Raw genomic sequence first — 65,763 nt, forward strand, 5'->3', positions numbered from 1 at the left:
GAATCGCGCAAGCCCAAAGGACAATTTCCCATTACCACACATCGACACCCTGGTTGATAATACAGCCAAGTATTCACTGTTTTCGTTCATGGATGGTTTTTCGGGGTATAACCAGATCAAGATGGCGCCAGAAGATATGGAAAAGACTACTTTTATTACATTGTGGGGCACATTTTGTTATAAAGTGATGTCTTTTGGACTCAAGAATGCTGGGGCAACATATCAAAGGGCGATGGTGGCACTTTTCCATGATATGATGCACAAGGAGATTGAAGTTTATGTGGACGACATGATCGCGAAGTCCGAATCAGAAGAAGAACACGTCCTCAACTTGAGAAAGTTATTCGAGAGATTGAGGAAGTATAAGCTTAGGCTGAATCCCGCCAAAGTACATTTGGAGGAAATCCGGGAAATTGTTGGGCTTTATTGTCAGCCAGAGGGGGATAGAGGTGGATCCAGACAAAGTGCGAGCGATAATGGAAATGCCTGCGCCTAAAACGGAAAAAGAAGTTCGAGGGTTTTTGGGTAGATTGAATTACATTGCTAGATTCATCTCCCACTTAACTGCTACTTGTGAACCACTGTTCAAGTTGTTACGAAAGAATCAGGCTGTGGTGTGGAATGAGGATTGTCAGGCCGCTTTTGAGAGAGTCAAACAATACTTACAAAACCCTCCTGTATTACGTCCACCAGAACCAGGAAGGCCACTCATTTTGTATTTGACTGTATTGGACAAGTCAATGGGTTGTGTGTTGGGTCAGCATGATGAGGATGGCAAAAGAGAGCACGCTATATATTACTTGAGCAAGAAGTTCACAGACTGCGAACAACGATATTCATCGTTAGAGCGGACTTGCTGCGCATTGGCGTGGGCCGCTCATCGTTTAAGGCAATACATGTTGAGTCATTCCACATGGTTGATATCCAAGATGGATCCTATCAAGTATATTTTTGAAAAGCCTGCTCTTACTGGAAGGATAGCTCGATGGCAGATGCTATTGTCAGAGTACGACATCGTATATGTCACTCAAAAATCTGTCAAGGGTAGCGCACTAGCAGAATACCTGGCTCATCAACCCCTTTGTGATTATCAACCAATGCAACCTGAATTTCCTGATGAGGATATCATGGCTCTATTCGAAGAGAACAAAGAAGACCGAAACGAAAAAGCGTGGACGGTGTTATTCGACGGAGCCTCGAATGTGATGGGACATGGAATAGGGGCAGTGCTTATCTCCCCAGAGCGTCAGTATATACCAATGACGGCAAGGTTGTGTTTTAGCTGCACAAATAACATCGCTGAATATGAAGCCTGTGCCATGGGTATTCGAGCAGCAATTGAGTCTAAGGCAAAAATTCTGGATGTGTATGGAGATTCGGCTTTGGTCATCCATCAACTGAAAGGAGAATGGGAAACTAGGGATACAAAATTAATTCCCTACCAAGCTTACATCAGGGGATTAATGGAGTATTTCGATTCCATCACATTTAACCATATACCTCGAGAAGATAATCAATTAGCAGACTCACTGGCCACCTTGTCGTCAATGTTTGAGGTTGATCAAGATGCAGAATTACCAAAAATCAAAATGAAAAGCCATGCAGAGCCAGCATATTGCCACTTCATCGAGGAGGAGTTAGACGGTAAGCCTTGGTACTTTGATATCAAGCGTTATCTTAAAACCCGAGAATACCCTGAGGATGCGTCTGAAAACGATAAAAGAGCACTAAGAAGGTTGGCCGGCAGTTTCATCTTAAGTGGGGATGTTTTATACAAGAGAAACCATGACATGGTCTCCTCAGATGTGTGGATGCAAAGGAAGCCGAGTTGATATTGAAAGAAGTGCACGAAGGTACATTTGGTACACACATGAATGGACATTCGATGGCTAGGAAGATCTTAAGAGCTGGTTACTTCTGGTTGACCATGGAAAACGATTGTTGCATACACGTGAGAAAGTGTGAGAAATGTCAGATATATGCAGATAATATCAATGTGCCACCCACTACTCTGAACGTGTTGTCTGCACCATGGCCATTTTCGATGTGGGGAATAGATGTCATCGGAGCTATAGAACCAAAAGCGTCAAATGGACATCGCTTCATACTAGTCGCAATCGACTATTTCACCAAGTGGGTTGAGGCTGCTTCGTATGCCAACGTGACTAGAAAGGTTGTGGTTAGATTCATAAGGAAGGAGTTGATCTGTAGGTATGGGCTACCTAACAAGATCATCACTGATAACGCTACCAACCTGAACAATCAGATGATGGCGGAGTTATGTGAGGAATTCAAAATTCACCACCATAATTCCTCTCCTTATCGTCCAAAGATGAATGGGGCAGTAGAGGCTGCTAACAAGAACATCAAGAAGATTGTGCAGAAGATGGTGGTCACCTACAAGGACTGGCACGAAATGCTTCCTTTCGCTTTGCACGGATACCGCACATCAGTACGAACATCAACTGGGGCCACGCCGTTCTCGCTAGTGTATGGGATGGAAGCGGTACTTCCATTTGAGGTCGAAATTCCCTCCTTACGCGTGTTAATGGAAACTAAGTTAGAGGAAGCTGAGTGGGTTCAAACCCGATTCGACCAACTCAACCTTATCGAAGAGAAAAGGTTAACAGCAGTGTGTCATGGACAGCTGTATCAAAGGAGAATGAAAAAGGCGTTTGACAAAAGGGTGCACCCAAGAGAGTTTCATGAAGGCGAACTGGTGTTGAAGAGGATTTTGCCCATCCAAAAAGATCATCGAGGCAAGTGGACCCCAAACTATGAAGGGCCGTTTGTGGTGAAGAAAGCATTCTCTGGTGGGGCACTAATTCTCACAAGGATGGATGGGGAGGAATTACCGTTACCGGTTAATTCTGATGCGGTCAAAAAGTTCTATGTATGATGATTCGTGATAGGGTTGCCGTTAGCGAATATTAACATTGCCTTTTAAATTGTTGTAATCTGTGTTATTTCATTCAATAAATACCGCATATTAATTTTTGTTCATACTTTCTGAAATTATTGCATGTCGCGCTGAGCTGTTTAGGTAAATAAAGAGGAATGAAAACGAAAATAATTGAACGAATGTCAATAAAAGCATCACGGGTATTCAGTCGGCTTAGCTCGGTCCTGGTGGGTGTCGTAAAAAAATAAAAAAAAAAAAAAAAAAAAAAAAAAAAAAAAGAAAGCAAAAGAAAAGACACATGTTGAATTCGTTGTCAATGAGGTTGTCAAGGGCGTAGTGTTTTCGAAAAGCAAAAGCAAAATAAATTTTGAAAATACCAAAGTTGGGTCTTCTCCTGATGCAAGGTTTCGGGGGTAACCATCGTTCTTTTCCAGCTAGAGCATCTGCATTCATACTACTTGAACCCTCAACCTTTTCATTTCCCATTAAAACAAAGGGTTGTCATGAATACAATACTGGGGCAGTGTTCATCATGGTACACATCCCCAACGATCTGTTGATTGGGAGATAAAAAAAAAAAAAAAAAAAAAAAAAAAAAAAAAAAAAAAAAAACAATGAAGTCGATGTGTCAACCACTACCGAGTTTTATTCCAGGGCTAAGGTCGCGAGAAAGTAAGGTAAGCAAAGATTCAGAGTGACGTGTGGCCATTTTTTCTTTATCCAAACGTTAAAAGAAGTTTATCCAATTGCACCCCTTTTGAGCCATAAATTATATTTGTTTTCATCACCCCCGACAAGAATCATTAGCACATCGATGTCAACCTAAAGGGTACATCAAGGGCATCCGAAATCAAGGAGGGGATTTCTGAAAAAAAAAAGAGAAGAAGGAAAAAGAAATAAAAAATATATAAAGTCTCAAAGAAGTACACAACAGAGACAACGAAGCAAGCGACCCAAAAGGGGAAGAAAAGAAAGAAAAAAACAGCAATGAAAAAAAGGATGCCCGAAGTTTCAAATCTTTAGGATAGTTGACTCGACACCTTGCAAATGATTCTTGTTGAAACAATTTAACCGCCAAACACTTATTTGAGCCTTCATTATCCATTTCTTTCAAAACCCTTTGACCTTTGGCCACGGTACAAGCCAATAAAAGTCCACGCTGACTGAAGACTGTTTGTCCTAATCTTTCTCACGATTTTAACCCTGAAACGAAATGATGTGGTGAATGACACAATCACTCAAAAGAAAAGAAAAAAAGAAGGAAAGAAAATAAAAACATCAAAAAAAAAGACAAAAAATGTGAAGTCTCCCCGTCAATCAAGAATCGCCAAATTGGGGCAATCCTTCCTACCTGAACCTTTCAATTCTCCAAATCAAGTTTACTATACGCAACAAAGTTGGGGCAGCCCTTGCGGGCCATGCGTGTGTAGATACTAATAACACCTCCCAAAGTAAGAAAAATTCAAATGCTAACCTTACCCACAGGTAGTCATTCAACCATCTGCCTTTCGTACTCATCTCCCGCACCTTTTCAGGTTCAAGCTAGTGCTAGAGGGAATTTGAACCCCTAGTTACGTTCGCTTCCTTGCATCAAAGAACCCACTGCTCCTTGCCATTATTTTGACTGAATGCATTTCGAACGTACATCGCGTTTGACGTCAACATCGACAACGGATTCCATGCATAGAATTTTCAAAAAAAAAAAAAAAAAAAAAAAAAAAAAAAAAGAGGTGTAAGAAAGAGAAAGCGAGAGCAAAAGAAGGGAACGAAACCAATGGCTCATATGCATTCATGCACCATCATAACATAACATCATTTCATAGAAAGCAAAAAAATTTCAAAAATCCGTAAGGGAAATTGAAGTGATGAAAAAGGTTAGCAGACCTTTATATCTAAATCTCTCTAATGTTTTGCTCAGTATCTACCAATGTTTCTTCAAAAAAATCTGAATCCCAGAGTTGTTTCTACGATAGCTCACCTCACACACAGTCATCCATAGGGTTTGTACACCCTCCACGAGGTTAGTACACCTCATAGCATTCATCCATAGGGTTTGTACACCCTCCAAGAGGTTAGTACACCTCACATCATCACTTCCATAGGGTTTGTACACCCTCCACGAGGTTAGTACACCTCATATCATTCATCCATAGGGTTTGTACACCCTCCACGAGGTTAGTACACCTCATAGCATTCATCCATAGGGTTTGTACACCCCCAAGAGGTTAGTACACCTCACATCATTCATCCACAGGGTTTGTACACCCTCCAAGAGGTTAGTACACCTCACATCATTCATTCAGGGTTTGTACACCCTCCACGAGGTTAGTACACCTCATATCATTCGTTCAGGGTTTGTACACCCTCCACGAGGTTAGTACACCTCACATCATTCATTCAGGGTTTGTACACCCTCCACGAGGTTTGTACACCTCGTTCCCCTCGGGCACGGTTTTGGTTTGACGTTTTAAGCCCAGTCTTGTCTGGCGCCTCTAGTTTTTCTTTGATTTTGGGCTCCTCTGCTCGGCAATGATCGTTTATGCCGCAATCTCACATTCTTCATCGATTTGTTTAACTTATGTTTCGTTTTCATTTTGCCTCCTTAGAAATCCAGACGAAATTAGTATTTCTATCTTTACTTATCTTTTACTAAATAATATGAAGACATTACATTGTCATATTATCTAGTAAAATCTAAGTAAAGAGGGGCAGCTGTCAATACCCAATTTCGTCCGGATTATTTTTATAGTTTTATTGCATTTTGGTTGTCACATATTTAACCTTTTTATTATTCATTTACCTATTTCTTTTTTAGTTCTATTTATTTTATCTTATTGTTTTATTACCCTTTTTCTTTATTGCTTATTTTGTTTTTATTCTATCTCTTTCATTTATTTTACTTTTTTTTCCTATTTATTTATTTATTATTTATTTTTATTTTCTTTTAATTCTTCGTTTTCATTTTAATTCTTATTTTTCTTAAATTTTTATCTTTTCATAATTATTATTAGTTAAAAGGTTTTAAAATAAAAAAAATAAAAAAAATATATAAATATAACAAATGAAATGAATCAAAAATGAGAAAAGGACAAATTGGCGAGGGGACACGATGGAGGAAAACGGTTTCCTGCTGTGGGAGACAAACTGGTTTTGGGAGCAGGCAAGGACAAGGCACGTTTTGGGATGGCAGAGACGTTTTGGAGCCTGCATGGCACATACACGATTTGATATACGGAATGGCAGGGTGGCACAGAAAGCAGAGAAAAGCATAGAGAAAGTGGGATTTTGGGAGGAGCTACAGGGGCCTTCATCAAAGGAGAGAAATCCATTGCTGGAGAAAAAAAAAAAAAGAAGGGGAGGAGGATTGGACACGGCGTCTTCGAACCTTCATCTTCGATCATCATCCAGAGCATCCAGCATTTTTACAGCAAAGAGAAAGGAGAGGTCAGCCACTCAAGGGAGAAGGGGGGTTTTCCTGGAGATCTTCACTACCAGCACCAACTTCACTCGCAGTTGCAGCAGCCACCAGAGACGCCAAGCAATAGCATAGGAGCTCCAAGAGGTAAGCAACTACTTCACTCGTTCATATTGTCCTGTATGATGGAATGAACACTGGAGCTTTTATGGTTGCTATTGCCTTTTTATACTCGTTATTGCGTTTTTTACACTTGATATTGCTCTGTTTAAGATTGGTGTATTTGAACCTTCACCATCGTTTCCGGCTACTATAGTAACCAACACCCTTTCAGCCACCCTTTTCTTCCACTCCCAATTTTCACCCTTCAAGTTTCCCTTCATTTCCAATCAACAACACCTTAACCCACAACCTTCACGCTCCCACTTCTAACTTCCGCCATCTTCATATTCATCTTCATCACCTTCAACTCCGTCATCCACTATACCTCCAACGTCTGCCCATCACCCCGTGAACCCGTCATCCTCCTTCACGCAATCACCGCCGCTCCCCACTTCATCATCTTCATCCCCGAATCAGCCTTCACCTTCATCACCACCAAAACAGACTCACCACCCCAGCCTCATCCTACCCTTAACCATCTTCATCCATTTCCCTACTCCAACCTTTGTCTCCCTCCCTCGCAAGCTTCCATCAACCCCTCTGATTCTCCACTCTTCTCCATCATCTCCAGCACCCGTGAACACCTCCATCGAGGAACATAACCCATCATCCACTACACCTATCATCGCACAAAAACACCCTTAAGGCCTCCACTTCACTCTGCAGATACCTCCTTCATCCATTCCCAACAACCCAAACACGCCCCACGACCTTCAACAAGAGACCAATGCTCTCTTTGCAGAATCCAAACCTGTAAACTGATATCCTTCATACACAACCCCATACCAATGCCATTTTCCTGTGTGAAAAATAATTAATCCAAGCACCCACCGAGGCTGTCGCCGTTATCACTGGCGCCGAATCTGGAGCTCCCCCGGCAACCGCGTGTGTTGGCGATTGAGTCTGGGTCTTGCGTGAAGAAGAAAGGGAGAGGAAGCAGAAACCCGTCTTCGAGCCGCGCGAGAAGAGAAAGAGCTTGCGGACTCGGCTTGAGCTAACGAGGGCTCCGGTGGCACAAGCGGTGGTCGGCGCTGGCATAGGCGACGGTGGGCCTGCGGAGAGAGCAAGAGACCTTGGATCTCTGGGAGAGTGTTGGGTCTGAGTGGGTGAGGAATGGGGATGGGAAGGCGGAACCCCTAGGGGAATTCTAGGTCAGAAACCACCCGGGTGGGCCAAGCCCAGAACGAACGCGCGTTATTTGGCCTTTTCCGAGCGTTCGTCCTTTCCCACATCTTCCAAACGAACGCTCGTTCGTAACGAGCTTTCAATATTCTTCCCAACGAACGCTCGTCCAGAACGAGCGTTCGTCATCCGTCATCCACATCTTCTCAACGAGCACCAATCTTCCTTCCCAACGAACGCCTCGTAAAGAACGAGCGTTCGTCGCTCGCATTCAACTCCAAAACGAGCGCTCGTCCACAACGAGCGCTCGTCATTCAGCCTCGTCCACAGCGAACGCTCGCATTCAACTCCACAACGAGCGCTCGTCATTCAGCCTCGTCCACAGCAAACGCTCGCATTCAACTCCAACCGAACGCTCGTCCACAACGAGCGCTCGTCATTCAGCCTCGTCCACAGCGAACGCTCGCATTCAACTCCAAACCGAACGCTCGTCCCCAAAGAGCGCTCGTCGTTCAGCCTCGTCCACAGCGAACGCTCGCATTCAACTCCAAACCGAACGCTCGTCCCCAACGAGCGCTCGTCATTCAACCTCGTCCACAGCGAACGCTCATCATTCAACTCCAAACCGAACGCTCGTCCCCAAAGAGCGCTCGTCATTCAGCCCCTTTCCCAGAATCCGTTCGTCATCCAGTCTCGATCTTCCCAACGAACGCGCATCCCAACGAGCGCTCGTCCTTCAGCCCCTACCCTAACGAACGCTCGTCCCAACGAACGCTCGTCATCCACCCTCCTGTTCTCAACGTCCGCTCGTTATCTCTCCCATTGAACGCTCGTCATCCAGATTCCCACCAACGCTCGTTCGTCCTCCTCATTCACAACGAACGAACGCTCGGTCTTACTCTCATCCTCAACGAGCGTCCGTTAACACTCGTTCGTCCTCGTCATTCGCAACGAACGCTCGTTATCTCACATTCACCCCCAACGTCCGTTCATAAATCCCCTAACGCTCGTTATTTGTTTGTTTTTTCTTATTTTATTCTATTTATTTTGTCTGTCTTATTTCATTTGTTTTATTTATTTTTATTTATTATTTTATTTTGTTCTATCTACTTATTCTAGATATTTACTTTTCCTAAATATATATTTAATAATGCAATATTTACAATTTAAATAAAGGAATTTATAAAGATATGTTTTTAAAGGTTTAGGCACATGTGTGATCGCACGCATCGTCCTTGTGCTGAAAGCCTTTTCTCTTTCTTAAATAAAATTACAAAGATATGTTTTGAAGGTTTAGGCACATGTGTGATCGCACGCATCGTCCTTGTGCTGAAAACCTTTTCTCTTTCTTATTTAAAAATTACAAAAAATATGTTTTTAAGGGTTTAGGCACATGTGTGATCGCACGCATCGTCCTTGTGCTAAAAACCTTTTCGCTTTCTTAATTAAAATTACAAAAAATATGTTTTAGGGGTTTAGGCACATGTGTGATCGCACGCATCGTCCTTGTGCTGAAAACCTTTTCGCTTTCTTAATTAAAATTACAAAAAAAGTAAGTTTTAAAGGTTTATGCACATGTGTGATCGCACGCATCGTCCTTGTGCTAACAACCTTTTCTCTTTCTTAAACAAAATACAAAAAAGGGTATAAAATCTTCAAAAACCCGAAAACATCAACAATTTTAAACAACAAATAGTCTTGCTACCCAGAACTACGTGATCCTTGATTCTCCATCAAAAGTGGAGATACGTAGGAGCAAGGCTAGCCCTTGTCAGGTTCACTTTCCCAAAAATCCAAATTTATCCGTAATCATTTTCCAAACAAATTTTCTAAACAATTTCAAACAAATTTTCAAGCAGTTTTTAAAAGAACTACGTAACCCTGATTTCTCATTTTGAATGAGAATACGTAGGAGCAAGGTCAATCCTTGTCGGGCCCAGAAAACTAAAAAATATGTTTTGTTTATTTTAGAATTTTATTTTAGGGGATAGTAAACATTTTGACAATCACATCATATTCGTGCATTTAGTTAAAGGTACTGCCTTAGGGCAGGCGTTGTGGGGTGCTAACACCTTCCCCACGCGTAACCGACTCCCGAACCCAATCTTTGGTTTTCGTGGACCGTGCTTTATCGTTTTATGGTTTTTCCGTAGTTTTCCAGAATAAACTATGGTGGCGACTCCAAAATCTCTTTTCAAAACCCGCGTTTTTCTTTTTTGGATCGTCGTCCCGTCGCGATTCCGGTTGCGACAGATATTATAAATATTAATGCTTTTTATATATAAAATAAAATAATAAACTCTTGTACATGACATATCTTATATATTTTCAAAATAAAAAAAATCATAATAGTTGAATTCATAAAAATTAATAAAAGTTAACATAATTGGGAAATATAACATAAGCTATATTTGATTCAAATACACATAAATGATTGAGAGGGCTTTTAATTTAAAATATAAAGTTATTATATTTATAGATATTTATCTTTATATTATGGTGTCTAATTTTTTTAATTATACTTGTACTTTATACTCAATGGTCAAAGTCACAGTTGATCATCCAAATGGCCTAAAGTGAGAACATTCAGGTGGTTGATCGTGGAAATGTTAACATAAGTCCAAAGGCACATGCTCGCTTTGACTATATATATAGTCAAACTCGAACATAACGATTGAGAAACTAACAAAGAGTAGGATTTATGGATGACAAGTAAACCTTCCTATGAGTATTGTTTGAACTTGTTCTGTTTTTACAGATAATCCTCGTAATGCATGAATATTGGTATGAGTAATACACGACTTTCCAATTGGATGTGACGATGGAGATGTACAAATCCCCTATCTCTGCCCCCATGCCTCTCATAATACTCATCCATGTCATATCCCTACACCAGTTTAAATTATTAAAATACTTATAGTCTATTTAAGTAACGGTTAGTTGCTAAACTAGCGACAAATACACCGGTCACAGTGTAATAAGTGACAAATTTCATTTTATCCCAAGAGACTTGTGTAACACTCGACAATTCTTGCACTCAATAAGTCAATTAGACGACATAAATCACAAAAATATTAGAAACTTTTTTTGACATTTTCAATAGAATTATTAGTTTACAATAAAATATGACATAAATTATTTAAATTTTGTTAAGACTAGAGTTCATCCACTTCATTCTCTTACATTAATAAACATTTCAATTCTATATTCATGTTAAAATCAACTCACAATTATACTACAATCCTATCCCTAAGCATATGATCACTCATCAAGTTTCAATCACTTGAATCTTCAACAAGTGAAATCGTTTATTAGATTTAAAAATATAAAATTACTAATAAAATAGAAACATCCATTAGGTGTTCAATTTGATGTAAAGTTCAAGTTATATTTCTTAATTCCTCAATAATCACAAACTAAGCATGAAATAAGTTCACATTAAATATTAATACATGAAAAATGAATATTATCCATAATTAAAAAAACATATATTATTAATAACACAAAATTATACAAAAAGAAAATTCATGTGTTAACGGAAGACATAAAAAAAAGTAAGATTTTATCTTTTTATTGATTGTTTTACTTTAATAGTTATCTCAAACTCTAGTCTTACATATGTAGTTCCATTAAACAATCCGATAAAAAAATTGATTATCCAATATCATTATACTAAAATCAAACATCCTTTTTCAAATATATTTTTAATACGAAATTAAAGAACTTCTACATTAATAATACGTAATTTAATTTCTTTTTAATTATTAATTTAAAACAATCAATTCTATATTTATTTCATTCGGATAACTTTTCACAGTCATGCTCTTTTAAAATAAATAGTTTTCACGTACATTTAATCGTTTATATTATAATATTTTTCACGTACATTTAATCTTTTATGTTATATTAAATATTCATGCTTCACCTTTACTCATATTTTAATATTTACTCATATTTTAATAGTTTTTTTTTAATATTTTTTCTTCACTTTTGAGTCTTCTATACATAATCGGTGATATATGTAAAAGTAATTTAACGCTAAATATTCAATTTCAGTCTAATATAAATAAACATAATTCCAACTAATTTACATTGAGAATGTTAATCATTCTCGTGTGAAAAGAAAATATACAATAAATAAGAATATTAAAAAAAAGTAAAAATATTTAAATATAAGACATACAAAATATTTAATTAACTATATTACTTAAACATAATTACACAAAAATTGTGACAAGAAAAAAAATTAGAAATATATATATATATATATATATATATATATATATATATATATTTGTTAATTTATGTAAGTTTTTTTAGTTACATTTTAATTAAGTGTTTCAAATTTTAGTAAAAAAAAATCTTATTAATAGAAAAAAGATATACTTTAAATATAAAGGTAATTTAAAATAAAAAAAATAGAAAAGGGTATTTGAATAATTTTCATTTTCAAAACTAAAAAAAACAAGAAACCTCATACCCTTACTCACCTTTCTCCCTCATTGCTCGTTCCTCTCAATCCTTTCTCTTTCGTCTCTCTCACTCCAACATTTTTTTTGTCATAGTCCCATAATGCACTTATTTATCATGCAATTATTTACATAAAGAATAAATGATAGTTATTTTTTTATATTATACCTTCATTCATCAGAATCATCATGTATGTCAAATATGTTAGCTTTTAAGATTGAATAACAATGTAGAAGTTTTACGTTTTCGCTACATATGCTTATGAAACTTTAAAACAATTGTTCCTTATGTGCTGTAATATTTTGTACAGACAACATTTGTTGGTCTGACATAAAGACATGTGTCTTTTGCTATTGTGTTACCAATTTCTGATTAAATGTTATCTATTTCATCTTACTTTCCAAAAATTTTCATATTTTGTTAGTTTAATGGACATTAGCTCTCAGATTGAAATTTGGACTTTTGTTTGAATCACGTCACAAGAATTTTTGTTTCCTTTTTTGCAGGTTGAATCACGTCACAACTATTAGTTCTAAAATTTAAAAACGAAATTTAATAACAATCATAAGAAAAAAGATATAATACAACCCGAAAATCAAAAATCAACATCAACATAATTAATTATTTTGTTATTAAAGTAACAAACAAATAAACAAATAAAACAAAAGCAACAAATTGCGGTGTTACGGGTTGTTCTCTGTGGATGAGAAAAGATAGAGATAAGAGAAAAATAAGTTAGATAAATAAAGAATGTGGATATAAATTAGGTGAGTATTTCTGATTTTTTTTATCTATTTTAAATTAAAAATAAAAATTATTAAAATAAGTATGAATGATGATTTTTTTGTTTATTAAACCTTGATACACTTTAACTGAAAAAGGAATTTATATAGGTTCAAACAACATGACTGTGAAAAGTTATTCAAATGAAATAAATAAATAATTAATTGTTTTAAATTAATAATTAAAAAAATTAAATTACATATTATTAGTGAAGAAGTTCTTTAATTTCGTATTAAAAATATCTTTGAAAAAGCATGTTTGATTTTAGTATAATGATATTGCACAATCAATTTTTTTATGGGATTATGTAAGACTAAAGTTTGAAATAACTGTTAAAGTAAAACAATAATAAACTCAAAAGGAAAAAATCCTTACTTTTTTATAAGTCCATACAAGTTAATTAAATGAACACGAGCAATCTTTAATAAAAATATTTAATAAATTAAATCCTCATAAATGAAATTGAAGACTATTGACTAAAGTTAAAACAATGAAACGTCTTGGTCACTTTGAAACTGAACAAAAGTATTAATTGCAATCAATAAGTTTTTAATTGAGAAGAGTGCAATTAAGTAACGTGTGATGAAAGTAATCAGACCAAAAGTTTTGATATATTTTTTTTGTGAATGTAAATTGTTATGGAATTGTTAATTTCTGAATTTAGGTAGAAAATTGAAGATTGATTTGAAAGAAAGAAAAGTGTAAAAAAAGGAAGTGCGTGTGAGTAGGGGCTGGGAAATCGCGTGAGGATAATGAGTTGAGTCAGAATGTGGTGGGTTTTGGGAGTGACGCTGGATATAAATAAATAAGCTTGAAACAAAATGCCCACACTTTGTTAAGTTTATATAAGCTTTGGTTCTTCTTCCATACCAACAAAAAAAGTAATAGCAGCAGTAGAATAAGCAGTAACAGTTTCGGAGGGAACACACAAAAAGCCCCAAAGCAAATCACCTTTTTCAATCTCTCTACACATCACACACAACACAACACTCTCACTTTATTCAAAACCAAACCCAGACAACATCAACTCAAAACAAAACAACAACACAAAAATGTTTGCAGAAGAGAATGGCCTCAAGGGAGACCCCAGACTTCAAGCCATTTCTCAGGCCATCAGAGTCGTCCCTCACTTCCCCAAGCATGGTCCCTCTCTCGCTCTCTCTCTCTCTCTCTGAAATTTCCATCTATTTTATTTTGTTTGAAGCTTCTCCTCTCCCTCTTCTTCCTGTTTTTATTTTTTTTATTGGAAACCTTTTTCTTCTTTTGTTGCTGCAGTTCGAACTTTTTTTACCCAACAGATCTGCAACCATTCATTTTGTTTTGTTTATTTTTAAGGAGTGTGTTTTGGTGGATTAAACTAATGGGGGGTGGTGAAATTCGCAGGAATAATGTTCCAGGACATAACGACATTGTTGTTGGATCACAAGGCGTTTAAAGACACGGTCGACATTTTTGTCGATCGTTACAGAGACATGCACATTTCCGTTGTTGCCGGTACCGTACTGTACTCTTCCATCACCTTCTCTTCCACTCTGTCCGCTACTATTTTAAAAAAAGAAAAACATTTCTTTTTTTCTGTATCCTCTTGTTGCTTCGAGAGCATAAACTTTTTTTTTTTAAGAAAAAAAAGAAGTTAAAGTTTCAGAATGTGAAGTTAAAATTTTTTGGGGTGGTAGTTTTAGCACCAAGGTTTCTCCTTTCATTTGCAGAATGAGACCCGGCTCGTTCTGGTTCCTTTTTTCTCTGTTAATTCTTTTGTTTTTCCATTTCGTAAATATTTTATATTATGGGGTTTATTTCTGGGTGTTCTTTGGAGTAAGTTTTACTTCCCTTTTTCATTTTTCGTTACACAATTTCCTTTACGGCATTTTTTTTCTACCTATTTTATTTTAAAAAATGCTTCGCATCCAGTTTCCCCTTTTCTATTCGCGTTTACGGTTACTTTTATTTTATTGGTGTTTTTTATTTCACGGCGATAAAATATATACCTTTTTGCGGTGGACTTGAGAGTTAGGTCGTGGGTTGGCACCATATGTAACATTCAAAGTATTTTCTAACTTGGAAGCCTTCTGATTCTGATTTTTGACTGAGAAAACAACGGCAACATCAATTTAGGCCACATACATGTCTTGTAATGATAGCCTGTTCGACAAAAACAAATCGAAGCATGGTTGTCATTTTTAACAATGACCCATCAACGAATGAAGGGGCTTAGTAGATTTAATGGCAATTGCTGCGGTTGTTGCCTTTGGTTGATTATTAATGCATTTGACTTACATGTAGGAATTGAGGCAAGGGGATTCATGTTTGGTCCTTCAATTGCGTTGGGCATTGGTGCAAAGTTTGTCCCCTTACGCAAACCACGGAAGCTGCCAGGTATATTTGTGTTTTTTCCAATCTTCAATAAGAGATTGTGTCCAGACTTGGGTCAAAGTTGACACTTGACAAACTCGGTCAAATCTGAGACTTGAAAGTACCAAACTGTGACACCAAAACAACAGAATATTGAGACCACTTTCTGTATTTCTGTGTTAGTAGTGGGAGTTACATTGCCTGATCTGCATTCAACCGTACTGATCAACATTTCTGCTTGAATTGGGAATAGATGTGTTTTTTCAGCATTGCCATTCATTTTTATTTTAAACCTATTAACTACCGGAGGCCTAAATCGGATCCAACTGTTTTCCACGCAGTAAATTTTACATCGAATTCTTGTTGAGGTGTCTTGTACAAAACCGATATAGGTCATTTTCAGCTTACTTTCATGTACTGAATACTGAAGCACGTGCATCAGATGAAAGTCCTCTGGGATCAGTAATCATTGTAATGGTGTGTTTAAATTATAGCTGATACCGCTGTGGCATACTGAATTAGAGTAGTGAAAGACAACGTCAAGGCTTGTAATGTTTTCACTGTTGCAATAATTTGAAATTGGTTCCTCTAAAACTAATTAAATTGATGATGTGAATGGAGTCAAAGATATCACTGATGAGGTTTGAACATGTTTTGGAAATCACCTTGGATGTGGTACTTTTAAGTAGCAGAAATGGGTGTTAGGTGGAATGAAATCTGAAATTAATGTGAATTCGGGATTAGGGAAACGTAACCTTGAGATTGTTTTGTGCATAGGTGAAGTGATTTCAGAAAAATATGCTCTAGAATATGGGACAGATTGTTTGGAGTTGCATGTTGGTGCTGTCCAGCCGGGTGAACGGGCCATAGTAATTGATGACTTGGTGGCCACAGGTGGAACTCTGTCAGCAGGAGTAAAACTTCTAGGTGATTTGCAGCCTCTTTTTGGGGTGGGGGAGGGCCTCTCACTTTTTGTCTATATTCTTTTCTTCTTTATTTCACTTGTGATGGTTCAATGGATGTGGTCCCTTCTTTCAACTTGTTTTGTAGAACGTGTTGGTGCTCAAGTAGTGGAATGTGCTTGTGTCATCGGTGTGCCTGATGTCAAGGTAACCACTAATTATTTACCTTTCTCGGAAATTTCTATGCTGTTCAAGCTCACCACCACAAGTTAAAAATTCTTGCTTCTTTTCTATGCTGGATTGCTCTATATACGATATCACGAGTCACCAGTTTAGTACATCTCAGTGCATGCTTAACAACAACATTTTCAACTTCTGCATAATGCCAAACACCAAAAAGGATTCCTCTATCAGATGTTAAACATCATTTTGTTATTGAAAAATTATATTCTGCTGAAACTATGCAAATTAAATTGAAGTTTTTTCTCTCTCAGGGGCAGTGCAGGCTCATTGGAAAGCCACTTTATGTTCTTGTTGAGCCGCGTAAAGCAGATAAATGTTATTAAGGTACGCCACCAACCACTAATTCCTTGGAGTAATAACTGTGTTTGTTTTGCTTCGTGCTCTCTCACAATGTAAACATGTTTCAAACAGCTTTGGATCTTTTTAGCGACTTTTGACACCCTTGGTGCTACCTTTTATGGCAATCTCTTAAAGTTATCTATGGCTCTACACTTGGCTAGTGTGCCCTCTAAAATGAGGCTGCACTTTTAGGGTTAAACCGTAAATGAGCATATATCGTGCATAACAAGCTGTAAGTTTATTAAATAAAAAAACTAAAATCAATGAAATTGTTGTATGTATGTGAGTTTATGAATAGAGAACAGTGTGAAAAGTACATTAACTGTTGTATGTTTTTGACATATACCTATAAACCTAAAACAAAAAAGAGAGTTGCCTAGGGTTTTGTTTTGACCCTTGATTTGCAGAGGGGGCCAATATGGGTGCCGCAATGTGGAAAAGATCTTATATATATTATACAAATCTAACACTGGTTTTTGCTTTTTGTGGTTTTATCCTATCCTTACAAGAGCATGTTGATGCAGATGTGATGTTAGTTGGATCATAGAAAAGGAAGCTTGGTGAGAGAGACCATAATGTGATAAGTTTTCGGCTCATGAAATCTGGAAAATGGCGAAATATCATTCTGGGAATTCATGTCTTTATCTTTTTTGTACATGTTAGCCATCATGGCCAACACTTTTGAACAATCATTATTAAAGAAGGGTTGGATTCTTCTTGCATTTCTTCGATTATCTTTTCATTATTCCATCACAATCAAATTGCTTTATTTCATTTCTACAAATGAAAATATTATATTACAATTTCTTTCAAAAATCCCCTTTTATACTTGGAGCTCATTCGCTTAATTATTTCAATTGTATTTTATCAATGACGGTTATTTACTTAGAAAATACGATCAATACATGTTATTAAAGTAATAAATCAATTAATTTTGGCCCGACCAAAACATATTTAGTATAATTTATCGAACAAAACTAATAAATCTTGCAAAGTTTTAACAATAAAAGTCATTATTTGTTTTCCAAAATTGTTAGCGTTAGATTTGACTTGCAACTTTTAGTGCTATTATTTAGGTGTTCACACGAGACATATCCCTAAGCCGTGTTTTTCTTTTTTCTTTTTGGTTTTCCACATGTGCAGCTTAGATCCTTATTATACACATTATTAACTATTAACGTGATTTTGAAAAACATATCACACATTCACATTAGGTTTTTCCCAAAAAACTATTTGTTTTGTAATGCGTTCACATTTTGAAAAACTAAAGTTTTAATCATATAAGTTTCTCCATGTAAATAAAAAGATGTAATTAGATATTTTATTTTATATTTCTTCCATAAATGTTTATTAAAAAAAATCATCAAAAGAAAACCTAAATGTGAGAATTCTTCAAATGACCAAAATAAAGATGCATGAAATTTTACGATTTTCAACTTAGCTTCTATTTTTTTTTTATAAATTTAAAAGTTTATTTAACTAAATTAGCTATGTCACAGAAAAAAAATACATTTTATTTATGTCGGTAATATTTATCAAAATTTTAATGTGTAGAATATATGTTTCTATTTTTTCTTTCTCATTAATTATTTTAAGATTATATATGTTTTTAATTTTTAAACTTGAATGCGAAATTAAAATTTATTTGTTTTATATTTGGAGACATTATAGTATCAAAATTTTAAAAATAAATAAAAATAGTTTTTTAATTTAATGACGTCAACTTTATTTCTATTGGTATTTGAATTGAAATCTATCCAATAATATAAAAACCTTAAATACCAACCTGAAATGTTTTTTTAACATGTCAACAAAATTTCACAACATTTTTTATTATACGAATTATATTATTCACCTTTAAAATTTAAAGAATAAACTATATCAAAATTTTGGACTTAAGACAAATTTTAATTTTACGACTAAAAACTAACACACACACACACACACACACACACACATATATATATATATATATATATATATATATATATATATATAATAAAGAAAAGTTAAAAATTGGCTTATTAATTTGAAAGTAACAATAAAATTAACCGTGTAGAGCATACACAAGTTAAAAGTAAAAAAAAATATATAAAATAATAATAATAATAAATTGGAGTGTATTTATTAAATGAAAATGCTCTTTTTTAAAGTGAGTATTTTGTTTATCGTAGAATACCAATTTTTTAAAATAAATTTTTCTTTATATATTGTATAGTATGATATCTAGACCGAGCAGTTATCAGCCACAACCAATCAACCGATCGCTCTATCCTACTATAGAGACGCTCGCCATCTTCCAACTATACCAAATGCTCGTCAACTATCCTATAGTTGAAAGCGCTCGTCAAACATTCATAAGTAGGTCAAAGTGTTCATCAAACGTCAAGCGACGTTATGACACTTAGTCAACCAAATCAAGCCAAGATCAGCGGATGCTCAATTACGTTAAAGGAGGTTGGCAGACGCTCAACACTTAAATAATTGGACCAATAATCCAGTTAAAGAAGAAATAGTCAAAAATATCTAACCGTAATAACGCAAATTACGGAGTCAACTAACCGAACAGTAAGACTAACGTGGACTACGGATAGGTAACCGAATTTGCCAACTAACCGGATTTTAAGGTAATCGGTTTATTTTACTTTTTAGGTTAAATACAGGAGAACCTAAAGGAGAAAGGTACGTTTTGCTCTAAGATTAAAGAGTTCACTTTGTGAGAAAATCACTTATTGAGAGAACTAAAGTTCCACTACTCATATCTGACTTTAGCATCGGAGTATCTTCGCAGGTACTCCCCAATCTCATTGAAGAAAAGACAACGATCCCAGACGTACAAGAATAATAAAACATCACCAAACAGGTTCGTATCTTAGTCCCAAACAATCACACTGAAACACACACACACACACACATATATATATATATATATATATATATATATATATATATATATATATATATATATATTCTACTCCTATGAAATTTTATTACTCGGTTTGAGTTAATCTTACTTTAAACAAAAATGTATATTTTTAATATTGACATACTATATCAAATTCAATATACTTTAATAAAAACTAAAATATAACATTATTTCAATATCAGTTAATCCCATTTGAATTTTGATGTACCATATCAAATTGATATAATGTCTTCGTTCAAATATTTAGTTTCATAGCTTTCGGTGAATTTTCAAATAACACAGTAGAATAGATAAGGGCGAACTAAAATACATCATTTATACCTTATTCATCTGTCAGTTATACAATTTAAGCATTTCACTGCTATCTTATAATAATTAGAACGTTCAGTACATTTTTCAAGTTTTATTTTAACCTAAAAAGCTTTGCAATACACAAAAAACTTTGTTTGTGTTTATAAATGACTATTTATCATTGATTGAAGAAAAGTATCAAACGAATTCCTTATAACAGTGTCTAATGTTAGTTGTTATACTAAATTTTTTAAACTATCATTATTAATTTAGTTTTTAGGCCCCTTTGAATACAAAGTCAAAATTGAAAGGACTGCAAAGAAATCAAAGAATAAATAAATGGCTAATTCAACAAAACCATATGGATACAATTAAAGTTGACGCATACTTTTGATAATATTTTCACGCTTTTAGGTGAGAAAAGAGATTCCATGGATTTGTTAACATTATAGAATATTATACTACTGTTCCTTGGACCAACCTTAGATCTTTTCATTGATGCTATATCACGATTGTTCTAATTAAATCTATAGAATAATAAATCATAATTTACGTTAATCTACCATCACATTAGCAATGCATATTTTTGTTTTAAAGCCATAAAGCAAACCATTCTCTAAAAGTTTGATCAATATTACTAACAAGTACGTAGTTGATTCGAAAATGAGGTGCAAGACAATATCAGGGTCACGACTGAGACCCCAAACGCCCACTACATAACGCTGACATAGCTTCTCCATGACATGATCACAGTAATAAATGTGTTTTTTATTAAAAGAAATAGAGACTTAAAATAAAAAGACAAGAAAAATAACTTTATCTTTGATGAGTTCCAGCTTTTCATTATTTTAAGTTCACAAAAAAATGTGGTGCAAGGCTCGTATTGACGTGTGGAGATAAACTCGTACAAGTTGAAATACATTAGGGGGAGCTACTGCACTGAGTATATATATTAAGTCACCTATTAGGAACGGCAAATGCTGATCCACCGGGAAAAGAAACAGTGGGGCTCTTGGTCAAAAGCCGAACAGCGATATACATTAGCACTTCACATATATTTCTAAATACTTGATATAGTTTCCATTGAAGGGGTATCATCAGTTGCTGTCATGTCCAATTTGAGAGCATGCCTTGTGACACGGTTTGTCTGTTTTCTCAGTCTAACATTATCCATGAACAAGTCTGCTATGATCTTACCCACTTCATCATCATAGATTACACCATCTTTGGTGCCATTGGCTTTATCTACACTGGAAACCGCACTTCCATATTCCTTATCTAAGTTTTCTACCTGGTCAAATTTAAACAAGTTCAGTAATTGGAGAGTTTGCTGGAAATAACTGTTTATAAATGCGTTGTATTAAAAGTAGTCACAAGCAATTCAACTCTAACTGGCAAGAACATAGAGAGAAATGTATGACTTACCTCTGATAATAGGATGTCCATTTGGTCATCGGATGTCGTTAATTGATTAAAAGCATCACTCAATGACGATGAATTCATGACTCTTCTATCTTCACATTCATAAGGAAGACTGACATTGCACTCCTGAAGCTGGTTGAAAAGAAACCTGCATTTCTCCAGCAGTTTTCTCCGCGCAGCTTCTGCCCGTTCCCTCCTTTCTCTTTCGTGAAGTAGTAGTTTCTAAATACACAAGAATTTAAGGCATAGCGTCATCATATATGTCATACATTAGGGATATGAAGTCCATATATCAAACAAGGAATATTATGATCTGCTCATTGCATTAATTTAAATTTCCACTGAAGAGACACCGGCATTACAGAACATCATGGAGAAGTAAATGATAACAAATAAATGCATAGCATAATAAATACATACGAAAGGAGTCTCTAGTGTAATACCTAAAAAGGCAAGAACAGTCAAATGAAGAATGTGTTTTTCACACCCCTTCCCCTTCTCTTCCCAAATAGAAAAACAGAGTATATACATATATACAAAGTCAGAGACATACTAATTCAAAGACAAGTAAATTGACAGATATTTTTCCGAGGAAAAGCATTAACTCTTGACTGAAAACCTCCTGCAGAATATGATATGTGCAGACTTGTAACCTACCTCAGTTTCACTGTTTTCTTTTATCGACTCACTAAGCTCTTTCTTTAACTTTGTTTGGGAATTACGAAGAGATTTGACCTCTTTAACCAGAACTTTAAGATCTGCCTTGGATTTTGCTTCTAGCTCTCCATACTGTTTTGACAAAACTTCTAGATGTTCTTTAGTAGTTTCTAAATTCTGTAACAGTACATCATTCTGCAGAACAATTGATTCCTTTGTTGAATTCTGGTAAGAATTCCCCCCCTGGATATTATGTCATGAGCCATTGTTAAAATCAACGAGGTGTACAAATAAGTTTAATATATGTAAATTAAATGCAAAAAATTCCTACCGATTCTGACTTTAGATTCATCTCCATTTCCATTGATTTTCGTCTAAGTTCCTCCATATCCCACTGCATTTGGGTAAACCTTTCTCTCTCAATTAGAATAGCCTGCTGTAAGTTCTCCTTGTTTTTCTGTTTGGTAGTTTCAAGTTCTACTTCCAAATCCTTGACCTGAACAGATCCAATGTGAAGATTCAGCTTGTATGCTTGCTACAGAATCATAAAATCCTTATATATCCATGATTTGTAGATATATTTATCTTCAACTTGACTTGTCTCTCATTAATCTCAGATAATATTAAACTAAAAAAAAATGCATATATATATACATATACAAACACATTTATATTCCCCCCCACCCACACACACACACATATATAAAATAATTTACAAGGAATGCCAAATTGAATACCTTAGTTGCAAGAAAATCCTTTGCAGTTATTTCTTGATTTAATCTAACTATAAGGTCCTCCATATCAGTTTTTGCAGTGCCTAGCCTTCGTTGCATGGTTGAAAGAATCCTGTTCAATTTATTGCGTTGATCTAGTGGAAAGACTAATTGAGTATCACCAGTAGATTTCAACTTTGTGTGGCCCATCATATCCGTGTCTCTTGAAACCGAAGCAGATCCAGGAAGGTCATGAGAGCCCTCACCAGAGGAATTTGGAATCCCAAAATTAGAGATGTCACTACCACGTAATGAGCTTCCTTCACTTCCAAAACTCTCATTTGAAAGCTTACGCACATGACCAACAACCTTGCTATGCCCAGGCTCAGAGAAAAGCTCCATGGTATTATTACCTAAAAGTGAAGAGTCGTATAAATTTCCATTATTCTTGTCCTTCTCTGTAACATAGTTCACATGTCTGGAATTTGCTTTATGCCTAGGTAGGCCTTCCAATTGCTCTAGAATAGTCTGACCCATAAATAAACCTTCGTCAATATTTGATATGCCATATTTCACAAGCTTTTCTATTGGATTTGTCATATCTTCATCTAATGTTAGATCATCCGTACCAACATCAGAATTATCATCCCGTCCAACTCTTGGTGTTCCTAGGTCAGATGGCTCATATGCGGTATCACTACCATAATCAGAGGCAACTGATGAACTGCCAGCAAGTAACGATAAGCTTGACTGGAGAGGCGATTGGACAGAATAAACTGTGTTATTGGAATCAGGATCTGTTTCAGAATTTTGCTGGCTTGCATCTTGGAATGCTGAGAAGTGATTAAATGAGGTTTAAAGTATCAATATTTAGGAAAGCTATCAATCTGTAAAATAGACCATACTAACATGAATGAGGCAACTAAATCAAATCTGCAAAAACAATCACATACAAAATCTAGCAGCTGCTTCTAGTTCGAGAAATGATGCCACTGCAGCACATCTTGATACATCAATGTCAGACAATAGTTTCGTGATCCACTCTTCCAAAGAGCACCTTCTCTGTAGCAAATGTATGTATTAATTTACAGTCACTGATTCAAGTGTTGCATTCGCAATTTTCCATACTGCAGAAGTAGCTCAATCTAATCGTGGTATAAAATTTGTAATTGGAGGTTTTAAAATTAGATGGAGCAAACTGCCCAGTTGTCTAAACTAGTGTAGATAACAGCTATTGGAACATATACACAACCTTGTTTAAGATTCAGTTAATTAATATCAAGAAACCTGCTACAATTATTTCAAGAAAATTTATACTATGGAGGCAATTTACCTCCAAATAAATAAAGACATTATGGAGGCAATTTTCATCCACATTTTTTATGCCCCAAAATTGCTATGACTACCCTTATCCAATTCAAATAATTGTTCAACAACCAAATAAAATACATTCCAAATTTTTCAGATATAAATTGGCTCTGTAAAAGTTCTTTAGTATTTATTTAGAACTCAAACTGAAAATTGTGCTGGAAACTTAAGTATTTGCAGTCACGGAAAAAAATGACATTTTTTCTTGTTGTTAGGTCAAAGATAAAAGATAACAATTAAGTAGATAGAGAAAAGATTCCCAACCTCTTCTAACAAAGCTCGGCTTTTCAAACGCAAGAGTCCCTTGGGCGGAGCTGGAGGGATATTTTTCCTGGGAAACTCCTTTTTAAGCTACAAAGACAGCATATGGCAAAAGTCTAGAAATCAGTGTAACCTAAACATTATAAAAGAGCTACATTGTTTATGAAAACAAAATTAGAGTCATTCATCTTCTATGAATTAAAAGAAGGCAGCACAAATGGATAAAAGTGACCCCAATCAAACAGGTTTAAATATTTCTTCTTAAAGATCTTTTTGTCCCTCACTACATTCACATTATAATAAATTGAATGGTTTTGTAGAGTATTAAACACAGAAATGGGTACCAATCAATATGTGTGTATAGGTAATAATGCTTAAATAAAAATGCAGTAGACAGAATCGGGAATGAAATACAGATACATGAAAAGAACAAAAAGAGCAGCAGTTATAAAAGAGTACACTTACATCAGCAAACAACTTTAAAAAATCATTGAACCTTCTTAATACTCCATGGAGCCTAGTAATCCCTTCCGGTGACTGTACACCAACTTGAACCCTGTAGAACTGTCCCTTAATGATGTTAGAAATGAACATTCACAAGAAAGCCATTGTTACACCACAAACTATAAATGAACGGAATGTGGAAATACACTACTATAGTTTAATCTTTTTTTCAAATTTGATTCTAATGCCTTGCATACTATATTATAAAGGAAACTCCCACAATAAGCAAACATTATAATTAGGTTTCAAAATCTTGAATTACTATTTACTCCTTCAATACTCTTTTGTTTCTTTCACTGCATATCTGGAAAGATGGAAAGAAATTCTGCACAATTCCCTCATGCTTGCAAATTTTCTCTAACTTTAAAACACACTAATTAAACAAAACTTGTAAACTAAGTATATGATAATTTCCACTTGCTTCTGACTGAGTATATACCTCTAGTCTTAACAAATCCAAAATAGAAAAGTTGTACAAAATTACTCCTAAATTTGGCCATGAATGAAAATTTGGATCTCAATAAACTTTACCACTACAGGATCTGAATTCCTTGATTTTGGAACAAAGGACCAAGACGGTATTGTGACACAATAACTCCATCCAGTACGATGATTGTGTGGCCATACTGTATCTTGCCCATTCTGTACAATAGGACTCCAGAATTAGAAGGAAGTCAAATAAAAAAAATATAATAAAATTAATTGCACAAAATAAACCATTCTAGAGATAAAAGTAACAGAAAATATGAGCTATCAAATAATAGCTCAAAATGGAAATGGGAGGAATATTAGCTTTCAATACCAGAAAACATTCTTGAAATGATATAATTATACTAGAAAATTAACATTGAAGAGATTTTGGAAAAATTTCTAACAAATAAATTGAGAAAAAGAGCTATCAACCTCTTTAGACTTTTAGAAACAATTGATATATATATATATATATATATATATATATATATATATATATATATATATATATATATATATATATAGTCCTTATGAGAAGAACAAGGAAATATTAGCTTGATGTTCTATGCACACCTCTAATCCACTTAGAAGAATGCTGTGAAAAAATGTCAAGATTTTTTTGCCGATAATGCTGGTAAACTATATGAACCATTATTATAGATGGAATATTTTTGAACAAAACTGCCATGTTATACTTTATTGTAAAACTAATTGAAATTAAGTGAAATTGTCCAATCGGTATACAAACTACATCCCAATAATTGAGGTGGGAGCTGAGAGACTTCCAAACATCATAGATGCTTGCCAACTAGGTGATACATGAAGGAAACTATGTAAACAGTAGAAATCCCCTCCAGAAACCAAAATGAAATGGAAATTGGCTATAGGTTTTCATACTCTATTAGATTTCATATCAAAACCGATTGACATTTAGTGAAATTGCAAAGTAGGTATATAGATGATATACGTGGAACATATGAAAGAAACCAAAAAGAGAAAGAAACAGAAAGACGGAGAAAGAGGTGATAACAAAAACATAATAGGGATGTTTTAGGTAAAGAGGAGAGAATAGAGAGGTCAAAGAATATGCGTACCGCATTTCTGTTGTTAACATTCAATCCAGATTCAGCTGTCTAGAATACAACAAACCACCTTATTTATGCGTAGCTAAGAAACAGCTATGAGCTAACAACAACTGACTTACTAGCTAGCTATAAACTAACAATAGCTGACTAAATAGCCAACTAACATCCTTGTCTTATTTCAATATGCATATCAATACCCCACCCCCAAAAGAAGATCCTCCTCCTCAAGGGTCTTGCATTAATATAAGGACTTGTTGAAACTTTATAGAAGAAACTTAGTAGCCTCTGTCAGGAAAATCATGCCACTGCACCAAAATTTAAGTGTTTATACATCCCTTATGCATTTGTTGAGAATCCCTTTAGGAAACGTAGTACATGGTATAGCTGAACAGTCAATGGGAGAATGTATTTGCTTAATAGAGGGTAATGGGCACAGCTTTGCAGAATCTTATAGATCCATATAGTACCTAGTAGCAAGTTTTCAAGCATCTTGCTGCTGCAGAAGCTTTAAGAACACCCACTGTCCAATCTGTAAATCCTTATAAAGCCTTCTCGAATCTTCCTTTTGCTTAATCACATTTGCAACAATATGTAAGTGATGTTTACGAACTCCTATTACTGATTCTCTTACTGCAAATGTTCTGTCAAGTGCATCCACCACAAAATTACTTATGCAATGGTTCTTTCATGTGTTCTGTAAATCTGATCCATGAAATACTAAGGAAGTGTTGCATGTGAAAGGAAAACAGAATGAGCATACTTTCTCATAAATCTATAATAACCCAAATGGTATTCATGCCACTGAATGTGGAAAGGCCCTCGATAAAATCCATTATAATACTCTACCAAATCTGACTAGCAATAGGATAGGGCTGAAAAAGTCCAAGGACAGTAAATATCTCACATGTACATTGTGCACATGTATCATAGTGTTCAATAAAATACTAGACATCTTGAATCATCTTTTTCCACCAAAAGAGGAATTTCTAGCATTGATATGTTGCTTGCTCTCCTAAATCACCCCGTGGGAGCAAGAATGTATGTATTAAAAAGTGAACTTTAAACTTAACTCAATCTTATAAAATCGGCTTGTAAGGTGAGGTTTGTCCCTACTTACATACCGTAAAATAGTCTTATTTCTAGTCAATGTGGGACAACACACCCTCCTCCTGCCGAAGCATATACATCTCAAGTGTAAGACTAGGCACTAAAGGATGGTCCGATAAAAGGTAGAACAATAGACCCAACAAACAACCTTGCTAGGATTGATTTTAACCTATGGCTTTAATATCATGTTAAGAAGTAGACTTTAAACCTAACTTAACCTTATAAAACCGGTTTGTTAGGTGAGGTTTGTCATCACTTATATACTACAATTTGGTCTTATCTTGGGATTTTCAACACCATTATGAGAATTGTTACCAATTACCTTTGGAACTCCAACACTCAACAACATACATCACACCTAATCTAGAATGTTCCTACTAAACCTCTCAACTAGGCTATTTTGTAGAGGAGTCTCAATTACTCTATGGTTCCTTGCTATGTTATTCTCCTTACAGAAATTGTTGAACAATTCCAAAAAAAATTCAAGATCTACTAGAAGCTTCTAGTTTTTGAATTTTTCAAAGGCTTCATCCTTGTCCTTTTGAGGATAGACTCACTATTAACTTTTCTTTCTTCATCAAAAGTTGACCATCTCAATTAGTGTCCCTCAGTACCTCCCTTCTTAGTTAATTGAGAGGTATGCAAATCTGCATCTTGCACCTAACTCTCTTCAATCGTTTGTACAAGTTCAGGGGATGAAGTGTCAAGTTCCACATAATCATCATTACACTACTTGCCCTAAATCTTGTAGTCATGTCCAGCCAACTTCGTCTACCAAAACACTAAAAATGAAGTCTTTAGCTTTCGACACAACATATACTTTAAACTCTGTTGTGATTCCATTGAATAAATTTCTGGCTCTCCAAATATTGATGCCAATATTCCATTACTAAAACCATAACCGTAAATTATTTCTCATAGATGGAAAGGGACTGATACTGTGGTGCCAGTGCTTCACCAAAAAATGTCAAAAGCTGCCACTGTTGCAAAAGTATAGCATCAGAACAATCTTCACAAGCTTCAGTTCTCACCACAAAATCCTTTGAAAAATACTGGAACTGTTAAAACCGATGCTGAAACTAGCACATTTTCACTATTTAAAAGACAAGTGATCTGACTTTGACTAATTAAACCCTTTTTTTTCTTGAGTGAACAGTCAATGATTGGGACAAATCTCCTTAATTCTTGATGAAGTGTCCATCAGACAACCAAAGGAAAGCTCCCTGCTGCTTCATATTCATGTATGATTTTCCCTCACTAATGATATGCCCTAAATACTTCACCTTGGTGGCTGCAAATGTGCACTTCTCTTCACCCAAAAAAAAAAACGTCTCAAGATTTGCAACCCCATGCCATACATACGAATCCTTAAATTAAAGGTTAATTTTCATCATGCATTTCAAAATGATTCCACGTTGCATACACCTTTAATCTTCCTCCCTCTAGCTTCCTCCACTGCAAATAGTTCAGTCCCATTCTCCTTCTATCCCAACCTCTTGTCTAAATCATATTCCATGAAATAACAGTTGTTATCAATGAGGATTTTCAGTGTTTTCCATATAATTTGCTCTTGTATTCTCATTAAGGTATTATGGTTGAGATAGTGAAAGGCTCACGAGATCATAAATCGTTGGATTATAAAATGGATAGTAGATTCTACTTTTACATAAATATAATACATATAACCATGCAAAGTAACAGAAAATTAAAATAGATTAGTCACAAAGTTGCACTTTAACAACACTCAATCAAACCTAAGTTCATCATAACCATAGGAAAGAATGTCAATTGAGTCATATCTATGAAAAACAGAGGAACAACAAGAAGATGTACTGTCAAGATGGTGGTTTCCACAACTAATTTCAGGACAAAGGAAGGTTTAGTGCTTAGAGTGGAAGACGTTTCAGATTTTGGGTATAACACATCATTCATGCATGATTCATTGAGAAGACAACTATGTTGTTCAAGTTTTAATGATTTTTGGACACTGGGTTTAAAAAGAACATGTGTTGAGTGTTGGGGCTTTTATGTTTTTAACATTCCAAAAGGCCCAGGAAGAGGAAAAAATATTAATTTTAACCATGAAATAATTGATTCAGCTGTCTAGAATACAATAACCTGCCTTGTTTACAGGGAGCTACCAAAGAGCTAAAAATTAACTATGACTGACTAACTATCTAACGTCCTTGCTTTTAATTTTTATTTACACACCAATAAACTGCACCATGTTAACATAGGCAATTTGCGTGGGATTCCACAGGGAAGGAACTGTGAAAGCAGGAGAGGACGCCCACCAAACCACAGATGCAACAGATATTAATTATAGGCTTCAAAAACATGTATTTTACCTTAAAACTAATTGACATTAAATAAAATTGCTCAATAGGTATGTAAACTGCATCCAAGTAATTGAACACACTAGGCTGGACTTTCCATGGAAGGAAACTACAAAAATTATGGAAACAATGGAGATCTCCTCCACAGACCATAGAAGCAAAGAAAATGAGTTGTCCGGCTTTGACATCCTGTTAGATTTCTTCTTATAAACTGATTAGCATTAGTGAATTTCCACAATAGGCATATAAATTGAATATAAAGAAATAATGCAAGCATATGAAACTTTTCAATGGCCCAAATGAATTTGAGACAATTTTCCTTCCCTTTTATGCAAAGTTATAATATGGTCTAGGACTGTCATAAAACATATAGTTCTGTCAATCTTCCTTATTTTCAATTTAGGGAAAAGAGTTTATAATCTCAGTCAAACTTCACATAGAGATTGGTCAGCACCATTGGGCGCATGATAAACACAAAAATGGCACACCCTACTGGCTGAATAAAATTTACACTTACTAGCTTGCAAAACACAGTTCTCAAGATCAAGCGCATAAATCAAATCTCAGACAATAGAGACCTAGGGAGCAACAATTAACTCATTGATAGATGATGATAACAGTATTAACAAGGACTACCTTGATCGATTAGAACAAATTACAACAGAACTCGAAATGGCTCAAATAAAACTAAAATTACATTAGAAGAATAAGACAACTGACCCATTTTCGAGGCGCAGGACTCCAATCCATACCGAGAGGCAGCGGCGAAGTTCCATCGTGTCTGTGCTTGGGAGGACTTCGTCTCTGCATCTTATCCGTCGTCAAAGTCAATGATTGGCTCTCTGTTTCTACAATTTGAAGATCATAATATGATAATCCGAGTTCAATGATGGAAATCGAAATTTCGACGCAAAGTGAAAGTGATGGAATCACTGAGAGCTAGGGTTGGGGCGATCGGATCGGACAAAATAGAATTCTTTCCGTCGTGGATACGGCGGAGAGGGCGCACCTTTAGAGTAAATGCGGCAACGTGCTAAGAAAAGCCGCGCAGTGCGTGTGTTTTATGAATTGTGTACACGTGTTTAGTCCAATGGAAAAGGAACGAATTCAGTGGTGTTATTGTTGTGCTCTGTACACTGGCGGTAGAGTCTAATGCTTTTGCTTTGGGACACAAATGGCGACAAAAATTAAGAGCCTATTTCATCTCTACATCAACTTTTCTTTTTGCAATTTTACCACCTGAATTATATTTTAGAATTAATAAGTATATTTCTAAATCTGTTATAGATAATATAAAAATATATTTTGATTGCATAATTTCTCATATATCTCTAAATCTCTAAATTTAAAAATGTATTTTAGGTGTATAAATTATACAATTTAAAATATGTTTTTAAATTGCTTTAACTTTAAAATATATTTTAAGTTAGATAAACATGCAGAAAGAAAATTACAGTAAAAGAAATTGAAAAAAAAATAAAATAAACATGCGCACCTAACTATCTTCTTCTATCCAACATCATCATCACCCAGAAAAAAACCAAACCTAAATGGGCTGGGCTTGAATTAAGTATGCATGACAATAGTTTTCTTGTTACACCTCAACATCCCAAAAATATTTAATGCATACAATTATATTTTAAATTCTTTTTGAATTATTTGAGAAAATATTATCACAAATGCATAAAAAAAATTAGAAAAAAAAAGATGGCTGAAATAACATTTATTTATCTATAAAAAACAGAAAGATGGCTAAAAGTAACATTTATTTATCTGTGAAATAACATTTATTTATCTATGAAATAACATTTCTTTTCACTTTTATCTTTCGTAAACTTTTTTACTATTTTAAACGAAAAATAATGTTAATTTCATAAGTAAAAAAGAATTTTTTAGAAACATCAACCAAAAAATAATTATAATAATTAGTAAATAAAATTTGACTGAATTTATAAAGAAAGTAATTATGTAAGATAAAATTGTGACCAATATCAATAAATAATCATAGTCAAACAAAAAGATAATTTCAACAATCTTAATGAATATTAAGTTTTCAAATATTTTAAAAAATAATTATATAAAAAACTTATAAATTTTTAGAATTTTAATTAATTTTAAAATTCATGTTTAAATAGTATTATTTGTTATAAAATATTTCAACTTCTCTGAAAACTAATTATCTATAAAATTTGTCCATCCAAATACACTTTAAATATTAAGTTTAGGGATAAAACAGTATATACACTACTTTTTCTTTGTTAATTGATGTTATGGAAAATAGTTAATATATTGTACTAAAATGTATATGATATCATACCCATAATTGACAAAATTAGTTATTAACAATAAGAATTATATAAAAAGTAAATTTAAATTATTTACTATTAAATATAACTGTTAAAATAAACTATAGTTAGATATTATATATAATTAATTATTTAGTTTTAGATATTATAATTATATTTCATTCTAATAATCTCTAACTATATATCTATAATTATATATAAAGAAATACAAGTCTTTAGTGTTTTTTTATATATTTTTTTAATTTTATCTTCTTAATTAGTATTTTTTAAATTTAAATAATTATTTATAATAAAAAATTATTTTTCAGTTTTATTATTTTAGTAACTACTCTTTTAAATTCAAATAATTATTCATTATAAAATAAATATTTATTCTTTTATCATAATAATAACTACTTTTCCAACTTAAATAATTACTCAAAATAAAAAACTATTTACACAATATTATTTATAATATTTTTGATTTTAATAAATAAAAAAAATTATTTATAGTTACATCTATAATTATATACATGTTTTGTTTTTCCAATTTTACATTTTTAATTATTATATTTAAAATATAAATAATTTATAAATATTTATAAAATACAGTATACATATGTAATACAGTTTGTGTTTACACAAGTAATATATAATATTAATTTATATTAAGAGATACTAAATTTTCGCTAACATATATCTGCTCTACTAGCATCTGGTTATTAATTTTATATTTTCAACTCATTTTATATGATAAATTTGTCATATTTTCTTATAGTTTTATTTTACTTATATGATTTACCAGGTTTATAATAATTTGATCCTTGAAAATATTATAATTTATGCTTATTATGAACAATGTAATGTTAACTTAAGATTCATCGTATGTGTCGATAAAATAAATTACCTACTTATCAAATTTTAATTTCATATTTATGGTGTAAGACCTTGTACATATTAGTTTGTATGATATAATTAGGTTAAGATAAGTTTGATAGATTTTGACCATGGTAACTTAGTCAATTTAGAAGGTAAAAAAGAGTATGATACTTCTTGATTAAAATAATTTAATGAATTTGTGATGTAAGAACTAATATGATACATATGGATTAAAGTAACTTTGTAAATATGAGTCTGATACATCTCGATTTATTTATTTATATATATATATATATATATATATATATATATATATATATATATATATATATATATATATAATAGAGATATGAGACAACATTTTGAACAAATTAAAGATTTCAGAGAACATCTTGAAACAAAGATTTATTAGCTTTGACAAAACAATAATTAGCTTTACAACCGAGTAATCACTAGCATTTATGAAAGATTTTAAATGTCTTTAGATGAAACCAAGTATATAAGGTTGACTCACCTAAAAGACATCTTAAGTTTTTCTATCATCACTACACTTATCAGATATATCTTAAAGACAAAGTATATATTAGCAAGCAGTAGAAGAACAATAAATACTTTGCGAGATATATCAGTTCCATTCAAAAACACGCGTATATTTTTATATACATGTCTTATCTTGTTAAAGAAAAAACAATTCAAGTTCAATTACACATTATATGTTATAATAAATAAAAAAACTCATATAATTAAAAGTTTATCAAAATTATCGATTAACAAATTTTTGTTAGTAATCACCAAAATTTATTGATAAATCAAAATTATTGATAATTTATTAATAAACAAAGATTAATCAGGAAAATATTAATTGCTAAATTTTAGTTATTCATTGAAAAATTCATGGACAATTATATATTGACAATCAAAATTCATCAATAATTATTCACATTTTTAATCATTAATAAAATTTGTCAATAAATATTGATTTGGTCTTTTTATTTTTTTTTCATTTTTTTTCTTTTTTCTTTTTCTTCTTTATTGTTAGTTGTTATTGTCTTCATCATTTTCTGTTATCGGGTTGTTGTTGCTGTTGCTGTTGCCTTGTTGTCATTATATCTCATCTTTCTAATTCTTCTTCTTCTTCTTCTCTTCTTCTTTTCACTCACTTTTAGTTATCAAGTTTTCTAAGTTTTGGATTGTTTTTTCTTGTGGTAGTTTATAAAATTAATATAAGTGTAAATAAACATATTTTGAGTTAATGAATTAAGGTTTAATTGATATGAACAAAAGATGAGGCTTAAACAAGTCATAATTTTTAGATTTATTATTTAAATTGTTTAGAAGTGGTATTATCTGAGTTTTTTTTTAAAAATATCTTTACAAATTGGTTTGATTTTACAATTAAAGCTAACTGCTCTTATATTTTCACTTAAGTAGAGATTTTTCACCCTAAAAATATAAAACGGATACCCATGCTTTAATCTCTTCTCTATTTTCACAAAACGAAAGATTTTTCACTCAATACAACACAAAGTTAAAAATAACCTTATTTTTCTCAAGTAAAAATAATATAGCTCAACCTTTTATATATATATATATATTATGTGTATTTTGTATTAATATAAGCTTTATTCAAATCTTTTATGAATTTATGTATAAATAATATAATTTTTAGTTTGTTACATAATATTGCGTTTAAAGTTAAAATAAATAAATAAATAAAATTAATTTATACAAAAATCCTATAAATACAAAAAATAATATAGTTATACAATCTTTAAAATCATTGGAACCATTCAAGAGTGGCGCTTCTCATTATTCACGCATCGCAAAACGTGGAAGACTGACATTTGTTGGTAGTGGCTTACTAAGTCACTCACTCCAACAATGTAAGTTAAACTAAACAACCAATCAAATCCCAAATTTTGTGACACGAAAATATAAATTAGACACCTTATAACTAAAGTTAAATTGTAAGTTTTTTTTTTCTAATAATGATTGGCAATTTTTAACTCTTTATTGTTATTTGTAAACTTTTATGAAAATAATTTTCAATTAAAAAAGTAGAGAATGATGCGAAATAAGAAGAATCGATTAAAATAACTAGTTTTAAAAAGTGAATGTAAATTTAAAGCGATCTAACAATAAAATAGAAAGAATTACAGAAATTTAAAGTCAGACAAAGATTTGATTTCCAATATCAGAATCTTCACAGCTCCACCACAGAACATGTCTCCTCCAATTAGGTACACATATTCATCAAACCAATGCAATTGAAGTTTCAAACACGCAGCGTTTACTCTGATTTTCTATATATATATATATATATATATATATATATATATATATATATATATATATATATATATTATCATGTGTTAAACAGAGCCACATGTTCTTGTTCTTGCTTCGAAACTGGGCCCTTCAACGATAGTTGAGAAAGAGCCAAAAAACGAAAACGCAAAAGACATTGGATGATAAAGAAGGAGATTTAATGCCCTGTATAACTCCAAGGGTGAAGTTTATCTTCTTCTTGGGAGCAAACGAGAGATGCCTACAACACAAGAAAGTAGTGATGAAAAACCTTTGGTTTCAAATACAGAAAAAGAAGAATAACTTAAGACAGTGACACCTTACGCGGTGACGAAGAAGTGGAAGAGGTGTTCAAGATGGAGCAGATCATCTCTCATTGATTTTTCACAGCTTTCTTGAACCGTGTACGTGAAATGGGAGAAAGTTTATAACGTATAACACAAGAAAGCTGTGGAAGATCATGAAGAAAACCATTCATTCACAAAACACATCACTTTCTTAGTTAGCTTTTTCGCGTATTTTATGTGAACCACGCATGAGGAATCTCGAGAGTTATTTGTTGGCACTATATAGTGTATGGTTCAGTGACATTACTACGATGCTGAATTTAAAGCCAAATTATAAGGTACAATATGTTCCACATTGTGGTCTTCGTTTTGGAATTTCGACATTGGGAATAAGTGAATATATGAAATTGTAAGATATTTTTTTTATTGTTGCATTCTCTTATATTTTGAAAAAACCAGGATACTATTCCGTGTTAAAGTATATAATTGATACATTTGGTATGGTTGTTAATAATCAGTGTTAAAGTATGTGGTTGTTAATAAATTTAATGTTATCAATATTATAGGTGATAGTGAATATTAATGATAGTTTAAATATTTTTATAGATGTAAGTTATAATGGTTATAATTATATATTTTTAGAAAACTATGTAATTATTTTTTTAAATAATCAGCTATATAACTTTAAAATTTTCTGAACAATGAAGCATTTATGAAATAAAATTTATTTTTAATTCAAAATCGAAGCAAGTGAATTCTAGAATTTATTAGATCGAAATGTCGGGGTATCCATCCAAAACTAGTGAAAATTGCACTTTGTCTTATTGGATTGTCAATAATCGAAAACGACGGTTAATTTGTTTCTCTATTTTTTATTTTAGGGTGACTCTAATTTTTTTAAATAAAAAAATAGAGATTAATTTAATTTGACCTATATGCAAAAATTATTTTTAAAAATCTATTTTAAAGTTTAAATTTTTGAAATCAAACATGATCCAATTTTATTTAATAAATTATAAAAAAAATTGTTAGAGATTACTCAGAGATCATTTTGTGATATGTCTTAATTTAACCTTTTTAAGCTTCACCAGGTCACATCAAGTTTAAGACATTTTTGTAATTTTTAGTTTATTTCAAGGGTCTTATAAGATCCACACTCTTAATAATGTTTGATTTGGTTGTTGATAAAAATATATATTTCCAAGACTAGCAAAATACTTTTTATGTTTTTTTATTTTTCATATCATGTCAACATACTGCAATAGGAGAATCTTATACGACACAAATCTTAATCTTATGTGTAGGAGCTCAGGAATGGAAATGTTCTTAAATGATATTTAATAAAAAAAATATATATAGTTACTATAACTTTTTACATCAATATTTATATAGAGAATAGAAACAAAGGAGAGAAGAAAGATGGCAGAGACAAACAAGTACCAAAATACCATATTAAGTAACGTGAAGAAGGAAGAGTTAAAGTGAGTGTTATTACCAGAATTAAATAAAGTTTTGTAATTAGATGACTTGAATATGTGTGTGATGCGAAAATTTACTATTTTATCTTGAAAACATGTATGAAAAAAATTATAATTTTCTTGTAACAAAAAATGTAGATGTAATCAGAATGAAGAGAAGAGAGGGGAAAAGAGGAAGAAAAGTACTTTCTTCAATTATTAGGATTTAGTATTCGAAGGAAAAAGTTTTAACAAACAATATAATTGTCATTTTCAATAAAAGAAAATATACTTTTTTGGTCCATTGGTGAATTAACTAATTTCCCATTTAGTAATTGATGAAATTATCTGTCCTGCACTTTTAGATAGATTTTTGCAAAACCATCCTAATATATCTTCTCAAACAAAGTTAATGTAAAGCTTAAACCCACGAACTACTGTATTGGTGATCCACATTCAAAGAAGAAAAAAGATCAGTAAGTACGAATATGGACATAATGATGAAATAAGACAATATTTCATAATACATGTACGAGGTAGAAGACAAATCAAGGCAAACAAGCTTGCCCTGTCAATATTCCAGTATAGAAAACTGATGCAAGAAACATTAATTAACAACAATAGTACTGTACGAAGAACACAACGATTAAAACAACAACAATTGCGAAATAAATGCGTATACAAGCACTACATGAATCATAAAGCGCATGGTGGTATATATCTAAGCAGTGATATCTGAGAAGTGAACCTAATTATTTTGAATCCTAGGAACATTGGAAGCCAGGAGGAACAGTTTTCTGACACGCACTGAGGATGACGCTGAGCGCGACAGGAACATTCAAGTTGACTCCAAGCACATTGGCCTTAATGGCAGTGCAAAGGCAAAGTGCAGCTTCCAAATCCGCCAAGTCTTTGATCAAAGCGCAACAGTCACTCGTAGGAGGATTTCCAACAATAATGTTCACAAGTCCTAAGACCTTACCACAAACACCTAGCTTTAGGGTGTCTTTAGGGCAGGAAGCAGGTGGAGGAGGAGTAGGAGTGGGAGGAGTAGGAGGACAGGCGTTGGGCGAGGGTGGTGGACTTACCTTTGGGCTGGGCTTTGGAGTGGGTGGTGTGGGTGCGGGTGGTGGGCTTACCTTTGGGCTGGGCTTTGGAGTGGGTGGTGTGGGTGAGGGTGGTGGGCTTACCTTTGGGCTGGGCTTTGGAGTGGGTGGTGTGGGTGCGGGCTTTGGAGTGGGTGGTTTGGGTGCGGGCTTTGGAGGTGCGCAGTCCTGAGCGAATGAAGAGAAAGAAATGAGAGAAAGCAGGAAAATGGTGAGGAGTTTGTGGGAAGCCATAGATAGAGAAAGAAAGTAAAAAAGTGGCATGCAATGTGTTGTTGATGTTGAATGGGAAGGAGAAGAGACGTTGAGGTATTTAAAGAGAGAATGGTAAGAAGCGTGTGAGTGAAAATGCGATGGTTGAGTGTAAGCGAGTGAAGAATGTGATAATGGTTACAGTTGGATGTTTTTGTAAGCTTGTGAACGAGTGGTTCATTGTTATTATATCATGGTTGGCTGGTCCTTAGATATTATCTCTCTTAATTCTTACCCTACTCACAAACTTAAGCCATATTTCTAAATTCGAAATCTTTCATATTCTTTGTGGACTATGTTTATTTTCATACACACTTCTGCATCATAATCACAAACTCAAAATTTCACATTGCTGGCTTCTGTCCATTATGGAAGATGCCGGAAGTGTTATAGAGTTAATTTATAATATATAAATAAATCTTATATAATTAAATTAAATTTAAAATTTATTTCTTAATAATCATAAAATAAAACGGACAGTTATCAAATTTCAATTATGTCAAATATCTAACATGAATTTAACAGAAATAAAAACAAAGTTGAAAGTATAATTAAATAAAAAATGAATAATAATAAAATAACGTACATTTACATTTATTTAATACACATTATAAAAACAAAATAATCATAAAAAAATAAATTTTTGTATTATTTTGAGAAAATAAAAAATAAAATTAAATAAATATAAAAAATTGTGTGTTAAAATATCGTTTATAGTAAAAAACACCATCATTTCCTATTATCACAGGACACACCATGGTCATTTTACGAAAAAAAATATTATATCTTTGACAATATTTTGCATGTCTCCACCTTCGTTGAGTGGTTGCAATCACCCAAGATATTTATTGAAAACAGAAAAATTCTCTTAATTACAATATTGTCTTGCTAGTTTTTTCTAATTTAATCATTATGGGAAAAGTATTAAACAGTCTGTTATATATTTAAGGAATTAAGTAATTTTACAAATATATATATTTTTATCTGGATATAGACTTTTATGAGAAGTGGTTTCAACCGTTTAATGAGAAGCATGCAGAAAAAATTAAAGAAATTCCAAAGGAAATTAATAAAAGGACAAACGTTGTACAACGATATTTGCTTCGGCTTTTTAGCTATTTCCAGGCTGGAAGTAACGAGCAAGGCAAATCCCATGAGAAAGATACTCCGACATAGAAAGAATTGAAAAAGAGAGGTTGATATGATATTTAAAATAAAAAGATGAACAAAAGACCGATAACGTATATATGTTGATATGTTATTTACAGTATGTTTAATTATAATTGTTCGTCAAATTATTGGAATCGAGTAGAAATCATTACTCTGAAATTCCTTAGTCTTATGTTTATTTTATTTATTGAAAAGACAATAAAATGGAAAGGTAAAAAAATATTTAAATTGAATAAAAAAGAAAATAAAAAAATTGTATTAGATTGATTAATATGTAATAAAATAAATGTTTAGTATATATTTGAAAAATAAGTTAAGTTAAGAAGAGGATTTTAAATTTAATTTAATTTTATAAAATCAACTTTGTATTTTATTTTATATGCACATTTGCATTTTTGACCGATTTGTTATTAGGCAGGGCAAAGTATGGTTTTGTTTAAAGCAGGTATTTCATCATTCATAGCATGCATAGCATCACTCACTGCATCTGACAACTTCCTCAATCGTATTAAGTTCTTTGTTACTATCAATAGAACAAATCAAATGCTTACAATTGGAAAAGAACTAATCATGTGATACAAAGTTTTTAATTCCTTTAGCATCATAAAAGTTTTTCATGCTAAATTTAGGACCATTGTCACTCATTATTTTAAGAGTTTTGTTAAACTAGTTTTAAACAAAAGCAATAAAATGAAGGGGACGTTTTCAAATTTATTATTTATCAAATATATCTATGTAAATTGCGTATGCCTGTCAACAACAATAAGATAATACTTATGAGCATGCATAGAGGGGGTGAAACATGGTCCCTTTTTTATCAATGTGAACAACATCAAAGGGATGATTAATGACAATAGTATTGTTAGAATAAGACTGTTTTTTCTACTTTGTAAAATGACAGACGTCACATACATACTAGTTTTGTTACTATGAATGTAAGGATATTTTTTTCTTTGCAAAATGTTCAGTCTATTCTCAAAAAGATTACTTAGCCTATCATGCCATAAGTTTGTGTTCAAACTATTACAAGAAGATTTCTCTCAACATTGGAAAATACATACAAGTCCACCTTAAATTTAGCTAAATCAATCATCTCTTTCATGTTGGAATCTTGAATCACACGTGGGTTATGTAAAAACACAATCTTAACATTTAGAATACAAACAAGCTTAGAAATGAAAATCAAGTTATACTCAAAAGTTGGAACATGAAAAACATCATCTAAAGCAAGTTTCTCATTAAGTTTGACTTCGTTTATATGAGTTGCAATAACCTTTAAATTAATTGGAAAAGGCACGTGTATGTTCTTAATGGTTTTGTACCACAAGAAATTGTTCAATCAGACACATGGTCAATTGTTCTTGAGTACAAAATATAAATACTTTTATCTTTTATATTGCAAGAACTTTGTATAAATGAATTTTTAAAAATAATTTGATACAAAACAATTATTAAAATAATTAGAGTTCAAATGCATTTTAGATGAAAATAAAAAGTTATTATCAGACCAAAAATTATATTTAAAAATATAATATATTAAAATAAATATTTTATTAATTGTTTAATATTTTCATTTTAATTATTATTTATAATATAAAAACATCTATTAATAAAGTATTTAATTAATTAATTGTATTTTAATGTAAAATAAATTTTAGTGTTTATATTTTATAATATAAAAATGTATATTAATGAGATATTGAATCGTATATCTAAGGGATAAATATGATTTCTTATCACTTTAGTTAAAATTTTGTGTTTATTATACTTTTAAAAAATTAAGAAAAATATTCTCTTAAACCTTGTTTATTCATGTGACAATAGAAGTTGTAACATTCCAAAAATACAGTATAAAACCATATAAGAGAATAATCACATATTAATAATATTATAGTGTCGCAACCGGAATCGCGACGGGATGACGATCCAAAAAAGGATAACGGGTTTTGAAAAGAGATTTGGAGTCGCCATCATAGTTTATTCTGAAAAACTACGAAAAAACCATAAAAGGATAAGGCATGGTCTACAAGAACCAGATCTGGGTTCGGTAGTCGGTTACGTGTAGGGAAGGTATTAGCATCCTACAACGCCTGCCCTAAGGCAGTACCTTTAACTAAATACACGAATATGATGTGGTTTTCAAAATGCTTAATTGTCCCCTAAAATAAAACCCTAAAGAAACAAAATATATTTTTTAATTTTTTGGGCCCAACAAGGATTGACCTTGCTCCTACGTATTCTCATTCAGAATGAGAAATCAGGGTTACATAGTTTTTTTGAAACTGTTTGAGAAGTTTGTTTGGAAATTGTTTGAAAATTTTTTTTGAAATGATTTTGGATTTTTGGGAAGTGAAGTCCCCAGTGGAGTCGCCATCTGTCACCGGAGCCACCGTCAGCCACGGCGCCGGGTTCTCTCGTCTCCCTTTCCTTTTTCTCAACACGCGAGATAGAGGAACTCTTGTCCTCCGCACCGTGTCCAGGCCGTTCTGCCTTCCACCTTGAGACAGCCACCACCAGAGGTTCTGCCAGCGCCTCCGTTGGACCCTAGTCGCCACCCCTGACTACCACTGGGCTTACAAATGGAGTATGGGTCAGCGACAACATCTCCTTTCTTCTCCTATCTCCATTATGATTAAGTACTGACAATGAAGATGATCAAATTTGGGGCGTCCTTCTCTGTTTAATTGATGTATGCAGCTACTGTATGTATGATGAGCCGGAAAAGAGGATTTGGTTTCGGGAGAGGTGACTCTGTTAATTTGATAGAGAGTGAATAGAAAGGAGTTGAGAGTAGTGTCTGAGTGAATGATGTTGGTGCCTGGGTGAGGGGAGTCCCGTTTCTTGGGATGGTTATGGTGTGTGTACAATGATCGGAGGAGTGGTGATGAAAATGAAGAAGAAAGGGATGAAGATGATAATGGGGTTGTGCATGAGAGATATCAGTTTGCAGGTTTGGGTTTGTGATTAAAGGCGTGAAGATTTCTTGCACCGCGAAACTGGGAATTGGGGGAAATGGTCGATGGTTATCCCAAGAAGTTGAATGGTGGTGGTTTGCTCGAGAGGAAAAATCGTGAACAAAATGGCAGGGGGTTCGTAGTTGACGGTATACCCAGATTGAGAGGAACACATGGTCTACTAGACGAACAAAACCACTTCTATTCTTTTAGTTTTTTTTTATAGGAACTGATACGGAAATGCATCAGTTTTTGCTTTGCTTTTTGTTACATGTTTTTTGGGTAATGGACATTGAAGTCATGCTAGGGGAATATATACCTACCTCCTGTTATCATTCATATCTGATGTTGCAGGCATTCAAATTACATATTGGGTGTATTTTGATTAACAGGTGAAGTCACAAAAGAGTCAAACGACTATGTACTGATCAAACATCCTTCATGCATATCCAGACAACATCATTCATTCATACCCAACATCATTCATTCATATCTAGACACATGACAGAGGGCATGCCCTCACATAAGACTAGGCCAAGAGCTTAGACAGAGAAACTTACCTTTGCAGCTTCAAACGAAAATCTTCCTTTTGGTTCTAGCTCCCTCTGCACTCTTCGAGTGATCTTCCTTTTTCGTTGTCTTCCGTTCTTCCAAGCGTAAAAAGGTTGAAGGCAAATGGGTTCGGATGACTTAGAGGTCTTCTCTTGATTACCAAGTCCGGTGATAGGCGATGAGGGTAAGTCTCCCAAAAATCCTCCAAATGGTGAGGTCTCTCTCCTTTTTATTAACCGTGATGAAGCCTCCCCCTCCTCTCAAAACCAAAGCACACTCCTTCCTGCTGTACTGCTTCATGGGAACTCTGAGATATCCTCTGGCGCAGGATTCTCTTTTTGTCTCTTTTCTTTCTTCATGTTTTCACCTTGCAGTTGACAGATGCTCATTCAAAATTGTTTCCTCTACCATTTATGTCTGCTGCTGCCGCTTAAGAATTTCAGCAAGAAAAACAAGTAACTTTTCCACGCTGCCACCATGCAAACACATTCTAAGCATTCACTGCAACTGATGGCTTCAGGAGGAGGGAAAGAGTTGACCTTGGGATTTTACTTTTCCCTTTTCCTTTTCTTTCACTTCTTTTTTTTTTAAGCATTGCAGTGCAAATTTTTTACATAAAAGGTAACCTTTTCTTGAATTTAAAAAAAATAAAAATAAAAATAAAAACGAAATTAAAAGGGAAACAATAAAATAAAATAAAATAAATAAAAAAATAAAAAAAAATAAAAAGTAAAAATACATAAAAATAAACCCTAAAAAAATAGAAATAAAAATAAAATAAAATAAAATAAAATAAAGCAAAATGGAATAACATAAAAAAAATAAAGAAAATAAGACAAAATAAAATAAAACCAAATGAAGTAAAAATTAAAATAAAATAAATGAAATAAAATACAATATATTAAAATAGACTGAAATAAAAACTTAAAATAACAAAGTAAAATAATCATAAAATAAAATTAGAATAAAATAAAATAAAATAAATTTCATCAAAACTATATTATTTAGTCACCCGGACGAAATTGGGTGTTGACAACTGTCCCTCTTTACTTAGATATTACCGAATAATATGAAACTTTTAATTTTCGTATTATCTGAGTAAAAGCTAAGTAAAGATTGAAACACTAATGTCGTCTAAGTTTCAAAAGGAAAAAGAGAAAGAGTTCGACCATTGCCTAGCAGAAGGCCAGAATACGAAAGGAACACTTGAACTCAGGGTGCCAAAGAAAATTGGGCTTAGGGTGCCAGGAAAAATTGGGCTTTCTTCTTTTTGCTTTTGTTTTTTTTTTTGAAAGGCCAGGTGAGCTGGGCTTGGGGGTTAGTGTTGAAACTGGGCTTTGTGGGCCAATGTGAAAATTGGGCTTTGTGGGCCAGCGTGTAAACTGGGCTTTGGGGGCCAGTGTAGAAACTGGGCTTTGGGGGCTAGTGTAGAAACTGGGCTTTAGGAGCCAGTGTGGAAAATGGGCTTTGGGGGCCAGTGTTGAAACTGGGCTTTGGGGCCAGGCGAGCTGGGCTTTATGGGCCAGTATAGAAACTGGGCTTTGGGGGCCAGTGTTGAAACTGGGCTTTGGGGCCAGGCGAGCTGGGCTTTATGGGCCAGTATGGAAACTGGGCTTTGGGGGGCTAGTGTAGGAACTGAGCTTTAGGGGGGCCAGTATGGAAACTGGGCTTGTTTGGCCAGGTAAAACTGGGCTTTTAAATTTCGAAATTCTTGAAACTTGTAATTTTGTGAAATGTTTTGTAATTTTGACAGAAATTTGATTTTTGAAAAAACATCAAGGTGTGAAACCCTTTATTACAAAGTATTAAAAATCTTGATGCAGGATTAGGATGTCAAGACCCTAATATGAGAGACAAAACTTGATCGACATGAAACAATATGGCTTGAAAGAGAAAATCTGAAAGTTATTCTTTTTGAGTTTTTGAAGAAGGATTCGATAACCATTCATATGAGGAGAGGGTTTCGATCAGAAATACTTTCTTTTGATGGATTGGTGCACATATGAAAAACGTTTGCTTTGTTTCGTGTTTTTTTTTCACTTGAGTCATTTGTCTTACATGCAATCATCAAACTTGTCATTATTTTCAATGCTTCGAAAAGTGAGGAATGTCATACATTCGAGATCTAACTTTGAGATTATTACATTTTGACTTTTTCTTCCGAGACATCAACGCACACATGCTTGAATTTACTGGCAAGTGAAGAATGGGAGCTGTTTAGAATGGTTTGGAAGAGAATGGGATAGCCATCCAGGCATGTCACCTCATACGCTCCTTAAAGGAGATGAGTGCCAAAGCAAAACACGAGGTACCTAAAAAGTTGCCCCGGTTTGGTGTAATGAGTATGATGATGAATCCATGATAATTCAGGTGAAAAATTCAAGTAAGATCTGCAAAGTTGCCCCAGCCTTGAGATTATGAGTTGATGAATTTCAATGAAAAAATGTGTGGTGAGGTCTGCCAAGCTGCCCCAGTTTTTGGGGTATGGGTTCTGTTTAGAAGAAGCAACGAGTATGAAAAGGATCGGCTAACAAGGTGGCCCCAATTGGTTTGATTTTCTTGTGCACGCTGCTGGCTGGTTGGCAGGGAGATCCCTTCTTCATGAGACATTACTTTTTCTTTTTTTTTTTCATTCATTTTCAAATTTTTTTCGTTTGTTTTTCTTTGACACATTGCGAGTTATTTCGTCTTATCACAAAATTAAGCTTTATGAAAATTTGAACAAACATTATTCAATTTGTGTCAACAATTTGATCTTTTGAGCACTCTTTTTTTTTCTTGAACTTTGTTTTTCATTCACCTCGTTTATCACTACTTTGTGTGTGTGTTAAATAAATATTAACAAAATGCATGAGCATTTAATTAAAGAAAACACACAAGTCCATTTTCACTGATTAAATTATCCAAGACTGGGTTTCACGATTACTCGTCAACAATAACACCACACACACGTCTCGTTGCCGTCAATGGTTTACAAGTAGTAGCATGATGGATAACGGAACCAGGTCACATCACATTCCAGACGGAAACTCTACACTCTAAGGTCCCCACCCCCACCTTGCAAAAATGACATTTTCGTCACAAACATTAACCCATTCTTATAAACTTTATTTTTCTTCTTTTTCTCTTATATTTTTTAAGTAACAAAAATGGCATACATGTTGTAAAAATTAATTTGTAAATTAGAAGAACAAAAATACAAAATTAAATAATGAAAGTAATTTAAATTTATTAAAAAATCTGCATAAAATATCTAACGTTAGGTTAAGATATAAAAAAATAAAAATCTTGTAAAGATTAAAATATTAAATTTAAATTTCCTTGGCATAATGTTTTGTTTTACTTCAGTTATAGATAAATTAATGTTGAATTTCTAATTCCAAGTTTACACAACACATGGTAAACTTTATTTTGTGGAGTTTGTTAATTTGCATACACTTTTTTTTTCAGTTGGTACATTTCAGTAATGTGTACTAAATTTTAGTAGACAAAAATATTTTCATATATTATGAATTCTAAGTTTTAAAATTAATGGTATTTGAATAATTTTTATTTAAAAAAATAAAATCTCTGAACCTTTACTCTCAACTTTTTTTCTTCCTTCTGACTCCAACATTTTCTCATTTATCTCTACTCTGAAAAAATAAAAGACACTCACTTAATCTAATTAACCGATGTCAACCACTCACCTTTTTCATCTGGGTCGGGTATTTGGGTTTTAGGTTTTTCTTTCCTTCTCTTGTTTGTTTTAATTTATTGGGTTATGTTTTGAACTCAATATTTTTTCTTTTTGTTTCTTTTGTAAGACGTAACACTTTTTAATCAATGACCACTGCATATGAGCATAATGTGTAATGTAATAAACTAAATAATAATGATAGTAATAAATATAACAGTGTTGAAAAACATTAAGGCATAATATATTGATTATTATGATAGTTTCTAGGTATACTGTTATATACATAACATTTTTATTTGATTTTGATTTTTTGCTGTGTGAATGTAAGTTTTGTGTTGAAGTATTGTTTCAAGAACCTTGATTGAGAGATACACTGTGAAAGAAACTCAGGTTGGTCACTGTTTTCGTTGGTGAAAATATTTAGCGTGCCATATCGATTTTTTCTTTGATATTGTATAATTTCAAATTCTTGGTGTTCTGAAATCATTAAAACAAGGGTTGGAATGATGGATGATCAGACATTGAGGCACTGAAATATAATATTTTTTTCTTGTTTTTGGAAACTCAATTGAATAATACGAGAATGTTTTGTGATTAATTTATGGACGACGGATTAAATTATTTTTCATGTTGAATAACCAACTCCAATTATCAAAAAAATTATAAATGAAACCATATAAAGTTGAACAAAGTTAAGTACAGTTTCGTGAAAAAGTCACTCTGTTCTTACCTGAGATTTGAGTGCTTTGCCGTCATCGTTGCAACTCATTCCTTTATTCATCCACCGCCACCAGCGAAATCCCAAACCAGTTTTTCCTTCGTCTCTTTCCATCGCAAGTGCATTTATTCTTTGGCAGACACCTTGCTAAAGGGTTATTGGCAATTTTTTTGTTTTGTTTTTGTGATTATCGTTTTTGGGTTTTGCATATTTTTACGAAGAAAATGGAAAATATCCAAACATGATAGGGTGTTCCTGTGTTTAAGTGTATAAGAATGAAGATAAATTATTAATTCTAAAATTTAAAAACGAAATTTGATAAATTAGACAAGTGAGGAAGGTTGATTAGAGTTAGAGCGAGTGTTTCTGATTTTTTTAGTTGAGGCTACAATAGAGATGACAGAGGTTAGAGTGAGAAAGATGAAAGAGAAAATATTGATGAGAATGAGGGAGATGAGTAAGGATTTCGAGATTTCTTGTTTTTTTTTAGTTTTGAGAATAAAAATTATTCAAATATCCTTGACCTTAAAATTTATAATTCATAACATATGAGAGTATTTTTATCTATTAAAATCGATACACATTACTAAAATGAACCAACTAAAAAAACAAAAGTTAACAAATCCATATATATATATATATATATATATATATATATATATATTATTACCGTAGTTTTATTTCCTATTTGAGAACAATTTTGGCTATTGCAAAATTTTAAAAAGTCAGAGTCTTGAATTAAAAGAAAAAATATTTAATATTTAAGTATTAAATCTCAAGTATTAAAATAAATTTATAAACTTATTTTCCCTCTCTTGAACCTAATGCTTAAGAATTAAAACTATATTTCATTAATTTGAGAACAAGATTAAAAAGTGTTTTATCCTAAATATTTTTAATAAAATATATTTTTAAAAAAATAAGTTAAGTTTTATTTTTAGAACTGAAGCTTGAGTTTTTAACCTGGAAAGATTTTCAATTTGATCCTTTAGATAACGAGGTCTTGTCAATCAAAATTATACATGGGCAAAGTTGTAAGTGAAGTCTGTAGGGAAACTAACATTGTGTTCCTTTGCGTAGATACTCCTGTTCACGCTGATATGCGAAGATTGATTTGCGAAGAAAGTCATGTTTTCTTGTCACGATTTGTACGGAGGGAAAAACGAGAATTTGCAAGATTCGGATACAAGGAGCATCCCGCTAATCTAAGAAGATTTGCGATGATTTGGGTGGAAAAGACTGTTTTGCCCCATCCTATTTTAAAAATTCCAAGCAAACCATTCAGCCATGCTTAACAACGGAGTTGAAGAGGGGATGTGTATTTGGTTACAAAGAACGGCGTAACCGGTTCGATGATGAAGAAGAGTTGCACAGTGGGGCGTATTCGGTTACACCTGAAGCGTAACCGGTTACACCTTGGAGTTATGGTTGGAAATCATGCGTACTCGTGAAGGAGGAGGTGCAAATGATGGGGTCTGATATGAGGTTGGCACCTTTCAGGTCTGGGAGAAGGGTTTGTCCTGGGAAAGCCATGGGTGTGGCGAGCGTTGAGCTTCGGGTTGCTATGTTGCTACAAAAGCTTAAATGGATGGGTTATGATTGTGGTGTGGATTTGTCTGAATGCTTGGAACTGTCTATGAAAATGAAATGCTCTCTCATCACCAAAGTTGTTCCAAGACCTTATGTAACCCATTCTCCAAATCCAAAAGGATATTTTGTAAGGAAATAAAACATATGGTTGGGTATTTTATGATAATAATGTAAAACCTAATTATCTAGTGTTGTTTTTATTGATAATTTCTTTTTGTTAATATCAAATTACTTGAGAAGAATTATATGGGCCAATTGAAAGGCAAGGTAGGGTAGTTTCTGTTTATCAAAGTTTTTGTTTTCGAGATTGAATTGTTTATGATGTAATATTACAATTAAAAAATATTATAATTAAAAATAAATTTATTTTACTAAAATAAAATTTTTGTACAATATTAAAATTAATTTTAATAATTAATGTTAATTTTTTACTCTTTATAAACATTTTTACAATTAAATATAACATTAACAAATAACATTTTATATTACTAGGGACATTTTGGTAATCTTTAATTTTTACCAATTAAACAAATTTTTTAAATCTATCACATCAATCAAATCCTATACTAATTCTCATAAACTTTACTTCCAAATCTATTCTCAAATACCCACAAATCCACTTAAAAAAAGCAACAAAAAAATTACCCTCAAATCCACTCAAATCCATTCAAATCATCTCTCCCAAATCACTCCAAAAGAACAAAGCCTAAGTGACCTGTAGCCCTCTATGACGACAAGAAAAATGGAAGAAAAATTTAGTTTGATATTTTAAAAATACAATGATGTTTAAATAGATCCAAGACAATTTTAAAAAATTCAGTTTAACTACATTAGAAATAATTAAAGTACTAAATGCAAATACTTTGTAAAATCATCAACAATGTAAATTTATGTAAATGCTTTAAAATTATTAATAATGACAAAAAATTAAAAAATTACCTAGCAGTAAAAAGAAAAATATAACAATCTTTGAAAGCAAATATATTCTAAAATTTTGGAAAAAAAATTGTGATGATACAATATATTTAGTGTGTAAATATATTTAAATGTTACGAACTTCATAATATATATATATATATATATATATATATATATATATATATATATATATATATATGTGTGTGTGTGTGTGTAACATCCCAAAAATACAATATAAAATCATATACGAGAATCATCACATGTTAATAATACTACAAATCAGTTCTACACAGGACGAGATACAATTTTGACCGAACGACCTTACATAAATAACAGGGGATTTAACAACGTACGCTAGCTACTACTAGACCGAACAATGTACAAAATAACGTATATTGAACGATCTTACAAAAAGTAAACTAATAACAGACCGAACGTCTCTAAGGTTCGGTCTTCACTTTAGATGCATCTTCCAATATTTCTTCCAGCAGCTCTTCACCTTCTGCTCACATCCACACGGATGATCATTGCAACAGGACAACGACAAGACGCACAACACAGACAAAATGATAAACAGGGTAAGCTTATGTAATTTAATTTCTTCCATAACAACAGACAACATTCATAAATAAACCAACGACACTCAAAATCATCATTCATACATTCAAGGCATGCAAATAACGACCACTTGACTCTGACTGTCCGGACTGTATGAATCCTGTGTATCTACAACGTTCGTGCACCCGGGTGATGTAGTAACTGGGATACTCTCAATAGCTGCCACCCGAGGTTGATTCGTTCCATCCAAGTTAACCTTATGGACTAGGACCTCCTGCCATTCCCACACATGACTTACTCCTCTCTACATGAGAACGAGTAATCACGGAATATCAAGATGAACGCCCGCTAAGCTTTGCCCACACTCATACTTTACCAATCAATAACCACTTCCTGAGATATTCCTCCCTGGAATACTCGTTCATAATCACATTATTTCACTCACATCACATTTCAAACTCCTTTAAAATCAATCATTAATACATTCGACTAAAATACGATCACACTCTCTCACCATCTCATAATTCGACTGGAATAACACTTCTTAGAAACTAACATGACTGAGAGTTACTTATTAACTTAAATAAACAGACCACTAAGAGTTCAAAACGGACGTCACGAAGCCTAGGCCGAGTACTAAGACTCTAGGCCAAACACCTTTTAAAACCAATATTGTTTGACACAATACTAATACTGATGAGAAACTATGAGTAACGATCGTTATCGAGTTTGAATGAAGACTCTTATTCTAAAAACGGTAATAATATATTATAGAAAACAAGACCCAGCGCTTGGTTTAAGACCGAGCCCGGTAGAAACCAAACACTATTAAACGAGCGCTGGTCCAAGACCAAGTGCTTATCAGGAACGAGCGCTACTCAGACTGAACACTTGGTCCAAGACCGATCACTAATAAACTCACATAAAACGAATGGATATATATATATATATATATATATATATACACACACACACACACACACAATTGAGCCACCACTTATTCTGAATGAAAAAGAACGATAACGACTACGACCTTAAGTAGTATATAATACATTAACTAAACTGTTTAGGAAGCCTAAAGAAGGACTACACTTAGATCGAACACTCCTTTATATCAATCTAATATTATAACACTTAGAAGAAGAATTTGATATAGACGGACGCTCAAAGGAAAAATTGAACGGTGAATACGAACTCTCGGTCACAGTTTATCAAATCCTATATAGTATTACAGAAAGACTCTTAGACAATATCCCTAAAGCATGGAGAATCAGGTAAGATCATGCACTCCCAAGAAGAACCGAGCGCTCGCTAATGACACTCGACCATACTATCACCTTTACTCAAAATATTATAGTTTGAAGATCAAGCCCTATTTCAACTCAATTCACAACATGTATCATTCATCCATCCACACGTCCAAACAAGCAGTACAACATATTTCATATTCATTACATAATCAAACAACGTATCATGCAAACATACCAACGTTCAAAACAAGAATTTAAATCAAATTATATAAGTTTCTCTTACCTCTATACGTAACCGAACACTCAGCAAGGCAGAATATAACACCCTACTACCAAAGGCCTAACGTTCGACAATCCCATTTTAGGAGTACTAGACCAAACAGAGAAACTAGAAACTAGAAACGCTCAGAATAATACGACTCGCTCGGGCGACCAGGAATAGAGGTTTGCATGCGAGAATAAACGAACGTGCTTAAAGAGAAGGAAACTCACCAGCTCAGAATTACAAACCGATCAGTTTAAACGGAAGCTCTTGACGCCGGGAGTGTTCCAACAGTGCCTGAGAGGTGATCGGAAGAAGAAAAAGTGAAGTTTTCTTAGAGAGAAGGTAGAGATTTTAGAGAGAATAGGAGAAAATGGTTTCAGCAGTTTAGAAAAGAAGAAAGGCATGCAGAGAAGTGACACAACATTTGAAATATGGCCTTAAATACTGTCGTCACCCAAAACGAACGGTCACTCTCCTGTAGCCACCTGTTTCCACTAATTGAGATGCTCACTCTCTTCTTGACACATATATTCCACTACTTGGAGTTTTGGGTGTGTTTTAATGGGATCTAACATGTGTGTGTCTATATATATTAATCAAACCAAGAACATGTTTATATACAGTTTAAGAAAAAAAATATTTACTTTTAGTTTCAATACTTTCGGAGCTATTTATTTTCATATCAAAACATGACAGAATATACTAATTCAAAATATTTAATAATTTCATCAAATACTTATTATTAAATGTCACATCAAATGCTTATATTATAAAAAAACTTGAATGTACTGTTTGAAATACTAACACCTATAGATTTTATCAATCTCATGATAAAGCGACTTTTACAATTTTAGTAGGATATATTTAACTCTCACCCCTTCATTTACTATTAGAAATCTCTATCGGATATTCACTACATAATAGTTTTTATTATTAAACTTAATATATTAGTAATGTGTGACAATATCTCATCTAATATTTTTTAACTTTATCTTTATTACATGTCTCGACATATCAATATTTGCAATATCATCTATTGTTGTACCAAATATGATTACATAGTGTCACAACACATAAATCAAGAGGGAACTATATAAGAGTATGTATCAACTAATCAATCAATAAATATTTTCACAATTGAAAATAATTCATAGTCACATTCTCAACCTTGAAAAACAATAAATTACTCTAGATTCAAAATCTACACGAATCTTCAATTGTATCTCAAGAAAATGTGTCACATGCAACGTCTTTCAGAATATTTATATTAAACATGTCTTACTACAAATTTATCTTTTAGGATATTTATACTAAACATGTCTTACTACAAACTTTCATATCACAATGGCTCATTGTATCTACTTAAGATATCCCATATATTAAACCCTCGTATATTTTAGAATATTAATAAAGTTAAGATATTGATGAGTTTTTGCATCTAAATTACAAAAAATATTGGCCATGACACAATATCATATAATCTAGTTATAACTTTTTTTATCATATTTATTTCATATAGATAATTTAATCATAACTTTTTTTTATCACATATATTTATTTCATATACAAAACGTCAAAATTAGGAAGGCACAAAATTAATTGAATTGTATTAAACTATTAAAATTTTCACTAAACTAAAAAATAGTTAGTTAAAATAAATAAAACTAAACAACTTTTTTTCTAACAAACTGAATTGATTTATTATTTAAAAATTTTGAAAAAAAAAATATTAATTAAGTAGATATGAAATATTTCTCTTTACACAAAAACATAAATTCTCCCATAAACAAAATTAAAAAATTGAGATGAGTTTGGTCAAGCTGAAGGTTGAGACGGACCACGTCGGACAAAATGTCGAAATGGGTCAAAATCAAAATTCGGTCGAATTCGATTGAGTAGGACACAATCAAAACTCAATCAAGTCAGTCCCAACCTAAAATCAGCATAATTAGGCCGAGAAGGCCACAAACAAAACTCAATCCAATCAATTTTGACTTAAATTCGATAAAAGCGTTCCAAGTGAAAAATCAGCTAAATTTAATTGGAACATCCATGACTGAAACTTGATTAAGGCCGTCTCGATCGAAAATCAATTGAATTTAGTCAAATTTTCCCCAATCAAAAATTGGTCAAATTCAGTCAAGTCAAGCATAATAGAAACTAAGTTGAATCAGTCTCAACCTAAATTCAACTAACTTAACCTTACCAAAAGTCGATCGAATTCAATGAGTCAGATCCGACCAAAAATTGAACAAACCCGATCGAGTCAGTCTCGACCAAAGTTTGGTTGAGTTAATAATAATCAAACTACACTACAAATTTAGAGAATCTCAGATAAATAAAAAGTATAAAACAAATTAATTTTAACTTAATGAATAGTTATAGGGTTAGACGTTCAATTTTCTAAAAATAAACTATAAAATGATATAATTCAATTTTTATAGTAAATAATTATTTTTTTCCAATATAATGCAGCTAATGTTCAATATAGTTCAATTAACTTTATTCATCCCTAGCAAAACATTTTCCTAAACTTTAACTCTTCATCGTTAGCAATCACTTATCACTTAAATAAATGTGAAAGTTTTAGAAAAAAAGGAATTGTGTCAATAACTCTCTTACTCAAACTCCAAAGTATAATTTGAACAAATAACATTGTCACTTAAACTGTCATAATGGAGCTCGAGCGACAATACTATACGCAAACAACGATTGTTTGAGCAATAAGAGAGAAAAAAAAAATTCACCAACAGTATATATTGGGCAACCTAAGTAATCATACCATGCTTACATGTTCAATCATCAAAATATATCTGTTATGCACTCAAATTGACTAGAACCCAACTCAAACTAAACATGACTAATTTAAACCCCTAAATCAAATTAAAATAACTACATGTAAGATAATAGCTTCTTTTACATAAAGGTATCTTTTTATGAAAACAAAAAACTCTAATATCCAAAAACTTCTAAATAGATGGATAAAACTCTCAAAACTTCACCCAACATGGCCAACACCTTCATTTCTTCACATCACTAATTGAATTTTATAAATATATTCAGATAATAAAGAAAAAAAATGGAATCAACAATAAACGAATTAAGATCTTACCTGTATGAAGATTTTTATTGGTCAATCTTAATATATTATTGTTTGTGTAATTTATTGGTAAAATTGATGATTAGTCTATTAATCTATTTACACTTGAAAAAAAAACATTTCATTCTTTATTTTTCTTTATATGGTATTTATGATATAAACAAACCGATTCTAAAAGAAATAAAAATAATATTTGAAAATTAAAATCTAAAATCTAAAAATGAAAATGAAATTTTGAAATATATAAATAAAAATAATATTTAAATATATTTATAAGTATGTTAAAGAATAGAAATAAAAAAATTATAGAAAAAAATTAAAGAAATTATGTTCATCTTCTAAAATAGAAAATTGCAGAATTTTTTTCAATGTTTACTTCTAACTAAGAAAGTGACTGATTGCTTAGCTAATCATGACAGCTAGCATGTTCACGAATAATGTGAGTTAGCGCTCCCTTATACATGTGATAAATCCCAAGTTATCTGCTTCGCTTTCTAATACAGCGACTGAATATACCATTCCTATTATTATTATTATCAGGATGATGGGATTAATCATCTTTATTTAAAAAAAGAAGCACTGAACAAGACAGAAATTGACATAGAGGATTCAGAAAATAAAAAGAAATTGACATAGAGGATTCAGAAAATAAAAAGAAATTGACATAGAGGATTCAGAAAATAAAAAGAAATTGACATAGAGGATTCAGAAAATAAAAAGAAATTGACAGAGAAGCGGAGCTGATGCAGAACAAGATATTGCCAAAAAAAATCACTTTACCTGCCTTTTCTCTCAATAGCATCACGGCTCTTTCATTTTCCTTAGTCAAGTAGCTCCCTTTCATTAATCTTAGTGAGGGGATTGAAGGAAAACATTACAATCAAAAGTTGGGGCAAAAATTCATAAACATAATTGGATCTTGTGACTAAGTTTTATTCCGATCAACTTCGAGTTCAAAAAAGAATTATCATCAACAAACAAGCAGCAATCAAAAACATTTTAAACGAAAACCAATGCATAAAACATTCCACAAATTTGCGAATGGAGTAATTCTCCCTCCGTGGGAGAGCTTGTCAAATGTTTTCAATAACATGGCTTCTTCCAGCAGTCTATTTTTTCGCCATATGAAGTTTAAGTGTAATCCAAGCTTCTTCTACCCAATCCAGGCTGGTACAGGGAGTTGGCATAACCCAAAAGTTTAATGTAAATTTCAATATCAAACATAAGTTTTAAAAAGGTTGCAGTTAAACAAAAACCTGTCTCATTTAGAACTTCATACTGTAGTATGGAGTTGTAACGTAGAAACCAAATTATAAGGTTCTATACTATCTCAAGAACACACCAATTCACCTATTTATGCGTAGTGTCCTATTTTGCAACTCATAATGTTGAACATCTTGTAAGCCCCAGTTGCTAGAGTTAAGAAACACCAAGCTGTGGTTTAAAGCTATTATCATGTTTCTTTGGGAGAAAAGATTATATCTCTTAAGATATCATTATATCTTAAACCCACTAAATAATCAAATTACTTGTGTTCTAGTAGATTTTAGTATCTTATTTGCCCATCTTCTATTAGTAGTTTATTTACAGTTTCACTGATCAAACTAAAAAAAACCCTTAACCATTGGGTTCATAAATATCAAAGAAATTTTGACACACCAGTTTTCATGTCAAGATGTGCACTTCAGTTAAAGATTTCAAAGTTTAAAATAATTCTAAATCTGATGATAAGTTACTGTATCATTTTAGTAGAAATATAAATCTACTTGACTATTCTACAAAACATTCTATTTTCACGAGGTGGATGTAGAAATATAATATACAACTTGTAAAATCTAACCTAACCCATTCTTCCCTTTGTAAAAACAGGTATAAAAAACGTCTGCTCACCCCTGCAAAATAGGAGACCGGATCTTCTCGATCAGCCTTGAGAAATTAAAAGCTAAAGAAATACAAAAATTGCAAGTTTGGCAACCCATTTGAGCATTACTGTATTTGTATATATATGGTTTCGTGAAACTGAACTTCTGCCTCTATCAACTTTTCTAATTGCAGTTTGCCTCTCTCACTTACTCTTCCAAATGATAACACTACATGACCAGAGATCGATTTGTGCACTCAATTCAAAATCTTCACGATACTTTATGCACTCTATTGTCATACACCAAGAAATTCTCCACATTTAAGTTTCTATGTCAAGGACCTCTACCGTGAGAGTAATCTCCAATCCACTACATATAAGCTGCTGAAAATATTTTCTTGCTTCAGGTTCAGTTAGTCATCAAACAGTTCCCGACTTGGAATGATGTCAAACAAATGTCTATGATCATGCATTTCAGCAAACCCGCTAAATTGGAATGAAAGTGGCAAAATTCACAGAAGAAGTGTGGTAAATAATTGCAATCCATCTATTCTAGAATTATTACACTAACCATTCATGAACCTTATCGTACTTATTACTGGGGTTGAATAATGTCACCGTGAAAACATGATACCAAATGAACTGAACCACGAAGATAACACTGAGGGTATTATTCTTGCCATAGTGCTGGCTTCGTACCAATTCAAATATTGATATCACATCCATCTGAGAGCAATAAGTATCGGAGATTGATATTGATACTGTAAACATCAACTCTTTCAATATTTTAGTTAGTAGTAAGTCTTTATTTGATTTGATGCATAACTTTTTACAGAAAATATTGATATAGGTTATTATTATAATTTTATCCACAATTCTAATTTTGTAGAAAATTATAATACCAATTGTAATGTCTCTAACTATCCACACACAAGAGTAAAAACATGAGAAAGGAACTCCAAAATCTAAAAGATCTTGTACTTACCAAAATAATTTGGATGCATTATTACAAGTGTTAAAACAGAAACAAATCTCAATCTTATTCAATTCAATCTATCATGTGACTCACTTAAATAGCCAAACCAATCAAAACTAGGTGATCTAATTCAATTTCATCATTAATTCAAATTTTATGACTATCCCTTCTTTGTTTCACATATCTCAAACTAAACTTGAAATAAAGCAACTACATTTTACAACAACATGCTAAAATTCACCAGATTTGATGTTTAGACTCTTGTTTCTACCAACTTGGAGGCTTCGATTTCTTACTCTGGGAAAGATGAGAACGGTATTGGATGGAGGTAGTGAGAAGGAGGAGAAATCGGATGTTGATAGAAAAAGAGAAGGAAGAAGAGAATAGCTTTTGGTGTTGTTAATGAAGAGTGAAAAACTTAACTCTTTTCTTCTATTACCGGACCCCTTCTTTTATAAGCTCACTCCTCTGATTTATTTATTTTTAATTTTCTATCCATCTTACTTAAACCATCTAAAGCTTACATGTTCTAGCCAAACTAAATTCTACAATTTACTTTCATTTTAAATTTCTTTACTAATCACACCACTCCACACATTTAAACATACATACTGCTATACAAATATTATAATTGAATTAAGATTTAAACACGTTAACTTTAAGTAATACATAAAACTCTATTCTTATCGTTATTGGTAAATATTTTCTCATCTTGTATAGCTTTGGTAAGTTTATATTTTTTTCTTTTTAGGAAACCTGTTGTATCCCCTCTCACTACCTCCTTTAAGTAATACATAAAACTCTATTCTTATTGGTAAATATTTTCTCATTGTGTATAGCTTTGACAAGTTTATAATCTTTCTCTTTTTAGGAATCCTATTGTATTCCTTCTCAATGAAAACGATGCGAGGAATGGACCAGTTTTTCACCAAGCAGTAGCTCTAAATGGGGCTGTGTTGCGAGTGCACCAACTTATCTCAACAATTCCAAATGGGACTAAAATAGTTCCCTTTTTCCTTTTGTGACCTCCTATACTCTTGAAAACCTGCTAACAAAACAATTTCCCAACATTTCTGTTTTCTTGCATAACTTCACTTCCTCACGCATTTCACTTTGTCTGCTCACATATTTCAATCCATATTCATTACCAAAGTACTTGAGTTGAAATCTTCCAAACCAACATTAGTTAACGTACAAATTTTGTCTAGATGATGTTACCTTCTTTATTCTAGTATCGTTAGTACTCTTCTAATGGCAACTACTATTCTCTGCTTAGATGGTTCACTTATAACAAATCTCGGAAGTGAAAATGAACAGAAAAATCCAAAGTTCAAATATATCAGTCCATTGAGAAAAAAGAACCAATGCCGTAACTATTAAATGATGATATGAAGAGAGAAAAACTTTTACAAGTACATCAAGAAATTAAAATAATGGAAGAAATCAAAGAATGGCAAAATGAACGTACCATGGTTCGTATTATAAGACCCACAGTCTTTCTAATCACGTCGATCTTTCCCCTTCAGGTGCGTGCGCGCGCGCCATTTTTTCTGCAAATCTTGTTTCTCTCAACCTTCGGGTAAATCTCATTACACAGAATTTAGATGAAAGATTAAGAACACAACGACATTCAAAAGAAAGCAAGATTTGAGTGCTGATTTTGGTTTTGAGTGAAGTGAAGGTTTTAATTGAAACACAACGCTGGAGCATTGTGGAAAGGAACAGAGACAACTCTTTTTTCCTCAGAAGTTTTTGGGAAGAGAAGAGACACCCTTAAGATGGTGTTGAACACATTGAAAGAAACTAAAGAGAATAAATAATTGGAAAACAAGAGACAGAAAAAAATGCTTTGCAGATTTATTTTATATATATATATATATACACACACACACATTGTTGTAAAATTGAAATACGATAAAAAAAAAATACACTCACGTTTATAACTGGGAAGCTTTTAGAAAATTAATTAGAGGTAGAAATTTTTTATAAATATACTCGAATATTTGATTATTACAAACAAATTAGAATTTCATTAAAACGGACTTATTTTATAAAACACTATTTTTTCTAAAACTTTTTTAGATTCTCTCTAAGTTTTTAACTTCATTTTTTATTTCTTGAAGATCCAAACCTACCAATTTTTAGTATTTTTAGTGTTAAGAACAATATATTTCTCCAATCAAATTTGTCAATATAAGTTCTCTTTTTATTATTTTCTTAAATTAATTCTTGATTTATTTATTTTTTTACATGTAGTCTTTAAGAGATTTTCGTGACTTTGTGTAACTTAATTTGATTCTCTACTATTTTGTGATTATAATAACGTGTTCAAATAATTAATGAGTTTTTTTTTTTGCAGTTATAACTACTTAAAGATTTTGTCTACGTAAGATCTTTGTGAGTGAAGATTCTCCATTAAGGTAAGAGAAACTAGTTTATTTATAATGATTAAGTTTTGAATTGATGAAATTGAATTATTAATTTGGTTGAATTGGAATGGTTTTATGTGGAATTGATTTGATTTTACTAGGATTATACAATTTGTTCTATCTAAGAGTTATTTTGATTTATAACAAGGTATTTTAAACTAAGAAATAACTAGAATTGCATATGGGGAAGATGGATAACCTATTTTAGTCAAATTAGACAACATTTGATGGTACCATAAAACCACCATGCAAATGGCTCAAGTTAATGAGCTCCAAAGGTCTGGGATATTAACGGATGTTCACTTGACAATGAGTTTCATGAAGTTTTGCGCTAGGCAACCGTATGCTAAGTGTCACAAGCCTTACGATGGGTGCCCTCTTTCACGCGCTGGCACTAGGCATCAAAACCGTATGCTAGGTGCCACAAGTCTTGCGATAGGTGCTCTCTTCCACGCGTTGGACGCTAGCTAGAGTTTCATTCCAGGGTTTCATGGAGCTTTGAGTGTTGGGTGCCACGAAACTTTCATTTGGTGTTATGCTCTATATGATACCAATTATGTTCTAAATTGTTATGTTTAAGCAAACATGGTTATTAATAATGATGATTGAGTTTAATATGAAATGTAAGATATTTGGTTGTATGTATGATTTTTTTTCTTTGATCGACAGTCTAGTTGTTAGTGTTATGTTAATAGAAAGAGTTGAACTTACAATTTGACATTTTCCAACTTTACCACCAAATTAACCTTATAACTCCTTTATTGTATGCATGATGATAGTGTGGAAATTTTCAAAGAAAAATTGTTACACTAATCTTGAATTAGGGTGTATTGAATGTTGATTTTGTAAAATTGTTAGTATCTTACTCACTTAGAGAATATATATATATATATATTTCAAAAATCATTCATATATAAAGTTTTAGTAAGATATTGAATTAGCATATATAAAATTCACCTTGTCATGCTTTTTGGAAGAGAAGTTGTCTAACCATGATATAACTATAACTCTTGCAAAACACGAGTAAGAGATGACATGTGCATAATCTGTGAATCTACTCATGTGAATCTATTCAATACATATGTCTTCTAAAAATAAAGTTAAATATTAAAATATTATGAGCTATTATGAACATTTTTTTTATAGATATATAATTAATGTTATACAGTAATAAACATTGAATGAGAAATATTATAAATTTGTTATAATTGCTCTGTGTAAGGAATTTATTTTGAATAACATTGTAAATGTTTTATTAAATTACTTGGAAATTTGGAAATTTCAAATACTATATATTTTTCAAGTGCTTAATATATTAAATTATAATACTTATAGTAATTAGTATTTTTGGTATGTTAATAGTGTTACAATAATAAATATTTAAAAATATCATATGTTGTAAATTCAGTATCGGAATAATAATGAAAAATACATTAGTTCTCATAGTATGAATATAATTTTGTTTTTAGTTTTGTGTTATGTAAATATGAACAATAAATATGTTAAATGGTTAAAGAGATGACAGGCTGGGATTATAATGGATAAAAAAAATCTTAATAATTCTAACAATCCAACATCCTTTGTTTATTTACAAATATGGGAGTATGCATGGAGTATAACTATTACTTTACGTTAAAATGGAATTGTTAATTTAAAATGTGTTTTCAATAACTCATGCCTAATAATCACAACTTATACATTCTTATAAGGTTTAATACATCATTCTGATAGCTACTTTGAGAGATTTAGTTCAAAGTAGTCATACCTTTTAAAAAAGTTTAGTATCGCTACTTTGAGAGATTTAGTTCAAAGTAGTCATACCTTTTAAAAAAGTTTAGTAAGACTCTATATTTCGTTAAAAAATGTTCAATCCGGTCTTTTACGCTCGCACCGTTAAAAACATAACGGTGCAAATGCCACGCCATCATCACCATCTCTAGACAAACCCTAATTTCTCTCCAAGAAACCCTAGTCGCCGTCACCGCCATCCTCATCGGCAGTCGTCCTCTCCAACACATCACGCGCCACCACCAAAGCATCTTCTCCCTTTTGTTGCACCTCCATCACCTTCGCATCTCACCTTCGTTCTCGCGCCACACCCAACGCGATCCCTTTCTATGCCGCGACCACCAATCTTCACCATTTTCACCCTCGCACCAGCCAAATCGTCGTCGCGCCAGCAACACTGTCGTCCAATCTCCACCATAGAATCGTCCACCACTAACCACCAGCCAAATTGTCAACTGCTGCAGATCGCGAATCGTCACTCTTCTCCACCACTAATCGCGCCACTGCTTGTCTCCACCTGCAACCACAATCAGACCTGCAAGCAAACCGTGGAGACCTAGGGTTTCTCGCGTTCTCGTCGCATAGCTTTGGTGGTGGCGTGTGATACGTTGGAGAGGACGGCTGCCGGCGAAGATGGCGGTGATGACGCTGGATGGTGCGGCGGCTAGGGTTTCTTGGAGAGAAATTAGGGTTTGTCTCGGATTAAACATTTTTTAACAAAATATGGAGTCTTATATTTTTTTAAAAGGTAGAATTACTTTGAACCAAATCCTAAAAGTACGGACCAAAATGTATTAAACCTTCTTATAATATTAGTTTTTGGATGATAATAGTTTGACTTAACAAATAATGAAGGGTCGCTATTTAATTCAATAAGAGTTACAGTTAAAAAGAAGGGGACGTAGTTATATATCTTGTATAGGTTAGTTTCATTTAATGTATTTCATAGCCTTTAATACCAAGTTTAATGTTTGTTGATAGTTATGTGGTTACAAAGTAAGTTATTATCTTTGATTGAATGTGTAAGTTTTGTAACAGGGGATTGAACTTACTTCATAAATGGATTAGCTTAATTAATCAAATTAACTAAAAACAAAGTCTAAAGTAATATATTTAGAGAAAGAGAAATCGGGTAAAAGTAAGCGAAGTAAATTACTTTTAAACAAATAACATTTAATTTTAAATTAATTAATTAAGTGATGTATTTACTCTATTTTTTTTTATCACAAAAATATTAACATTTCTCTGGTAAAACGTGTTCTAATATAAACACTGAAATTCTGTTTCTAAATTATATCAAAAATATATTCAGTTATTTGTTTATTATAATTGAAAATATAAGTTATTAATATTTGTATTACTGTTTTTAATAATTAATAAATCAATTTTATGAATAAATAATCTAAATATATTTAATTGTTATGTTATTATAATTAAATTTTAAAATAATTATAGTGTAATTATATTAATTAACATGTGTATTTTTTTTCTTCAAAATTTAATGATTTTTTAAAGAGATAAATTTTTATATAGGGAGTAAATACATGAGTAAGAAGTGTTTTTATCCCTTTTATTCATGTCGGTGTAATGATAAGGCCTTGTTCTTTTGAGTGGATTTGAGAGAATTTGAGAGGATTTGAAGATAAATTATTTTGTCGTTTATTTGAGTGAATTTGGAGGTAAACGAGAGTGAATTTGAAAATAAATTTTTTTAATTTGTCACGTCAATACAATCCTATACTAATTCTCGCAAATTTTATTTCCAAATTCACTCTCGTTTACCTCCAAATTTACTCAAATAAACGACAAAAATTTATCTTTAAATCCCCTCAAAAGAACAGGGCCTAAGAGAATTTCAATACTCGTGTTTGGAACATATTTCACAATCGAAATCCTATTATATCCATGCAAAGAATTGAAGTGCATCTATGTGTTAAATTAAAGGAAAAAGTTAGTTTGACAGGGAGTAAAAAAAACATTCCTTTGATACTACTTTTAATAATATATATTATAAATTTAAATTAAAAAATAATATAATTATAATTAAAATATTATTATTTAAACGTATCAAATGAATATAATTTGTCGTTTTGTTATAAAATATTTAAATTATATATATATATGAATTTGTTAACATACTTAAGTTTTTTTTCAGCTGATACTGAAAAAAATCAGAAACACTCATATTAGAAAGTGGTTTTTAAGCTTAACTCAACCCCACAACACCGTTTTGTAAGGTGAGGTTTGCACCCCACTTATATATTATAATTTTACCTTACCTCTAGTCGATGTGGGACTTCCAATAATCTCCTTCACACGAGTTATAGACATATCGAGCGTGAGAGTATAATTAATGGGTGGTTCGATAGTGGCCCGATAACGGGTGGAACAGAATGCCCACATAGATCTCACTAAGATAGGTTCCAATCTGACTCTAATACCATATTAGAAAGTGGGCTTAAGCCTAACTTAATCCCACAAAACTAACTTGTATGGTGAGGTTTGCACCCCACTTATATATTATAATTTGGTCTTATCTCTAGTTGATGTGCGACTTCCAACACACCCCCTTCACGCTGAGGTATAAACATCTGGAGCGTGAGAGTAGAATTAATGGGTGGTCCGGTAGTAGCCCGATAGCGGGTGAAACATAATGCCCACATAGATCTCACTATGATAGACTCTAAACATGGCTCTGATATCATATTAAGAAGTGGGCTTTAAGCCTAACTCAACCCTACAAAACCGGCTTGTATGGTGAAGTTTTGCACCCCACTTATATATTATAATTTGACCTTATCTTTAGTCGATGTGCGACTTCCAACAACTCACATATCCTAATCCACCTTCCTCAAATCTAGAAGATGTGTAATTTGTTAGAATATTTTTATTCTTTTTACAAAAATGAAATGAAATATGCTTATCAATATGAAACATTTGAAAGGGAACAATCAGTGGTCTCTTTTGGGATCGAGTCAACAACAACAATTTTTTTTGTTCATAACTTTCTTCAATAATTTGTTCATGTTAAATCATTTAGTACGATGAGCAGAAGCTTCATTTTTTTGTTGTGTTTTGAAGTTGGTTATATGGAGGAAGGTGAAAAGTATATTCCGAAATATTATTTTCAGCCGAAAATGTTTTTAGAATTATTTTTAAGAGCTGACTTCATAAATCCTTTTTCTAGACAATAACTTACCCTTCTGGAATCCAATAAAAAATCAACATCAACATCATTGATTATTATGTTATTAAAGTGGAAAACAAATGAACGAACAAACCAAGAGCAACAAATTGCGGTATCGCGGGTTAATGTGTGTAGGGTGAGAGAGAGGATGTAGATGAGAGAGAAACAAATTGGACAAGTGAAGAAGATGAATTAGGGTTATGTGAATGTTTTTGATTTTTTCAGTTGGAACTATCGTAGGATAACAGAGAGAAAGTTAAAGTCAGAGAGACGAAAGAAAAAAAGTTGAAAAGAACGGGATGAGGGAGGGATGAGTAAGGGTTTGAAGGTTTCTCGATTTTTTTTTAGTTTTGAAAATAAAAAT

At 32.6% G+C, this 65,763-nt stretch overlaps 3 protein-coding genes and 1 long non-coding RNA gene across 4 annotated transcripts; 1 reads left to right on the forward strand and 3 right to left on the reverse strand.

Moving 5' to 3' along the window:
* Positions 1-13,676: 13,676 nt before the first annotated feature.
* LOC124836738 (adenine phosphoribosyltransferase 5) lies at positions 13,677-17,412 on the forward strand. Its single transcript, XM_047311926.2, has 7 exons — positions 13,677-13,997; positions 14,238-14,348; positions 15,138-15,230; positions 15,984-16,133; positions 16,257-16,315; positions 16,603-16,675; positions 17,215-17,412. The coding sequence occupies exons 1-6, from the start codon at positions 13,907-13,909 to the stop codon at positions 16,672-16,674; spliced, it is 576 nt and encodes a 191-aa protein (XP_047167882.1). The 5' UTR covers positions 13,677-13,906; the 3' UTR covers position 16,675; positions 17,215-17,412.
* Positions 17,413-20,701: 3,289 nt separating this feature from the next.
* Positions 20,702-30,979, reverse strand: LOC124836735 (Phox (PX) domain-containing protein). Its single transcript, XM_047311917.2, has 10 exons — positions 30,552-30,979; positions 25,364-25,474; positions 24,794-24,892; positions 24,332-24,418; positions 23,653-23,761; positions 22,724-23,532; positions 22,318-22,482; positions 21,987-22,229; positions 21,333-21,551; positions 20,702-21,198 (listed from the first exon to the last, which is right to left on the reverse strand). Exons 1-10 carry the CDS (start codon positions 30,639-30,641, stop codon positions 20,968-20,970), a joined length of 2,163 nt encoding a protein of 720 aa, XP_047167873.2. The 5' UTR covers positions 30,642-30,979; the 3' UTR covers positions 20,702-20,967.
* A 6,548-nt stretch (positions 30,980-37,527) lies between these two features.
* Positions 37,528-38,442, reverse strand: LOC148204129 (uncharacterized). Its single transcript, XM_088107139.1, has one exon. The coding sequence runs from the start codon at positions 38,414-38,416 to the stop codon at positions 37,811-37,813; it is 606 nt and encodes a 201-aa protein (XP_087963265.1). The 5' UTR covers positions 38,417-38,442; the 3' UTR covers positions 37,528-37,810.
* Positions 38,443-55,830: 17,388 nt separating this feature from the next.
* LOC148204130 (uncharacterized) lies at positions 55,831-59,818 on the reverse strand. Its single transcript, XR_015784405.1, has 2 exons — positions 59,464-59,818; positions 55,831-56,325 (listed from the first exon to the last, which is right to left on the reverse strand). It is a non-coding gene; the product is annotated as an uncharacterized LOC148204130 (long non-coding RNA).
* Positions 59,819-65,763: the final 5,945 nt, after the last annotated feature.

Source organism: Vigna umbellata, chromosome 2 (genome assembly GCF_029865625.1).
Source record: "Vigna umbellata cultivar VRB3 chromosome 2, Vumbellata_1.0, whole genome shotgun sequence".
In the NCBI taxonomy this organism is placed as follows: domain Eukaryota; kingdom Viridiplantae; phylum Streptophyta; class Magnoliopsida; order Fabales; family Fabaceae; genus Vigna; species Vigna umbellata.

Coding starts and splice junctions, on each gene's coding strand:
- LOC124836738 (XM_047311926.2), top strand. CDS start 13,907: ATGTTTGCAGAAGAGAATGGCCTCAAGGGAGACCCCAGACTTCAAGCC. Junction 13,998..14,237: donor CCCTCACTTCCCCAAGCATG/GTCCCTCTCTCG, acceptor TGAAATTCGCAG/GAATAATGTTCCAGGACATA. Junction 16,134..16,256: donor AGCAGGAGTAAAACTTCTAG/GTGATTTGCAGC, acceptor CTTGTTTTGTAG/AACGTGTTGGTGCTCAAGTA.
- LOC124836735 (XM_047311917.2), bottom strand. CDS start 30,641: ATGCAGAGACGAAGTCCTCCCAAGCACAGACACGATGGAACTTCGCCG. Junction 24,419..24,793: donor TTTTAAAGTTGTTTGCTGAT/GTAAGTGTACTC, acceptor CTGTCTTTGTAG/CTTAAAAAGGAGTTTCCCAG. Junction 23,533..23,652: donor AGAAGCAGCTGCTAGATTTT/GTATGTGATTGT, acceptor ATCACTTCTCAG/CATTCCAAGATGCAAGCCAG.
- LOC148204129 (XM_088107139.1), bottom strand. CDS start 38,416: ATGCCACTTTTTTACTTTCTTTCTCTATCTATGGCTTCCCACAAACTC.